Genomic DNA, 72,089 nt, shown 5'->3' with positions numbered 1-72,089 from the left:
GCACGCTAGTGGTCCCAAATGGCCCAAACATTGCCACAACAGTCTCTTCTCACCATAATAGGTGCCATGCAAGGGGGGAAAAAATAGATAATGGATGAGCTATTGAACCGCGATTGGAAGCTGATTAGCGTCCAATCAAAATATTTCTTTGATTTTTCATTTGTAACATAGAATAGTTCTATTTGAACCCTAAAAATCAAATTATATTTTTTAGAAACCCTAAATTTGAAAAAAATGAATAAAAATATGATTTTTTTAAAGGTAATTTGGTTTTTGTTTTCTCATTTTTAGAGTAATTTTGTATTTCATTCGAAACAAATATAAGATAGTTCAGTTGTTTACCTTAGTTTTTAAAGCATTTCATTGGATTCAAAGAATCATCTTCGAAAGGTAAGAGGTCAAAGGCATTTTGCCCATTCAAGGGTTTTGCATGTTGTTTTTTAATTTGGGGTTAGAAAAAAAAGATGGAGTTTGGGTCTTATTAGCTTAGGTTTTAGGTTGCCCGACCTCCATTGATAGTGGTCAGAACATGATTTAAGGCCAATTTATTGTGGTAACAAATACACAAGGGGTTCGATCGAAGGGATGAGAAAGGCTAGAAGAGGAAATTGAAGTGTTAGGTTCGTTTTGGGTATGTCTAGGCTTCCCTCGATCGTTTGGGATGACGTTCGGAGTGAGAAATGACCACCAAAGTATGGTAGCCAACGAGAAGCTTGAGGCTTCTGAGATTTTCAACCAGTGGGGATGAGAGGAGATTTGGGAAAACTTAAAAAACAGAAAGGGTTTTTAGGGTTTAGGTTAAGTTATTGAAAACAAAAAAAAGTTAGGATTTAAACCTAAACTTTTTAGGTTATTCGCGCACCAATCCTTCTAATTTATCTGCATTTTTGCATTTTGGTTCCCGTCTCTTTTTTTGATTAGTTTAATTCAAATATGTATACTAATTATGCAATTTTCCTTTTTTTGACCATTGACCTTTTAATGCTATTGCAACAAGCACTCGATTCAGTTTTACGATGACTCGTCCCGAGGTATGACCCGTATTATATATGAATAGGATAAAATCTTAATGCATAACTACTAAATTTCAAATTATCAAAAAAATTAATCATACGACCTTGCGGTGACCCGTCTTGGGGCATGACTCGTGTTATTTATGGTATAGGTAAAATATTAAAATTCAACCTCTGACTTTAATTTTATGCAATTTCAATTTCTATTATTTTACATTTTCCTTTGATTTTTTAGAATTTTAATTTCCAGGTTTTTTTAAATTTTATTCCTTTAAATTACAATTTTTTATTTTTATGTTTTTTAATTTATTCCTTACATTCTATTCTCTTTCATTTTAGTCCCTTTGTTTGATGTGTTTTAATTTCAACTATGTATTTTAAATTATTTCAATTTAGTCCATTTATGTATTTTGATTGTTTTCAATTTTTGTTGATAATTCTACTTTACTTTAATTTAGTCCTAGTTTGATTACTTAGATTTTAGATTTAGTCCTTAAATCTAGGTTCATTGTAATTTAGTCCCTAAACTTAGTTAATCTAGGAGAATAATTAGTTTGATCCTTGCTTGTATGCCCAAGATTCCATTTTAATTAATTGATTTAATAAATTGCTAAAATTAATTAAGATTAATATTAGATTCTTCATTTTAAATTAATTTCATCTTTAGTTCTTTAATTTAGAAGAAATTTTAATTAGGCCCTCACTTTTATGCTCGTGGCTCTGAATTATTTATTCGATTCAATAAGCTATTAAAATTGGTTATGTTCTAATATTAGAGCATTCATTTTAGGTTTAATCTCACCTTTAGCCCTTTAATTTAGGATAATTTTTAGTTTGGCCCTCACTTTTATGCTCGAGGTTTTGAATTAATTATTCGATTCAATAAACTATTAAAAAAGGCTAGGTTTTAATATTAGTCTTCATTTTAGGCTTAATTTCATATAAGTCCTTTAATTTAGGATAAAATTTAATTTTCCTCACACGTAGTCAAGGCCGTTGAAACATATTTTATGTAAAAATATATATTTATACAACTTTATTTAATAAATAATTATATATAAAATAATAAATAATTTATTTATTGATACATATTGATTTTGTGTTAGAGTTTTTTTAGTATTACTTTTATTGAATTAATATCTGATTAATCCGTCAAATTATTTCATTTAGAGATTATATTATTAGAATATAGAAATATAATTTGATTGATTATGACATGATTTTTAAAATGATTGATATCATAATATCATTTCATGAAAACCCAAACCTTAACCAATACTTTTTTTTCTTAATTAATTAGTTTACGTTATACAAATTTGGAAGCTTTTGTTTGGCCATCTTTAAAATGTACAGAACTTTATTTTATCAAGTTAAACCATCAAACTTCAGTTATTGGACTTTCATAAAATAAAGTTCATATGTAATCATACTTATTTTTCTTCCAATAGATAGTTAATCATAGTCAAGATCAAAGATTTGATCTAAATTCATTGTTTCTATAAAAAAATTATTCTAAAATAATTAATCAATAAGTTTGATATTGCTAATACTATTAAAATGATTAAAAGAAAAAAAAAAGAGAAAGTGGAAGGGACTAGGGATGAAAAAGTGGGAAGGATTAGGGATGGCCTTCCTAAAACTTAGTATCTAATAATATTTCAAGTCTTTATCAATTTAAACTTAAATCAAATTAAATTTTTACCTTAATTTTTTTAAATTTAAATAAACTCAAAAATTGTGTTATCAAGATCAATCACTATTAGTCATGGTCGGTCCATAAATATTTTTTAAGGTGAACACACACATATTAATAATTGAACTTTTTTGTATGAGATTGACACAAATAAAATTTCAGGGTGGGCACTTATAGTAAAATATACAACTAATATAAAAAATTTGAATTCCAAGATAAACAAGTGCCCACCCTGAATATGCTTTGCATCCGCCGCTGACTATTAGAACATAACTATATATAAGGATGAACATAAGATTTGAACCCAACAAGTTCCGACCTGAAATAACCTTATTGGGTCAAATTTTTTAAAACTTAAGTTCAAGTTGGGTCGAGTCAAATAGATTTTCTGGAGTATAAATTTTGGTTGGGTTGGGTTGGGTTTGAGTTTAGGTGAAAATTTCTGACGCGGTTCAATCCAACAAATAATGTAATTATACTTTATATATTTAATAATAACTACAATAATATATATATATATATATATATATATATATTATTTTCAATTATATCTCTATTATATTTAATAAAATTAAGATATATATATATATATATATATATGTATCGGGTCAGGTGAAATCACTTTAAATGAGTCAAATCGAATTTCGAATACAGAGTGTATTTTTGTTGGACCCGATTGGGTTTGTCGAAAACCAAACTTAACTTATGCATATCTGTGTGTGTATATATAGTCGGGTAAAATCACTTTAAACTCAAGTCAAATTGAATTTTAGATTAAAAGAAAGTGTATTTTTATTGGATTTGATTGGGTTGTCGAAAAAGCCCAACTATGCTTATCCGTGTGTGTGTGTGTATATATATATATATATATAATTTGCATGTGTGGTCGACTAACCTTATACCAGTTTTCTAAACACTAACCCTTTACGAAAATACAGACCTATAATTATAAACACAAAGATATAAATGTTTAATTTAGAGTTAAGCATTTGTCGTATCCATATGAAAGAGTTGAGAGTGATAGAGCAGCTCAAGTGTTGTATGTAGGTAAGATTCGTGGTATAGACCTTAACCACGACAACCGCATCCACATCTGTATGTATAACTAGACCCTTTACTTGTTTAATGTAATGTTGGGCTGTCCTTCAAAGTACCTTGTAGAGGAGTACCAAAACTGCACACTCCCAGTTGAATGCCTAGGTCTAGGGATTGGCATGATATCCGAATTCGAAGGGTTCCGACTTATTCTGACTTTATAGGATTGAATTTTTTTTAAAAGAAATTTAGGTTTGGATTTGGTCGAATTTTTTATAAAAAAAACATGTTCAGATTATGATGAAAAATATCCAACCCAAAAAATAATGTAAATTTACTTTATATAGTTAAGAATAATTATTATAATAATCCTCTATATATTATTTTTTTCAACTATCCCTATTTTTATTGAATAAAAATAGTATTTTTTATAAATATATTTATTTCGGGTTGGATTAGGGTTTTATCTTAAAAAATCAAGGGTTGAGATTGAGTCGGATGAAGTCATCCGTAAACTCAGATCAGATCGAGTTTCAGGTGGAAAGTATATATTTTTTAATAAAATCGGGTTGACCAAAAATATAACTCGGCCCGAACTATGTCCATTCCTACCTAGGTCAAATTGATGTACCCCTAATGTACCTTATAGAGTTTGGATACAACATTCCTCCAAATTTTAATTAATTCCCCTCTCAAAATTGCTTTGAGGTTAGAAACAATATTAATCATTCAACTTTTTAGGCCTACTTTTCAACTTAGTTTGAAAAGTGGTTTTGAAAAATTAAAAATTTCACTTAAGAACTTGATTAAAATTATTCATTTGTCCTCATTTATTCCATCATTATTTATATTTAAAAAGGTAATATCTAAAATAAATATTTTATTTAATTAGAAGATTTTTTTAACAACATTAAATACTCAATTTTTATATAAAACAATCTAAAAACACATTTCATAATCACTTAAAAATCATTTTTCCACCATACTTTCTAAAAGCATTACCATTTTTAAAACTTTTGAAAATTTTAATTAGACCTTAATTAAAAAAAAATTAAACCCTTTCATTTTTTTAGAAAATTAATTTAGACGTCCAAATTTTTAAAATATTTATGAGTTTTGAGATATTTATATATATCTCTCATACATCAACGGAAAAATATTCATTAGGGTTAAGGTTTTGCTTGATATGAAAGATAAAGAAAATTGTTAGTCAAATAACTAGGACTCGAATTTAAGTTAATTTGGGTCGCTTAGGGTAGAGCTAAATTTGGATACTAAGTTTATTAACAGACTTAGGCTAGATTTGACGCAGGCCCAAATTTAAAAATGGGTCCTGTTGCAATCATGCGTAAGTTTGGGACAGATGGAAAAGCATAGAATATGTCCCACTACTTGAATATGATCCTACTTCCTTGTGATTACCAAATTCATTAAAACAAGGGGAATATTCTACAAGTCATTAAAATCAAAATTTTTCAACCCAATGAGGCAATAAAAGATTTATTTCAAAGTTACCAATTAAAGCAAAAAACCATAGGCTATAAGCCCCTGGTTTTGTGTCTGAAATTTTGAAGGTTTAAGTCAAATGGTAGCCCACTGAAATACAGGCCTAGCTGGTCAGCCAGGTCAAGGGATGCCTTTTCCTCATCATATCTTGTAGCACTATAAATGCCCCAATTGAACCTGCAAATTTCAGCCAGTTTTGGAACTTCATTTTCTGCAAGTAAAAAAGAACAGTTTTTTTACAATGGGACGTTGGATGAAGCCTGAGGTAATGATTTCACCTTTGTTTTTGGTTTCATGATTTTATTTTGTTTGGTTGATGGGATACTTTTTTTTCTCAGGTGTACCCTCTGGTAGGTGCAATGGCCTTTGTGACAAGCATGTGTGTATTTCAGCTTACGAGGAATGTTTTCTTAAATCCTGCTGTCAGGTAACTCACTTTCCATACATGATTATCGTTATATATAGGTTTGAGAAACCATCAAATACTGATAAAAGAGAATGTTTTTTTTAAGATTTTAGTTTCGAACAATCGTATCTATAAGATGTGGGTATATTATCAATATATTAAGAAAATTTTGAATAGATAATATCATCTTATTATAAACTCAAAACTGTTTAAGAAAATTACTCGAGTTTAATATGTTGGATATATGAACTGCAAAACTACACCGTTAGTACTGACTGGAAATATAAACAGTAATAAAAAGGAATAAATTCGTAAACCGTGTCGTGATAAAAACCACTGCCTTAGAAACGAATTCGTTCCAATGTGTGTAATCGTTGTAGTAGGCAGATCGTCCCCCGAGGTTAACACGGTCGCTCCGAATTCCGTACACCCGAAACCGGAGTGGACTGCTGGTGGTATTGCTCTTCTGATTGGAAAGCACTCAGGGAGAACTCACAGAGAGAACTATAGAAAACACTTTTGTAAGTGAATTGTGAATGTTTGAGCGTGAGTTGAGAAGCTGACTATAGCCCTCTATTTATAGACTAGAAATAAGGTTAAAATTGTCCATAAAATTTCAGGATTAAATCTCTTTCCATTTGTTTCTTTATCTAAATTTCTCAAGAATTTTCTCTAAAAATGTAGTATCCGCGCGTACGTGTCGAAGACACGTATTATCACGATCACGACTACGACGGACGGACGGCGACGGTGTGCGAGAGTCTCTTGTTCTCTATCACTGAACAAGGAAGTGGGAAAGCCAAGTCTTAAATAGCATTCCCAATAGTAATTCCAATATTATGTGGGATTGAGCATTACCAACATAATATATATATATATATATATATATATATATATATATATATATATATATTATATATATTATATATATATATATATATATATATATATATATATTTTAGTTTTGAAGGATCAACAAATCGGATCGTAGCAAGGCAGTGCTAGAGAACTATGAGGAAGGAGAAAAATACGCAGAACATGGACTTCGAAAATTCCTTCGAACTCGTCCCCCAGAAATAATGCCGGCCATTAAAATCAATTATATCTTCTCCGCCTGCCTTACATGAATTTGTTTATTTATAATTAACAAAAATATCTATATATACACACACATATATATATATATTTCGTTTTGGTTTAGAATTTGGTATTGGATTCACAGAACGAAGGCCTTTTTCTTGTTATATAAAGTGCATGCCTCTTGTTTAAATTAAAATGAATGAAGCACGGTTTGCTTTTTGTTCCTTATACTCTCCCAAAAAGGTTTCAGTTTTATAATAGTTTAAAGAACTATTAATTTTATCAGATTAACTAAATTTATATATATATGCGGATAGAGTAATTAATTTTATTAAAATGAGAAATATTCAAAACAATAATAAAGTTTGGAAATTAAATTCATAAGTATAATATTTTTATAAGGTAGAATGATTCTCTAACTATAGGGCGTTGTTTTGTTGAGTACCTCGACTATTAAAGGTTATAAAATGGTCACTCAATTATTCATTTGTTCCAAACTCCTCCTTTTAATTGACGACAAGTTGAGCTCATTAACCTGTCAAAATCTCAAAATAATATCATATTTCAGTCAGCATGTTAACGTCCAGCTCGTAATACTATCAATTTTTAACAAAAAAAATGACGAGTTTAAGACATTTGAATAGTTTGGGTGACCGTTTTGTAACTTTTAATGGTCAATGGACTTAACAAAGAATTACCCTATAGTTGGAGGATCATTTTGTAACTTTTAATAATAGAGAGACTCAACAAAGCAATGCACTATATTCAAGGGACCATTTGTGTACTTTACCCTTTCTTATAATCATCGGTACAATAAACTAGTTACCCAAGATCATACAATGACCGTATAAGGAAAAGATTAGAACTCATCCAAGAAAAGTTAAATAAAAGATAAATACGAATAAATTTAACTGCATCGGCAAACGAACCACAGCAGGGGATTAAACAACTTAAAGACCACAGACAATCGCAAATAATAATCGAGCGCCGTGAGAAAATTATTTGCGAACATAAATTGCATTTCTAAGACCAATTTGATGGTCTAAAGTTCAAACTTGAAAAGCTAAAAGAAAAAATCAGTCAAACGACAAAACGTATCATAAAAGGTAGAAAAACGTGTCATAAAAATAAAATTAATAGAAACTAAAAAGAAAGAAAAGAAAAATAAATATGTAATATAATAAAGTAAATGAGAAACAAGGAATATATACTGTGGACGATTAATACTAAAACTAATGATGCGGCCTGTCAAAAGAAACGAAAAAGAAAGAATAGACGACCTCTAGGTTTAGAGAGAAAAAGAAGAAGCGGCTTAATAGGTTTTATTGTATTGATAAAAATTAAATTAGATGATGTAATATTTTTTTAGTATTGTAGGATAAATTATGAAGTAACATGTACATTTCATTCATTGTACCTCGAAAAAATTGAACGACTACATATAACACGACGCCACTTAAATGCAGCAAATGCATTGGATGAGTATTCCTCATCGTTTAACTTTATAATACTAACGGTTTTCTTCCCAGTTGTTAAAGAAAAACGATAATTATGCTTTTACCGGTATTTGTTACTATGAAATTTGCTAATATGATTCACGAGGTGATTAGATTTACTTGCCTTGATCTAACATAGTACAAGTATATGACACTGCATGTTTATGTTCCTTTTCTGATATTCAGCTTGTGAGTTTGAATCCAAATGGAAAATGATGTCGAGGAAACTGCCTCGCAAAAAAAAATAATAATAAAGAGGCTTGTTTACGATGATAAATAGGCTACGATGGTTATAAACAGTTGATTCATTCATTTCGATGAAAAATTAACCGTTGATCGATGTCAAAGTTTTATATTTTTATAAGGGGTAAATTAATAATCATGGAAGAAAGAGATCTTACCTCTTCTTTTGGTTTTTATCAAGAATTTTTTAACGACATTTAGTATTAGTGTCGGACATAGAACCATAATAGTTATTCATACATTGAAATTTGATTAATATGTTCAATTATCAATCGATTTTCTTTGACATATCGATATATTTAATATTAATATATTATTATTTTAATGAAAATATTAATTATTAAATTATATTTATTGATAATTTTAATAATATAATATTATATTTTTATTGTTATAATTCTATTATTATAGTATATATAATAGTATACCTTTATTTTAATAATATATAATAAATTATTAATAAAATTAATATTATTTATTGATTTCATAAAAATAATATTATTAAATTGTTTAATATTTAAAATATACTCCTTAAAATATAATATAATATTTTTATTTTTAATAATATTTTTATTTTAGCAATTAATTAATATAATTAATAATATATTATTCTTATTTTAATAAATAATTAATATAATTTATAATAATTTATTTTAATAAAATATTTAAAATTTTTATTTAAAATTTTATATATAATATTTTAATTTTAATATTGATATAAATAATATTAAATAAATTATTTTAATATTTGAAAAATAATATTATTTTTTATTAATAATAATATTATTTATTGTATTTTATGTTATAATAAAAAATTTAAAGGAAACTGATTTTTAAAAATGGTTTTAAAAAATATATTTTATTTAAGAATTTATTTTCCGAAATATATTTTCCGTAAAACAAGAGATTACTCTAAACTTTAAAGACTTGAATGTCTAAACATATTCTTCCAAACTCCGAAGTCCTAACTTCGAAGATATTCTCTAAGATGTTGATTTGCGAGTCACTTGGAAATTGAGGGGCAAATGAATACTTCCTAATCTAATACCAGCCGTTCTCCATAACTTGCATTATATAAATCATGCATTCTTCAATGTTGTATGATTTTATATGTAATCATTCTCCAAATTAAGGGCAACCCTACAGTTATTATTCTATGATCTGTACTATAGGACAAAAATAATATAGTCGGTCAACGATGTAATAATAATATTAATTCACCCTAAAAAAATTATTAAGATATTCATAAATAGATAAGGATAAATATTCGATAGAGTCGGATAAAAAAAATAATTTATTCAAGTTGTTGAGTTATATTTTATAATTTAAATTTTATCTTTAAATTTTCCGGTTTCGAGTCGAGGCTATTAGTTAATGCTAAAAAATGTAACCATTTCATAATGGTATTTTATTCTATTTAAAATAGAATTAAATTGTGTGTCTGAAATGACATTTTTATCCTCACTATTTAGCCTTGAAACACTCTCTTTTGATTGTTGTTTGAGTTCAGAGAAGAGCAATATCACCAAGTCCTCTTCATTTTTTGGGTGTATGAAATTTGGATAGTCGTGCTAACATCGTGGGCCATTCATCTATTGTAGCGATTATACACATCGGGACTAATTCGCTCTGGGGCACTGGATTACCACGGCACGATTATCGTTCTATTTAAATATTTTACTTAATATTTTCAATAAATGCTAACATCTCGTTTTACATCAGTCTATTTTTCATCAATTTAGAATCGAATTCAATTGCTGCTGTTGAAAGAATCCATACTTGTCAAAACTGAGGTATTGCTATTGCTATTGCTGTTGAAAAGTTCTATTTAAAGAATCCATGCTATTGAAAGAATTTTGTTTATGAATAAACATTGCTGCTGCTTTGATGATGATAGATATCGGTTGATTTAGTAAAACAAATCATTGAAACAAATACGATGCGAACGTTGAAATGCTTTAAACGCTCAACTGGATCTTAGTGGTTTCAATATTCTTTTAGGTGACAACATTGAAACTATGGGTATTTGTTTAATACATATATGAAAATATATATTCAAACGTTTAGAAAATGTTTAAGATTACCGGACGCTTCAAACATCTAAAAGAACGCTTTATTTAAAGAGTGGTAAACAGGTAATGATACATAGAAAGCGTTTGTGGAATTGTTTTGATACGTTTGTTGTTATTAATGTAATTAACCATTCATGGTTTGGGCTGAAACAATTCAATGCATTTATTATAGCTTTAAATAATGGACTTATATTACTTTGTAAATAGGTTTGAATTGAAGCGTTGAATAATTTTAAGTGGGTATTAATTGTTCAAATTAATGCTAGCATTAATGGTGTTTATTTACAAAGTAATATACATATTGAAGTATTAACCGATAGTGGTTTCACTCGTTCTCGTTTGGCTCTTGGTTTAGGAGAATGTTGAAATTGGTTAATTATTATTTTTATAATAAATTTTGAATTGTTACAGAAATGCTCATTTGTTACATGCATGGTGAAAGAAATGTTAAAACTATGGTGTATTATAACATTAAACGGTTGGTGCATAGAAACGTTTAAATGTTGATTAAGGTTTTACATTTTAAATGTGACTAAAGTTTTACATTAACGTTTTAATATGAGAGATAATGCATGTGGAAATGAGCAGCTATTTATTCTCATATGTGGGTAAGATTATACAGTTCCTGAAAACTAAGGTGAAAATAATTGCGAGTATTTTTATCGTACTAATAATTTTCTTTTAGAAATTTATCAAGACACGTGACATGTATAATATTTTGGAGAAATATGGGGCTAATGAAGCTGAAATGAGAAGATTCTCCAAACCGAATAGTTGTTAATTCGGGTTTGATTTCCACAATCTCTTGAAAATAAGGAACCAAAATCCTAAAGATATGGATCTTGTAACTATCAATAAATTATTTTAATTATTATTAGTAAATTATTTTTGTGACTAAATATGTATAATCTTCATTTGACTTTAGAAGAATCAAAAGAGATAATTCAAATGAAGTGATTGTAACATCCAAAAAACCAAGCTAGTGACTAAAATGTAAATTTTGAAAACTTTGTGCTCAATTTTGAAATAAGTTAAAAGTTCAGGGATTTAATTGGGAATATTTTGTGAGGGATTGCTTAGTAAATATTGAATGAAGTAAGGGGTAAAATTATCTTTTTAAAGGAAGGATTTTTATCTTCCCTTTATATAGGATAATGAACACGTGGAGATGAGAAGAAATGAAAGAAAACTCTGGAGACTTGGTTGGCTCTCTTCTTTTTCTATTCCCGTGAGCTTTATTTCAAAGGTGAGTTTTTGGTAAGCTGATTATTCCTTGATTTTTAAGTTTGGGTTTTAGTCTTTGGGGGATACATAAGCCTAAGGAAAGCTTAAGGTGACTTAAAACTCAAAGATAAATGAGTTATGAGAAATTAAGTAAAAAGAGAGTTTTTAAGTGAATTATTGGAAGAGAGTTAGTAATTGAAGTTTGAGGTCATTTTTTACTTGTCAAGGGTCTAATTAAGAAGTTAGAAGTAATAGAAATAAATTAAGAACATGTTAAAAATTTAGTAAGATTCTTGGTTTCAAGAATTATAACGAGATATTGAAGATGATGATGTGTTATAGTGTTAAAAGATGGTTTAAGTATGTATAGTTGAGTTTGATAGCATGAAGGGAGTTAAATAAAGGAAGTTTAAGTAAAGTATTGGTAATTTTTGGGTTAAAGATGTATATTATGGGTTAGTAGTATCAGTATTAGTTGAGTAAATACTAATACTACGAGGCAAAATATGTGATATTATGCGTATGGCATCGATGCTTCATGAACAATATCGATACCATAAGGCAAAAATAGGATAAATCTTCATGGGGTATCAATACTGAAGTGATAGTATCAGTACCATGGGTATCGATACCAATGTGGAAGTATCAGTACCATTATTGCCATGAAATTACAGAATCAAGGAAGGTATCGATACCGTGAGAGGGTATCGATAATACAAGCATAGAAGTATCGGCATTGTGCTTGTAGTACCGATACTAATTAAGTTGGAAATTAGAAATTAGTGTTTTATTTAGTTTGCATTGGTAAGAATCTTTTAGAGTAATTCAAATTCCAACATTCATGTAAGTTGTATTATTGTGTAGATATTGATAAAAAACAAGTATCTGATGATTCAACGAGTTAAGATCGAGCAAAAAGAGATAAGCATACGATTTGGACTAGTGAGGCTAAGGTGAGTGTATATTAGTTAGTATATGATGTTTAATGGAAATAAGACTTGCGACAAGTCTATTTCCTATATTAGAATGCATGAACTCATGAATATAAGCATGTGATTAATATGAGTATATGTGTTATATGTTATTGTACATGTGATATGATCTGTATGAACACATACTATATGATTGTGATATAAATCATGTAATGGGAACTATGTGAACATATGAAAAGTGAAATAAGCTAAATAATATTGACCTATGTGATTATGTGTGAAATGGTATAAGCTATGTGATTATAAAAGTATGTGAATACAAGTCTATGAGATAATCCATGTGACTATGAGCTATGTGAAAATAAGTGACGCGATTACATGATCACAAGAGATAAATCATATGATGTGAATGATATGATAAGAAGCTATAAGAATATATGTCTATGTGATATAACTATGTGAATATGTGACAAACATAATGATAATGCCCATGTTATGTGAAATGAGAGCTAGGGGTATAGTTGGCATGCCAATAGTCGAGGGTTCTATGCGGTCTTTCGGGATATATATGTAATCCTTTGGAACATATATGCGGTTCTTCGAGACACATATTTGGTCCTTTGGAATATAATATATGATCTTTAAGGAGTGGTCATTCGAGACATCTATGTGGTACTTTGGGATATTTATGTGGTCCTTCGGGACATTTCTACACAGTCATTCGAGACAAATTCTATATGCCCCTAGTGGGAATTTATACGAGCTGTGGTGACAACATCTGTGCACAACCTCAATGTACTCACATATCTTTAGTTCTCATAAGTATACATGGCCTGATAAAGAGATAACAACAAATACATTGTATGTGATGTATTTGCTTTGTGATATAAATGTATTGTTTGATTAAATGAGTTGTATGATAGTTAAGAATGTTAAGTACTAGAAAATATGACTAAAAGATATGAATGGATATAATATTGATAATGAAATGAGGTTAGTGATGATAATGACAAGATATGTATATATATATATATATACACACACACACACATTTGACTATATGTAATGTTATATTGTTTTGTGTGACATCATTGTATGAAATGTTCATGCATGGTTAAGTAGTTAGAGTTTCCATTATAAGTTTAATGCCTCACTAAGTCATCGACTTAGCATGTGAATGTTTCACACGTAGGTTCCGAGAAGATTAAGAAGCATCGAGGGTTATTACAGGTCAGCTTCTCCTTTTCGAAGATCAGATCAGAAAAGTAATGATTTGTATGTATCTGATTTTAATGAGTACAGTTGGCATGTAATTAAAGATTTAGTTAAATATGCTCTGATCGGTTTTGTAAAACTATTTGATTGTATTTAATATAAGTTATTTAGTTTTCAATACAAATTTGAATTTTCAACTATTTTGTAAAAGTAAACGGTTTGAAAAGTCAATGTGACATCTCAGACTCGTATCTGGTTCGGATACAGATTGGGGGTGTTATAGTGATTGTCATAATAGATTTTGGGGTCATTTTGGTTCAATATGATACAAAGGTTGAAGTTGCAGGCATGGTGAGAATGAACAAGTCTACTTGAGAATTAAGATTTTACTTACGAGGTCAGACTATTAAACTTGTTGCATGTTAATTCATGCTTTATTGATACATGAATTAGATTGTATGAGCCTTTAAGTTAGTTTTTACAAATTATTGGAAATATTATGTATTGAGAGATAAACCACTAGTTAGACTGAGGTAGTGAAAAACTACTAAGGCTAAAGCAATAGTGAGCCCAAAATATATATGCTTAGTAAGATACTATTGTGACTAAAAGTATCAAACACAATTCTTTAAGAAGCCTTAAGAAATAGAAAATATATAAATAATTTATTAGAAAGTAGTATGAAAGTGCATGTCTAGGATTGGTTCTATGAAGACCTGGTACTTAAAGCGTGTCTAGTGCACCACCTCTCTTTCATACAAACCTATATGGTGCACTGTTCATTATTATGCTCACTATCCCAATTTTATAAAATACTATGACAAGATAGGAACACTTTAAACTTAGTGCAGAAGTTAAAAGAGTAGAGATTAAATTGGTAGAGTAGAATACCAAATTTAATCATAATAAATAAAATATGTGATAATCTTTTTAAGGGTAACATGTTGAATATTATAAATGAAAAAGTGATAGACACTAATACTACTAAAATGATTATTTATAGTCATTGAGTATATTCTTAAATAGAAAAGGAAATTGTCTATTTTAAGGAGTTGTTGAAATCTCTTTGTGAAATACTTGACATAATTTTCTTGTTGTTAGGAAAAGTTGAAAGATCCTAAATAAACCTTTTCATAATGTTTATAATTTCCTAAACAATTTTTATGAAGAGTTAGAAAATCAAAATTCCTCTTGAATGAGAAAAATTCGCGGAGGACTAAAACGAGATTTAAGAAATTTTGTAATTATTTGAGAATACAATTATATGTAAACAAAATTTGAGTTTGTTAAAGTCTAGTCTCATGGTTAAAACTAATAACAAACTTTACTCATGTATGAATGAGAAAATGTGCAAGAGAATTTGTTTACACGTTGTCCAAGACACTTATGGATTTATTTTTATCATAAAAAAGTTAGAAATGTGGGGGTGACTTAAAATGTTGATTAAAAATAGAGTGGAACTTATTCGATCCCCTTACTAAAGGTTAAAGTCAGAAATTGATTCTTGATTAGGCGAGGGGGATGGGTTTAAAGCCCATTGATTGAGGAATTCATGGTGGATACCCAACTTAGTTACCTAATTTCAATGTGGTCAAACGAAGCCATGGAAAGACTCATAGTGTACATTTCTACCTGCTTACTCCTTTGACAAATAATGTAGATGCACATGATGAGATTAATTGCTCTGAATAAATTCATAGCCTAGGCTTTGGGTGGTCTTAGTGAGAAATACTTAATGGATTTACCATTTTTTGGCTGAATATTTATTCTTAATAAGTTCACAACCCAGTGTTGAGTGGGTTGTCCTAATTGTGAAAGACTAGGTGAACTTACCACTTGAAAGGTTGAGTTTCTTAAAACTCTTAATGAATTCAAACCCAAGAGCTTGGGTGTTCAAAGTGATAAGAACATATTGAATTCACCGATTAATGAGGTTGAATATTTATTCTTAGTGATTTCTTATCCCAGAGTTTGGGTGGTTCATTTAAAAATAAACTCGAAGAAATTCACCATACCTATTGTGGGGATGAGCTATTGGAAAAGTTCTTAATTATTTCATAGTCTTATTTTGCAAGGTTTATGTTGAGATAAACGTGATAAAATAACATATGTAAGTGAAAAGGATTAACCACATTCTATGAAAAACGTTAGGTCATTTTTCTAATACACTTATGTAACACCAAAAAAATTAATTAAAAGAGAGTCGAGGACCAAATTAATTTTTTTAAAAATTTTACAGTTCAGTTTGGAACCTGTGGGAAGTTCAGAACTTAACCCTAAAATTTACCATTATTCTTGTCAGTGAAAAATAACCCCCATTCGAGTAAGCAAAACCCCAAAATATCCCCAATTATTCCCAAATTATTTACCATAGCCATCGCCACCTCATCGACCCTTGTCATCCTTGTCGTCGTGCCATCGTTCGACCGTCTACTACCCCCGTTCGACACGTCGTCGATCGAAAAACAAGACCTAAGCCATGTTGCACTGCGAATCAACGTCAATCGATGTGAATCGGCACTTGAAGCTCCATTGAATCCCTAGCCCCACTGTTTTGTTTTTCGCGAAATCTGGGCTCCTCGCTTTCCCCTTCACCGCCTACACCACCAGACTCCCCTCCTTCATGCACCCAAAACCCAACATGTAAGTTGCCCCATCATCGTCGTTTCCTTGGCCGACCATCGTTGAGTAAGTTCGATTCTATTTTCGGTTATTTGGTATTATTGATGGCTATTTGTGGTGAAATTTTTTGGTTGCAAATGATGTGTAGATGCTCCTAGAAGAATCAGTTGTTCACCTTGAGCTCGTCGCCACCACCACACGCTGCCACGTGCCTCTGCGTGCGCGTGGGCTTCTTCCCCTGCCCTGGAAACCTTCTAGAACCGGTCTGTTTGACCCGAACCGAGTCAGCCCAACCTGACCCGTTGAATTTGACCCGACCTGTTGATCGTTGATCGGTCTGACCATTGAATTTGACTGGTCTAACCGTTGATCGTTAACTTTGACAAAAAAGTCAAAATTTCTGAAAAGTCATATTTTATGTTTTTCAACATCTTGAGTCCGAATCAAAAGTTCGTTTTGTCAAATTCAAACTTGGTAAGCCATTTTTCAGTGTTTTATCATTGGATTCAAATTGGTTTTTCGATTAAATTCAGTTTCTGACGTAAATTCATTTCCTATGTATCTGAGAAATTGTTGGACGTTGGATTCAAGTTCGAGTGTGATCAAATGAAGTTTAAATTTTCGATTGGTGGGGCACAAAAATTGAGGTAATACTTTACTACCTCTTTGCAAGTTTTATGGAACATGTTGTTAATGAATAAATCATGGATGTATATGATTATTGATAGACTCAAACCGAATACGGTTTAAGTGATAAATTGGTTAATACTCGATTAAATTACATAGAGGAAATAAGAAGACTAATAAGAAATGAGTTTAAGTATAATGATTATGTCGACACCCGTTTTAGTCCGAAGACCTGTTATTATTATTATTATTATATTATTATTATTATTATTATTATTATTATTATTATTTATATTATTTTTATGTAGGCTCAATTACAAAGGGTTATATGACCCAAATCGAAGCCCAAATAACCCAGCAAAATCTAGCCAGGAGAAAAATAATAAGGGTTTGTGGAAACCCTAATTATTCATCAGCTTTAGCCACCGCGACCAAGAGCCGCGCCGCCATAGTTCCAATTAAAATAACAAGCCAAGAAAAAGGGCATGTTGTAATGTTCACAAGGACAAAGGAAGAAAAGGCATTTTTATGACTAAAACCTTAGCAAATAGGAAAACCAACCTATCAATTTTTACACTTGTCAAAGAGTTATAACTTTGAAAATATTAAAAGATCTGTTAATTCTTTAGATATTCTATGAACTCATGTTAATGATTTGTTTTAATTGTGAAACCTAGAAAAGGGCAATATTTTAATTTTTTTAATTTTTCCAAAAATATTTTTCAAAATTTGAAAATAAAATGAAGATAAAAACATTTTTTAACAAGACAATCTCTCTAGAGTGGATCGTGTTAGTTGACACATATCTCTCAGACGTAGAGCTCATGCTTAGAATCATTGTTGCAGCAAGAAATGATGAATGTTGGGGCACTTTTGAAGCCCATATCAGAGAGAAATAATAAATGTTGGGAAATTTTTTGAAGGCCCATATTATCTGGGAATACAAGATCCTTGATTTGAGCAGACATTTATTGAGATATAAGGGCGTGAAAAATGAAAATGGTGAAACAATGAAGTTACTTCTAAAACTCTATGCAAAACATAGAGGGCTAAGTTCGTGGTTAGCAATTTAGCAAATACCTTCAATTCTAGTTGTTTCTAAGGTCCCAACCATCATCCTTGGCATGAAGGTGTCTCGGGGCTCTCCTAAGCAGTCTGATACTCCATCAATTGATTTGATGGTCAGCTCTAGGCAATGACCTATGATTTCCAGTTATAGGGAAACAACACATACACAGTCTTCAAAGTTGGGGCAAGAAGAATTTGACACAATTCAAGAATTGCAAGAGTGCACGCTGGTGCAAACAAAAGACAACTTAATCAGGAAGAGAATGAAGAACGCTCTTGTAGTCGTTCCTACCATAGATCAAGAAAACATGTATTTATACATGATACATGAGTTTATGTCATTGCATCATACATCATTTCATGCGTACATGATAAATTTTGATCTCCCTCATGAGGATGTTTGTTAAAATATGTTTTGAGAAATTTTGTCTTTCTTAAGATGGTTTCCCTAGAAATTTTAATCGTGGTCGTCTTAGAAGCTTTAACTTAACTCCATCGCGAAGAGGAGTCAATAACTGTTATTCTTGACTTCCTCATGAAGAGAAGTCAATCTTTGTTATTTCTGACTCCCTCGCGAAGAGGATTCAATCTCTGTTATTCTTGACTTCCTCGTGAAGAGAAATCAATCTTTGTTATTTCGGACTCCCTCGCGAAGTGGAGTCAATCTATGTTATTCTTGACTTCCACGTAAAGAAAAGTCAATATTTGTTATTCCGGATTCCCTCACGAAGATGAGTAAATCTATGCTATTCTTGACTTCCTCGTGAGGAGAAGTCTATATTTTTTATTCCTGACTCCCTCGCGAGGAGGAGTCAATCTATGTTATTCTTGACTTCCTCATGAAGAGAAGTCAATCTTTATTGTTCCTGATTTCCTCGCAAAGAGGAGTCAGTCTTTTTTATTCTTGACTTCCTCGTGAAGAAAAGTTAATCTTTGTTGTTCTTGACTTCCTCGTGAAGAGAAGTCAATCTTTGTTTTTCCTGACTCCCTCGCGAAGAGGAGTCAATCTTTGTTGTTATTGACTTCCTCGTGAAGAGAAGTCAATCTTTATTGTTCCTAACTCCCTCACGAAGAGGACTCAATCTTTGTTATTCTTTACTTCCTCGTGAAGAGGAGTCAATCTTTATTATTCTTGACTTCCTCATGAAGAGAAATCAATCTTTGTTATTCCTGACTCCCTTACAAAAGAGGAGTTAGTCTTTGTTATTCTTGACTTCCTCATGAATAGAAGTATTTCTTTGTTATTCTTGACTTCCTCGTGAAGAGAAGTTAATCTTTTTTATTCTTGACTTACTCATGAAGAGAAGTCAATCTTTGTTATTCCTAACTCCCTCGCGAAGAGGAGTCAGTCTTTTTTATTCTTGACTTCCTCATGAAAAGAAGTTAATCTTTGTTATTCTTTACTTCCTCGTGAAGAGAAGTCAATATGTTGTTTTCCTTGACTTTCTCTTGAAGAAGAGTTAATCTCTCAGATTTGGTCTTCTTGAAGAGCAGTGAAGCAAATCGATTCTGATTCAATCTTCCCTGAAGAGTAGTGAAGTGGATCAAAGTTTTCTCGAGTCTGATCTCCCCTAAAGAGTAGTAGAGGAAATACTTCTCCTTTCAGATTTGGTATTCCTGAAGAGTAGTGAAACAAATCAACCTCAATTCAATTTTCACTGAAGAACAGTGGAATGATTCAACGTTTCTCGATCTGACCTATCCTACAGAAGCAGTGGAGCATATCCTTTATCAAATTTAAAATAGAACCGGACAAAAACGCATTATCTTTTTATCTTTGCCCTATTCTTGTTAAAATAATAATGGGTAAAGAGGGGCAGTTGTCGACACCCGTTTTAGTCTGGAGACCCGTTATTATTATTATTATTATTATTATTATTATTATTATTATTATTTTATGCAGACCCAATTACAAAGAGTCATATGACCCAAACCTGAAGCCCAAATAACCCAGCAGAAAAATAATTAGGGCTTATAGAAACCCTAATTATTCATCAGCTACAGCCACCATCACCAAGAGTCGCACCGCCGCCATTTCTGTCACTCGTTGTCGTCGATTCTAGCCGCCGTTCAGACTACTCCATCGTCATCATCTCACATTAACAGTGACAAGCAAACCAAATCAATTCAAATCCACTGCCAAACCCATTAAAAAAAATCAGAAAATCCTGTTAAATCTGGGATAACATCAGAGGACCCATGCCCCTACAGATAGATTCGTGATTTCCTACCCATAAACAACTATAAAATCGTGCAACATATATTTCTGAGAGGGTGATTTTTCGGGGATCCATTCGAATAAAAGGATAGCGAAACAACCAGAGAGGAATTTTTCAAACAAAAGAGGTGTTCAAACAAAAAAAACTGAGGAAACAAAGGGGAAAACATTCAAACCAAGTTAAAAAAAGGAAAATATCTCACCTTGGGGTTGGTTGCTCACTCACCGAAGGCACGAATCCACTTTTAGTCATAAAAGGTAGCTCCTTTACCTTTTTAGGTGACTTTTAAGATGAGTGGTAAGGGTTAGGGAGGTGTTCTTTAGATTTTTGGTTTTGAAAATCAAGTTTAGGGTCCAAACTAGGGGTTTTCGGGTGAAAACAGAAGATGCGCCTATGTCTCTGGTGCCGATCTACGATGGTTAGAGCTATATTTTGGCGAGGAGGCATGTGTGGGGTAGGGAGAGATGAGAGAACCGAGAGCTTTTTGCTCTTTCTCCCCTTTAGGCCAAAGAGAGAATGAAAGAAATGAGAAGATAATGAAAGGTTTGGCCCTTGTTTTTACCTTATAAATCGAACACAAAATACTATCGTTTGGATGGGTTAGGGTTTATTATCTTGCGCGTGGGTAAAATACGTGGGGGTCATTACGGATTTTATAAATTCAAGTTAGACACTAAACAAGAGTTGCTAGTTTGGGTTTCAAGCTCTTTATTTTACTGGATTTATGTTTTAGTCACTGAATGTATAGTTGATATTATTCGGGGAAATTATTCGAATGAGTCTTCGAATCTGGAAAGTTGTAATTTTAATCTATGGTTATATGTTATGAAAGTTTCTAATTTTTCCCCTATGTTCAGTGCATGTTATGTTTTGGTCACCATAAGTTGTACACTTCTGATTATTTTAATTTCTGGCATGTAATATTGAATCATTTCATTCTGGTCCCAAATATAGGGGTTTATAACATTGTCAGTGCTTACAATATTTGGTTCTTGTATTATCTGCTTGGTTATTTAGTTAATTTGCAATTTTGCCTTAATATCTTATTATTTTTATATTTTAATCCCTAAAGTTATCATATTTATTATTTTAATCATTCATTTATATTTTTGTAAAATTTTTGCTAATTGAAATTTTTTCAAATATTATTTATACGAGGAATTTATGGAAACACCCCTTAACTGACAATGAGTGTGTCTCTAAGAATTGCTCGAATAAAATAATACCTTTGATGTTTAAATAAATTTTTTGTTTTTCTATTTTATATATTTGTTATATCTAAAAATTTAGGGTAATATTATTTTGTATGAGGAATCCATAAAAATACCCCTTAACTATCTAGAAAGGTATTTTCGAGGATTGTCCGTACAAAATAATATCCCTTTTAATTTTTATAAAAAAGAAGAAAATGATCATAATTTAAATATATATTCAAATTTCCCAATTTCAATATTTAGATAACGTATAAGCTCTTAGGTACCGATTTCGAGCGTTGTGGGGATGCTAATCCTTCCCCACACGTAATCGACTCCCGAACCTTTTTCAAAATGAATTTATGGTTAAACACATATCATTTTTTATCTTTTAAAATTATTTTTCTTAAAATTATTTTAAAAGGAATTTTTGCGTATTTGACCTACCTAACCCAAAGGTCAATGGAAACTCCGAAAATATATATTTGTTTTATTTTAAAACCCAACATTTTCCCAAGATTAAGTAGGATCGATCCCCGCCATAGCCCTAAAAAGCTTAAGGATCGTTCCGACAGCTTGGCAACTCTGTTGGGGAAATTAGAGAGTTAGGTCGTAATCGATTATACGTCATTTTTTTAGTTGAAAATGGTAAATTTGAATGAAATTTAAATTTCGATCCTCATGTTTTGGTTGCATTGCATCATACATTTTTTTATTTATTAGTTGTACTAACGTGTGATTTACATGTTTCAGATTTATGACCTTTTGTTTTAGTCTGTTGATTTTTTTAGATCGAGACAAAGGATTGTGAGTTTCCCCCACTCACGATATAATCGTTCGATAATTAGAGTCTTCTAACTGTGCTCTATCCCGTTAGGTAGGGGTGAACACTACGCTTACGTGAAAAAAATTATTTTTCTATGTATGGGCTTTAGCAAGTAACCTCTGCGGTACATATGCCTCATGTTTACGAACGAAACATTGAGTTTCCTCGCATAGACATGGGGAAATGCATCATCTCGAATTGAACTCAACCTGTTTAAGCCTATAATGGGCGAGGATCGAGGGTCTGGCAGATCCAATGGGGCACCAACAAAGGACAATTCGAGGACCCTTTTGTAGTACCAAATCTCTGTCTGTTTTGTACCAAAATTAGGTTTGCGGTTCTTCAAAAGTCACAAAGAGGAAACTCACTCTAACCTTTTCCTCGAATCTATTTATTTATTTTGCAAAAATCATGAGAATTAGTATAGTATGCAGTTAGGTTCATTTTTTTAAAAAACAAGCATGGAAAATAGATGGCATGATGTTAGGATTTATATGTTGAACGAAAAATGGGGGTAGAAAACATGTTGGGTAGTACTGTTATAAAAGCATGTCAGGGTAGATACCATGTTGGGTATGATATTTTCCTTTCATAAATATTTTTTTTGCTTTCTAGTTAAGTGGTACTAACAATTTTTTTTAACTTATTTTTATCTGTCTTATGTTTGCATTTAAATTTTCACATCATAACCAAACAAGGTGTTAATTCATAAGTGATTGATCAACTCAGAAGACTTTCATATCAACATAAGATTTTCATAACTAGATAGTCAATTCTGTAAAGGCGACAACTTACAAACAAATTTGATCGACGAGAGAGGAGCTCAAAGTCGATCGAAGACTCATATTAAATGAACAAAGATTGAGATAGTTCCAGATAGTCAGATGGTACTTGAGTCAAGAGATCCTTCGTGAGATATCAAGGCTGCTTTCCTCTTGGAGAGTCCCACGAAAATGGATGTCTAGAGATCCGAAAATCACAGTAAGTGAAGTAAAATGAAGAAAGTGGAATCAACATTTTGAGAAGTCCAACAACTTTAAAGACAAACACCAAATCGTGAGAAAGGCCTAGATCGAGTTAATGAAGAAAATAAAGCTCGTATGTCTAGTGTAAGGAACACTTATGCTTTGATAAAGGTTGTTCTATGGTGGTCACTTTCAGAGCTAACACCTTGTGCATTTGCATTCTTGTTTTGTATTAGCTCATTAATTAATTTATTTTTGTTATTATTTATTTTATAATAATTCTTGTCACATTTTTATCTTATTTGTACTAACTTGTTTTTATGTTGTTTTTCTTTCTGTGTGCATCGCATGATCATGACATAATCAAGGTGTTTATTTGTGAGTGGTCATCATAGTAAAAGGTTTTCATGATGGATAAAGGGTTTCATAATCAAGTAGACTATAACACAATTGGGGAATGCCATCTTGAGGAAACTCCGAGGATAATGGTGAGCTATGCACCCAAAGATTGTATGTCTGACGAAGAGCAAGAGGAGATAAAGGGAGATGAGAGAGAAAATGTCCAAGATGATGGATATAATAGCGGGTTTGGCCAAAGAAAAAGAGACTTCTGCAAAAGAAAAGAAATAGTTCAATGAAAACAATCTCGTGATGTCACATACACAAGGGGTTATTTTAGAACAATCCGAGCCTAGCCAATCTGAAAAATCATGCACGGTCACCATTCGTATCAACAAGTTGTCTGGAGACACCAAGGAAATGGTGACAACTGTAGAAGATCAAAAAGATGAAAAGAAGCCATGCAATCAGAACTTGTAGGTGCCTAAGAGTATACTTCCTACGTCATAGGGAATAAACCTAAGGACTCCAATTCAATCCAAGCCGATAGGTGGCCTTTATTTTGATACTATCCGTGTATCATATAAGGACTTTTATGATATGCTTTTAGAAGATCGAGAGGTGGCTCCGCATTATGTAAAACCTTGTCAACGTCCATATCCAAGTTAGTATGACGTCAATGCTTGTTGTGAATATCATATCGGAGCTCAAGGACATTCTATTGAGAGTTGTACCGCCCTCAAGCATAGAGTCCAACAACTTTTGGATCATGGAATATTAGAGTTCGAGACGAAAAGTTGACCTAGTTTGGTAGCTGATTGTCCTATTAAGGTGGAGCCAAAAGTGTTCAATGGTAAGGGGTATCAATGGGGACATTTACGAGGAAGAATGTTGCTAAAGTACGAGGCTCAAGCGCGTTCATTTGAAGATTGAAAATGATAAACTGAATAGCGAGATGAAAGACATGTGCGATGGTTTTCAAAGGATCAGTCAAGGCTTTAAAAATGTTGGTATAGGAAATACCCAAGAGGAGTGGACAAAAGGGGTCATTAAACTAAAACATTATGTTGAACAATGGAGAAAGAATTGAAAGACGCATATAGGCCGAGCCAAGAAATTTTCTTATGATTTATAGATGGTAGAAAAAAGGTGTAGTACCGCCGTTAATGATTTGGGAAGATGTCAAGTCGAAAATCAGTTGTTGAATATGTCTATAGCCAATGTGGAAGCCTCATATCAGCGCCAAAAGCGTGAGAATAACGCTAAGCTAGAAGCCACTAGAGCCAAGAACAAGACATTGATGAAGATCACAGATGATTACAAAGATCTTGTACGAGGACTTCTTGACCACAAAGGTTTTCTTACAAGGGATAATGAACAATATTGTTAACAGCTCCAAGAATTGACACAGAAGATGGAAAAAAAGAAGATGTCATGCAAGAAGCTGTCACCCAAGCAAGCAATTTGGCTAACAAATTAGTTGATTTAGCTTGCTTTGCAAGAGAATTGAAGCAGATGGATAACTCAACACCTGAGCGTGAGTGGAAGTTAATTTGGATTTTGAGAGAAATAGAGAAATTATGAGTTAAAGATATCCCTTATATGTAAAGTTTATTTAATGTACCGAAACCTTTATGTTCAATGAAAGTTGTTTTAAGATGGTCACTCTAGAATGACACCTTTTGCATACATGCATTCGCGTTTCACATTTTGCAATCCTATTTCTGTATTTTCGTAGGTGCATTTTTGCATCTTTACCTTTACATTGCATCTTAACATATATTAGTCATAGATCCTAGTAGTAACTAGCGGGGAATCTTGTGGCCGAAATATTAAAGATAAATTGAGTCCACCCCTTTCGTCCCTAAAGAAGATTTGTGAGCTAGATATAAAGTTTGGGGCAAGCCACTAAGAATTATATGGAACCAAAGAGCAAGTTACGAAATTTGATAATTTAGGGGCATGATTTTTATGAGCAAGTGGGGCATTAGATTATGACAACCTTGAAGATCTAGTCGAGCACCCACATGTTTGATGAATAAAGGGGCATCCTAATTAGGAAGAAATCGTTTCATCCATCGTGAGGTTTTATTCCATTTGTAGCATCTTGTTTAATTTTTTTTTCCTTTCTCAATTTTTTGCAAGGATATTTAAATAAACTTATGCTAATTTATAGATAATGAGCATTGAATCAAATTTACAGTCTTGTAGTTATTTGAATATCGATTGAATTAAAAACTCTTTAAATAATTAGAGTCATAAATGTAATATCCCAAACTATGGGTTAGTGACTAAATGGTAAAGTTTCAGAATTTGGTGATTAAAGTAGAAGAATGGATTAGTTCAATGATTTATCTGGAAATAAATCCTAAAAATTGTTAGTAATTATAAAATGAAGTAGAGGACAAAATGGTCATTTAACTAATAAATGAATTAAAAATAAATATGATAAGGATATATATGTTAGAGGGGATAAGGATGAAGAGATATTCTCTTCTTCTTCTTCTTCTTCTTCATGTACGAGAGAAAGAAAGAGCAAAGCTTGCAAAGGTAAGATTCTTTGTTAGCTGATTATTTGTTAATTTTAAGAGTGGGTTTTGATCATTAGGTAATACTTAAGCTTATGGAAAGCTTAAGTTGTCCTAAAATCAAAAGATAAAGAAGTTATGAAAGATTAAAGAAAATGAGTTTCTTAAGGAAATTCTGGAAAAGAGTTAGTAAGTGAATTTTGAGAAGGAATTTGACTTGTCATCAATCTAAGTAAGAGATATGAAGTAATAGAATTGGATTTGAAACATGTTGCAAAATTGATGTAATTATTGAATTACATATGGAAGATAGGATTTTGAGGTTTAAGATGAAATAAATGAATATAGATTGGTTTAAGTATGTGTACTAGAGTTAAGAATGAAAAAGGGGATGATATATGAAGTGTTTGAGAGGAAATGAAGTAATTTTCGTGCTGAAAAATGATTTCTGGGTTAGGGGGAATCGGTACCCATTCAAAGGGGTACCGATACCCTCTCAAACGATAGAATTCCAGAATGTCATGAGGGTATCGATACCCCCAGTAGGGAATCGATACCCCCTAAAGGAAAAATGTGAATATTGGTTTAATAAGTTTGTTTAAGTTGCTAGTATCCAATTACAAGGTGTAGGTATCTAATGATTGCCTCCAAATGTACATTTATGTAGATTCTGCGCGTAAAGCAATTCCGGAACATTTGACAAGTAAGATCGATCAAGGGAAAGATAAGAGATTGGAATTGACTAGTGAGACCAAGGTGAGTGCATACTAGTGTTATGTAGTGTTTAATGGAAATAAGACTTGCGATGAGTCTATTTCCTAGAGTAATATGCATGAAGTCATGGACATGATTATGTGTTGTTATAATTATATGTGATTATCTGTATTACATTGATTGTATGTATGCATGACTAAAGATAATGATATGCTTTGTATATGTTATGTGATTATGAATAGGTAGAAAGGAAACAAATGATGATATAAGAATCTATTATAAGATATATGATATGAAAATATGATATGAGCTATGTGAGATATGAATATAAGATCATATGAGAAGTGAAAAGAATTACATGAAAATAGACTAAGTGATTACATGTATATGTGAAAGAAGCTATATGATACGATCTATGTGATTACATGCAACATATGATATTAGATATATGTTTACACATACATGTGGTATGTGACAGAAGAGAAGGAACATGTGATTATGAGATCAATGATTACACGTACATGTGATACGTGACTGAAAAGAAAAGATATGTGTTTATAAGAGAAAGAAAATGAATAAGTAATGTGAACTGTTATAAATGATAATGCCCATGTTATGTGATATGAGAGCTAGGGGTATAGTTGGCATGCCAAAGGTCGAGGGTTTATCTATGTTCTTCGGGACATATGGACTGTTTACCTATGTTCTTCGGGACATATGGACTGTTTACCTATGTTCTTCGGGACATATGGACTGATTACCTAGGTTCTTCGGAATCTATGGACTGGTCCTTCGGGACATTGATCGAGCTGTGGTGACAGCATATGTGTGCACAACCTCAATGTACTCACATACCTTAAGTTCTCACTAGTGTACATGGGCTAATAAAGTGATTAAACAAGCATACTGAAGGTGATATGTATACGATGGGTTTATAAATGGTTATCAAAGGTAAGTGGTTTGAAATGTGTTACATGAACCATATGATGTTATGTGTGTTTCTTAATGATAATGATGGTATATGTTTATGTATGCTTTATGTTATATGAAATATTATATGTTTTATATGCCTCACTAAGTCAACGACTTAGCGTGTGATTGTTTCACACGTAGGTTTCGAGAAGAGTAAAGAGTAATGCGGGGCAAGACATGTCAGTTCTCCTTACCAAATGTCAGATCAGAAAATATATGTACTGTATATAGAGTGTAGTTGGCATGTAGTCTAAAGATATAAATTGTATGAACTCTGATATATATTTGTAAACGTTTTGAATAAGTTAAATGTTATAAAAGTTTTTAAATTACTCACTATTTTATACGAATAAATGTTTGAAAAGTCAATGTGACACTTCGGACTCGTATTTGGGTCGGATACGGGTTGGGGGTGTTACAATAAATCTTTGACAAAGTGGCAAGATTAAAAACTGATAAAACAAGGACCCTTGACCTTAACCCATAAGATACACTCGAGCACCATACCCTTCTTTTGCAGGGACCAATACAACGTTTTCCTCTCATAAGGAAAAGAACAAGAGGCTTGGTATTTAGGTATGCATATGAGCAAACAACATGGGGCATCTCTTGTATATGACATTGCAAAATTGACTAGACTACACTTCTGTTTAGGACATTCAGTGATGATCCTAATCTTCACAAATGAAATTGTGGAGTGGATGAATTTAGTATAAGTTAGTTGTTTGGGAACTGAACTTTAAATATGAGATTGTTTGACCATCAAAGACACATAGACTATAATAGGTTCTCCTTAATGAGCTACAAAAATTCTAATATGAATAATCAAAAGGTTAATAAATTATTATTATAGATTATACAATAAAGCTTAGCTATTCCACTAAAGCAATTGGTTATAGAGGAAACTCAAAAGCCCCGAATTTATGAATATATTACAATCAAACCATGACATTGCTCGTGTACTTGGTAATTTAGTGTTTGCTCCACTACGATTGTCAAGTCAAAGACTTTATGATGAGATGAACCCTTCAGCTAGCTCGATAAAGGCAATTACAATAAAGTTGAATTCAACTAGCCAAACAATGGAAAATTAAATCAAATTTATCTAATAACAAGTTTTAATAAAATGGACTAAGGGAGTTGAGGAACACCTGTTATAGTCAACCTCACATAAGAACTCAGGAATTTTATATTTAGATTGATGTCTCTGCACTATCTATGCTAAGGAAGTCTATGAAGCTTGAACAAATGGAAGATTTCAGAGAACCAAAATAAAAGTGTTCTAGAAAGTCTAGTAATTGAATATGCTAGTGGCATTATTTTGTCCGCATCCAGTTAAAATACCAAGACAAGAAAGAGGGGCATGTTGTAATGTTCACAAGGACAAAGGAAGAAAATACATCTTTGATGACTAAAACCTTAGAAAATAGGAAAGCCAACCTGAAGCCAACCTATCAATTTTGACACTTGTCAAAGAGCTATAACTTTGAAAATATTAAAAGAGTTGTTGATTCTTTTAATATTCTATGAACTCATGTTAATGATTTGATTTAACTATGAAACCTAGAAAATGACAATATTTTAAATTTTTGAATTTTTTCAAAATTATTTTTCAAATTTTGAAAATAAAATGAAGAATAAAAACATTTTTTGAACAAGACAGTCTCTCTAGAGTGAATCGTGGTAGTTGACACATATCTCTCAGACGCAGAGCTCATGCTTAGAATCAATGTTGAAGCAAGAAATAATGAATGTTGGGGCACTTTTAAAGGCCTATATAAGCGAGAAGTAATAAATGTTGGGACATTTTTTGAAGGCTCATATCATCTGGGAATACAAGATCCTTGATTTGAGCATACATTTATTGAGACATAAGGGTGTGAAGAATGAAAATGGTGAAACAATGAAGTTATTTCTAAAAATTAATGCAAAACTTAGAGGGCTAAGTTCGAGGTTAGCAATTGAGTAAATGGCTTCAAATCCAGTTGTTTCTAAGGTTTCAACCTTCATCATTGGCATGGATGTGTCTCATGGCTCTCCTAAGCAGTCTGATACTCCATCAATTGATGTGATGGTCAACTCCAGGCAATGACCTTTGATTTCCCGCTATAGGTCAACAACACATACACAGTCTCCAAAAATGGGGTAAGAAGAATTTGACAAAACTCAAGAATTGCAAGAGTGCACACTAGTGCAAATAAAAGACAACTTAATCAGGAAGAGAATGAAGATTGCTCTTGCAGAGGTTCCCACCACAGATAAATAAAACATGCATTTATACATGATACATGAGTTTATTTCATTGTATCATACATCGTTTCATACATACATGATAAATTTTGATCTCCCTCATGAGGTGTTTTCAGAAATTGTCTATCTTAAGATGGTTTCCCTAGAAACTTTAATCGTAGCCTTATTAGAAGCTTCAACTTGACTTCATCGTGAAGAGGAGTCAATCTCTGTTATTCTTGACTTCTTCGTGAAGAGAAGTCAATCTTTGTTATTCCTGACTCCCTCATGAAGAGGAGTCAATATCTGTTATTCTTGACTTCTTCGTGAAGAGAAGTCGATATTTGTTATTTCAAACTCCCTCCCGAAGAGGAGTCAATCTCTGTTATTCTTGACTTTCTTGTGAAGAGAAGTAAATCTTTGTTATTATGGACTCCCTCGCGAAGAGGATTCAATCTATGTTATTCTTGACTTTCTCGTAAAGAGAAGTCAATCTTTGTTGTTCCTGATTCCCTCACGAAGAGGAGTCAGTCTTTGTTATTCTTGACTTCCTCGTGCAGAGAAGTCAATCTTTTTTGTTCTTGACTTCCTCGTGAAGAAAAGTCAATCTTTATTATTCTTGACTTCTTCGTGAAGAGAAGTCAATCTTTGTTATTCTTGACTTACTCATGAAGAGAAGTTAATCTTTGTTTTTCTGACTTCCTTGTGAAGAGAAGTTAATATTTGTTGTTCCTGACTCCCTCGTGAAGAGGATTCAATCTTTGTTGTTCTTGACTTTCTCATTAAGAGAAGTCAATCTTTGTTGTTCCTGACTCATTCGCGAAGAGGAATCAATCTTTGTTATTCTTGACTTCCTCGTGAAGATGAGTCAATCTATGTTATTCCTAACTCCCTCGCGAAGAGGATTCAGTCTTTGTTATTAGTGATTTACTCGTGAAGAGAAGTCAATCTTTTTTATTCTTGACTTCCTCATGAAGAAAAATAATCTTTGTTATTCCTGATTCCCTTGCGAAGAGGAGTCAGTCTTTGTTATTCCTGACTTCCTCGTGAAGAGAAGCCGATCTTTGTTATTCCTGACTTCCTCGTGAAGAGAAGTCGATCTTTGTTATTCTTGGCTTCCTTATGAAGAGAAGTCAATCTTTGTTATTCTTGACTCCCTCGCGAAGAGGAGTCAGTCTTTGTTATTCTTGACTTCCTCGTGAAGAGAAGTCAATCTTTGTTATTCTTGACTTCCTCGTGAAGAAAAGTCAATCAGTTTTCTTCCTTGACTTTCTCTTGAAGAAGAGTCAATCTTTTAGATTTGGTCTTCCTAAAGAGCAGTGAAACAAATCGATTCTGATTCAATATTCGCTGAAGAGCAATAAAGTGGATCAAAGTTTTCTCGGGTCTGATCTCCCCTAAAGATTAGTGGAGTAGACAATTCTCCTTTCAGATTTGGTCTTCCTGAAGAGCAGAGAAAATCAACCTCAATTCAATTTTCCCTGAAGAGCAGTGGAATGAATCAACATTTCTGGATTTGACCTACCCTGCAGAAATAGTGGAACAGATCCCTTATCAAATTTCAAAGCTCGGAGATGGAACCGGACAAAAACGTATTGTCTTTTTATCTTTTCTTTATTCTTGTTAACATAATAACGGGCAAAAAGGGGCAGCTGTCGACACCCGTTTTAGTCCAAAAACTCGTTATTATTATTATTATTATTTAGTATTATTATTATTATTATATTTATATTATTTTATGCATGCTCAATTATAAAGGGTCATATGACCCAAACCCGAAGCCAAAATAACCCAGCAGACTTTAGCCCAGTAGAAAATAATTAGGGTTTGTGGAAACCCTAACTATTCATCAACTCCAGCCACCGTCACCAAGAACTGCGTCACCGCCGTTCTGGTCACTTACTGCTGTCGATTCTAGACGCCGTTCAGACTACTCCATCATCATCATCTCGCATTAACAATGACAAGCAAACCAAATCAGTTCAAATCCACTGCCAAACCCATTAAAAAATCAGAAAATCCCATTAAATCTGGGATAGTATCAGAGGACCCATTCCCCTACTGATAGATTCATGATTTCCTACCCAGAAACAATAATAAAATCGTGCAACATATATTTCAAAGAGGGGGATTTTTCGAGGATCCATTCGAATGAAAGAAGAGGCAAACAACCATAGGGGATTTTTTCAAACAAGGGAGGCATTCGAACAAAAAAACTGAGGAAACAACAGGGAAAACATTTGAACCAAGTCAAAGAAAAGAAGGAAAATATCTCACCTTGGGGTTGGTTGCTCACTCACTGGAGGCACGAAACTAGTTTGGGTCATAAAAGGTAGTTTATTTACCTTTTTAGGTGAGTTTTAAGATGAGTGGTAAGGGTTGGAGAGTTGTTCTTCATATTTTTGGTTTTGAAAATTAGGTTTAGGGTCTAAACTAGGGGTTTTTGGGTGAAAAAATGAGGTACGCCTATGTCTCCGGCGTTGATCTACGGTGGTCAGAGCTATTTTTTGATGACGAGGCATATGTGGGGTGGGGAGAGATGAGAGAACCAAAAGCTTTTTTCTCTCTCTCCCCTTTAGGCCAAAAAGATAATGAAAGAAATGAGAAGATAATGGCCGGTTTGACCTTTTTTAACCTTATAATCCGAACACGAAACGTTGTCGTTTGGATGGGTTAGGTTTTCACCGTCTCACGCGTGGATAAAATACGTGGGGGTCATTATGGATTTTATAAATTTCAAGTTAGTCACTAAACGAGAGTTGTTAGGTTTGGGTTTCAATCTCTTTATTTTACTGGCTTTATGTTTTAGTCACTGAATGTATAGTTGATATTATTTGGGAAAATTATTCGAATGAGTCTTCGAATCTGTAACGTTGTATTTTAATCCATGGTTATACGTTATGAAGGTTTCTAATTTTTCCCCTATGTTCGGTGCATGTTACGTTTTGGTCACCATAAGTTGTACACATCTGAGTGGTTTAATTTCTGGGATGTAATATTGAATCATTTCATTCTGATCCCAAATGTAGGGGTTTATTACACTGTCAGTGCTTGCAATATTTGGTTCTTGTATTATCTTCTTTGTTATTTAGTTAATTTGCAATAGTTCCTTAATATATTGTTAGTTTATAGTTTAATCCCTAAAGTTATCATATTTATTATTTTAATCATTTATTTATATTTTTGTAAAATTTTTGCTAGTTGAAATATTTTTCAAATATTATTTTATACGAGGAATTTATGGAAACGCCCCTTAACTGACAATGAGTGTGTCTTTAAGAATTACTCGAATAAAATAATACCTTTTTATGTTTATATAAATTTGTTTTTTTTCTATTTTATATATTTGTTGTATCTAAAAATTTAGGGTAATATTATTTTGTACGAGGAATCCATAAAAATACTCCATAACTAACTAGTAAGATATTTTCGAGGATTGTCTGTACAAAATAATATTCCTTTTAATTTTTCTAAAAAGAAGAAGAAAATGATCATAATTTAAATATATATATTCAAATTTGTCAATTTCAATATTTAGATGACGTATAATCGCTTAGGTACCGATTTCGGGCATTGTGGGGATGTTAATCCTTCCCCACACGTAATCGACTCCCGAACCCTTTTCAAAACGAATATCTAGTTAAATGCAAATCATTTTTTATCTTTCAAAATTATTTTCTTAAAATTATTTTAAAAGGTATTTTTGGGTATTCGACCTATCTAACCCAAAGGTCGATCGCGACTCCGGAAATATATATTTGTTTTATTTTAAAACCCAACTTTTTCCCAAGATTAAGTTAGATCGATCCCCGCCATAGCCCTAAAAAGCGTAAGAATCATTCCGACAGATTAGTCTGAAGAGTAACCTTAGAATCTCTAAATTCTTTTTATCATCGCTAAAAGCTTTAATAATGAAATTACCTGAGTATAAAATTATGAAATTGCCCCTATGAGGTAAAAATGGCTCGAACTGACCTGAGAGCGAAAATACCTTGATAATTCGTATATTAATTCGATAAATCATTGTTTCATCTGTTAAATTCCCAATCTGCTCATATAGTCACTGATAATCAGATCCTAACATTCAAGAAGGTACATGATCTATAATTGTTGATTTATCAGCAAGCACTTAAAGACTAAAATATTGGAAGTACTAGTCATGTTTGAATTATTCAGAAAAATTGAATTAAATAGAAAGACTGGATGAAAGGAAATGAATGGAATACCCTTGAATTATAATTTGACCAAAATGTCCTTGCACTGCAAAAAGACCAAGACTACCCTTAAAAACGAAAAATAACGCTGAACAGATATATCTGACCAAATTACCAAAAATAGTACATATGTTTGGATTGATCAAAATTACTGAAATGTTCAGAGTTGCGAAATAACTAAAATAACCTCCAATGTTCAAATGACCAAAATACTCTGAGCTCTAAAAGAACCTGAATACCTTGAAGTCTAAGATGATAGAATTAACCTCGACTATTGAAGCGGCCCATTTTTCTAACGACTTAATAGGTGGATATTGTTGCAATTCATGAATAAATTAAACACCATCGAAATATTTGTTCATCATGTGAAGATCTGGTCGATGTTGACTATAAAGAAGGTTCGTTCAACTAGTGCAATCAGTACTGAGGAAGGAATATTTGTTTGTCTTCTTAAGATCTATTCAACGATGATTCAGAAGATGATCAGTTAGGCTAGTGATGTCAGTATTAAAGTGTGAATATCCTTGAAGTGCATCGGTTTGACTGGTTGGCATGTATCACAATGCTAGGATTTATTCAGTTCAAGTTGACTCGGTATTATGATAAATCAAAATGGATCTTAAATACCATGAATCATCGTTTCATTCTTATTATATTAAATTACTAAGAACCCTCCAAGAACCAAATGTCCAAAATGCCCTAAATTTCCTGAATAATGGAATCACTTATGACATACCTGAAATCTCAAGTAACTTTGATACAAAAGATTCTGAACACCTTCGTGATAAATTAATGCCTCTGAAAAATATTGGAATACTATATGATCTTGATAAATCATTTCCCGTATGACTAATGAATTTGTTAGTTATTAAACCCCCTTTTTATAGGGATAATGATTCTGAAATCATATTAAATTACATAAGTTTCATAGTCCCCACTTGATAATAGCTAAGTACCTCCGAAAAATATCTGGATCCTCTAATGTGTTCCCATTGTACTATATGATTGTTTTATCTGTTTTGAAATGTGTTTCACCGAGATTTATGATTTACTGGCTTATGAACCATGGCTACATGGTATGTATTCTCTGATTACCTGTTTTCACTGGAAAATATAATTGTTCTTGATTCATGGATCATGGGATCTACTGGTTACTACTTGAACAGTTTCATTGGGACATTATCTGGGTAGGCTGGAGTATGAACGTTCAACTCTGATCAAGCTGATAATTCCTTACGGACCTAAGGTGGCCCTCGGGTAGGCTCCGAGGCCCCGGGAAACTTTCTTGGGTAGGCTCTCAGGCCCCAAGGAACCCCCTTGGGTAAATTATGGGACTGCATATGGTGTACTGGTAGAGGGTAGTTATATGTTTGATTTCATTGTCACGCTTACGAGATTTTACTAGATCACGAACCTGATATTACTCTTTACTGTTAAATCTAATTTCTATTGGATATTGTATGGGTAGGATTTTAAAGTATGGAGGTTCAGTTTTGATCAAGTTGGTAAATCCTTATGGACCTAAAGAGACCCTTAGGTAGGCCCCAATGCATTCCCTTAGGGTGGCTCATTTGTTGTGTGCTTAGGGTAAATCCTTATGGATGCAGTTATGGGGAATCATATAAAGGTGTTCAGTTGGAGGGTTTTACTATGGTTTTAAAAATATGTTTTAAACTATTATTGTTTTAAAAAGATATGTACATTTTCACTGGTTTTGGTTGGAACACACTAGACATCATATTCTGATATCCTAAACTTGATCCTCTGAATGTTTCCTCCGAACTAAAATCTTCATGTCTTTTACTCGAAGAAATATCAGTGGAACCACGGCTCATCCTGAAAACCTATAGACGTCTAAATCAACAAGGAAAATTTATGTTTTTCCATTTATATGCATGTCCTTCAACATAACTTGGTAGTTATGTATTATTGAGCTTCCCAAAGATCACTCTTTTACTCTCTATTTCATGTTAAAAGAATTGAACCAGCGCAACTATTGACATCAGTAAAGGAGTTCTACCGGCGTTGCTTGCAGAGTACAATGCATGTGATTAGGGGCATGTAGGTCACATTTAATAGTGATATTGAGTTTGGAACTTGTATTTTAAGTTTTAAATTGTTTTATGATTTTACATGTTTTAACAAAAAATTTAAATTTTCTTGGATTTTAATTGTAGGTCGCTCTGGTGTCCCTAATGTGACACCTCGGATCGGATAGGGTCACCCGCATCGGTCTGAGGGTGTTACAACTTATTTGATTCTTGAGGAAAAAGGACTAAACATATATACATTCTTGTATATACTCTTTGTAGACACATCGAGGACTTCAGTGGATGAAGGGTTTAATTGTGGGTTATGAGTTCACCCTAATCTTAGAAAGTTCATGATTCGTTCACTTATCTGAGAGAAGAATTACTTATCATCAATGTGTACTAGTTCAATATACGATCACTAATGTTTAAGCAATTAATCTCGCATTTGCTCTTCTCGTGTTTTAACTTAAATGCTCTCATTTTTACGAAAGAACTATTTCACACTAGTGGGGTATTGTTGGTTAATGCTAAAAACTGTAACAATTTCATAATGGTATTTAATTCTATCTAAAATATAATTAAATTGTGCATTTGAAATGACATTTTTACCCTCACTATTTAGCCTATAAATAGTGGGTAATTTTCTCTTTTGAGAAATCATCCCATGACATTTACCTTGAAACACTTTTTCTGCTTTGAGTGTTGTTTAAGTTGAGAGAAGAGCAATACCATCAAGTCCACTTCATCTTTTGGGTGTATGAAATTTGGAGAGTTGTGCTAACCTTAGGGGGCCATTCGTCCATTGTAGCGATTAAACACAATGGGACGAATTTGCTTCTAAGGCAGTGGATTACCACGACACAATTATCGTTCTATTTAAGTAATTTATTTAATATTTTCAATCAATACTAACGCCTCGTTTTGTAGTAGTCTATTTTTCCAACAGAGTCATTCGAGTTTCTATCTAAATTTAATTGTAAATATTTGTAATGTTACAGTACTCTTTGATTTTAATTTAAATGGTTTTATATATATATATATAATTTTCAAATTGAGTCAAATCAAAAAAAATAATTAAGTTGAGTTTCACTCATCCTATTTATAGATCATATTTTCATGTATAAATAGTAAATTTACATTGAAATTATTAGAAATAACTAATAAATATGAAATAGAGTTGGATGAAATAATAATGAAAATATAAAACATTAGTGGACTAATGCGAGAATGATCTTTCAAATTAGTTGGTAGCGATAAAATATCTTAAATTGGCTGCTAGGAACCGGTGGCTTTTCATTCAAAATTTTACAAAGAATTTATTTTTCAAAGAGAAATTTGTACTTAACCCGCAATAAATTTTGAAAATATTGTAAGGTTTTTTTTTTGAAAAAAAATAAAAGTGTTTGAAAATTATTTTAAAAGTTAGATCAATTATTACAATAGACATAAAATTTGTCATAAGGGAGTGACGTATATTATGAAATATACTAAAAAATAAAAATAAAATTATATTAACTATTAAAAAGTTATATAAAATACGTTTGGAAAGAGTGGCGAATTTTAATTATTTATTATATTTTATAAAATTCGTTACTCCTTCACGATGGGTTTCTCATGTACTATACAAACGATAGGTATACTATACATTTAATATTTAAACTATTATTTTAGATTTGTTTTAGTGTCTAAATTTTTAATATTTTTAAAAGCATACCTAATATTTATTTTTTATTTTATTCTAGTATTCATCATTAAAAACTTAACGCATTTAATACTTAAACTATAAGTTTTTATCCATTTTAACACCTAAACTTTCAAATAAAATTCAAAACTTACATTAAATTTTAAATAAAATACTAAAATAAAATAAAAATTAAATTTTAAATATAACTTTAAAAAAATTAAAAATTTACATACTAAAACAGGCCAAATTATATAAATCATAAAATAATTTTCAAACACGTTAAAAAAAAAAAAAGTCCCCCTTGATTATTTAGTCAAGAAGCCCTTACCCTGAAGCGGACGACATCAAAATCTGACTAACAAAATAAATAATTCAACTCTCTCTTTATATAAATTTTCTCATGATCCAAACCAGAAGCAATCGATTAATGCAACACATACAGAGGCGAGATGCTGGGAGAGGAAATCAAGAGCTTCATCAAGGTATGGTTAATCGTCCTATCATCCCTCTGTTATTGCCATTTCATTGCCAAAACCGTTCCCAAAGGTACCAAAAGACTCAGTTTTCTCCTCCCCGTCGTCTGCCTTTTTCTCCTTCTCCCTCTTAAACTAAACTCGCCGCATCTCGGCGGTCTCACCGCCTTCTTCATCGCTTGGCTCGCCAACTTCAAGCTCTTATTATTCGCCTTCGACCGAGATCCTTTAAACACCCATCTTTCTCTCCCACTTTTTGTAACCCTAGCTTGTTTACCAGTTAAGATCCAACAAAACCCATCATCAATACCAGAACTAAACAAAGGAATCTCGTCGTCTTCAAGTGTTAATTATGCTGTAAAGGGTTTGCTTCTCGGGATTATATTGCGGGCCTATGACTACGTTGAGTACATGCATCCTGGTTTTATCAAGCTGCTTTACTCTTTGCATATATATTTCTTTCTGGAGATCGTTTTGGCCATCGGAGCCGCCGTGGTTCAATCGTTTTCCGGGCTGGAGCTCGAGCCGCAGTTTAATGAACCGTTTCTTTCTACCTCGTTACAAGACTTTTGGGGCAAAAGGTGGAACTTGATGGTGAGTAGCATCCTACGCCCGACCGTATACGAACCCACTCTGAGATTTTCGTCCGCCGTGATCGGGAGAAAATGGGCTCCTTTGCCGTCGGTGTTCTTGACGTTTGTTGTGTCGGGGGTGATGCACGAGCTGATGTTTTACTATCTGGGGCGCGTGAGTCCCACCGGGGAGGTGACGTGGTTTTTTCTGATCCACGGGGTTTGTTTGACGGTGGAGATCGGGTTGAAGAAGGCGTTAAGAGGGTGGTGGCGGCCGCCGTGGGTGGTTACCGGACCGTTGACGGTTGGGTTCGTGTTGGGGACGGGGTTTTGGTTGATCATTCCACAGTTCACGCGGTCTAAGGTGGATGCTAGATCGTTTGAAGAGTACGCTGAACTGGGTGCGTTGTTGAGGAGTTGTAGTGAAAGAGTGCTTAGGGTTTTGTGGGCAAAGTAAACGGTTGGGATCTTGTCAGCTTGATCTGGATGGACGGTTCTGATTAGGGAAATGTTTTGATTTTGTTGTTTAACAATTTAAGAAAGAAAAGTACGAAAAAAAGAGAAGAAAGGGTGGTATTGGACCGACCACATTTCGTGGTTTATAATACAGTAAGTAAAACAACTCATATATTTATCAATTGCACAAGACTGAGATCTGTCTTTTTGGCATATATCTTTCCTGCATTAGACTCAGATCTGTTTTTTTTTTTTTGGCATATATTGATCCTTGATTTGCTTGAGATGGCACGTGGCAGTTCAATCTTTTAACTACCCTTGATTTTGAAATTTAATATTCGAGGGCAAAAGTTATCTTTTAAACCTATATTCACTCACATTATTCAAAAAGAAAATAAAGATAGATTATTCAAAAAGAAAATAAATATTTGATATTTGATATTTGATAAAGTAATTAAATAAATAAACATTATAATAATTAAATTTAAATTTATAAAAACATCATAATAATAATTAGAGTAAACTACATATCAGTACCCTATCTATCACGTTATGATCACCACATTATTTTTTAAAATAAATTATACTTAACGTTTAGTTTTATTTTTATTTTTTTATCACGTACCATTAAAATAATAATAATATTGACATATCACAATAAGATAATATCACATTATTATTAAAAATAAAAATATATCACATCAATAATTTTATTAATATTTTAACAATAAATTAGTAAAACTAAACCAAAATATAATACTAAATATAATAATTCAAGTATTAAATATATAACTTAACCTAAATACATAAACATCATAATGATTAATCAAATAAATCTTTTCATCTACAAAACTCAATTTACTTTTCTAAAAAAATCAACCCTACATAATCAAATTAAAACCTATATATTTTTTTTTGCCATTCCTATTCACGTCACAGGTTCAAGTCACAAAATTTGTAAGTTTCGGGCGTTAATGTAACTTAAGCTTTGTTTGTTTTACGAAAAAATTTTTCCTCATTTTTTTATGTTTAGTTCACGGAAAATAAGTTGATCAATGTAAAATATTTTTCTGATCAATAATTTCTTTTAATATTTTTTGGAAAATGACTTACAATCTATTTTTTCGTAAGTTATTTTTCGAACTTTACACTTCAGAGTATAAATACTTAAAATAATATTATTTTATTTATTTAATGTTGCTATAATATTTTAATATCATTTTAATAAAAATATTAATTATTAAAATATTTAAAATATATTAATTATTATCTTTAATATCATAATAGTATACTCACTTGTATAATAAAGTATAAATACATTTATATTATTTACTACTGTAGACACTAATTTTCATCGACATATTTTTTTTCCTTTATATGTACATACATACATATTTATATATATATATATACATATTTTAAAACTACATACATAATATATTGTTTTTAATAGTTTTTAAAACTATATAATGTATAGTTTAAAAAAAAAACGTTTTAAAAACTATATAATATATAAATGTTTTCAAAATGTTTTCAAAACTATAATATATGTACAACCTGATCCGCTGGGGACAGGTAAGTGAGTCAGGCCAGAATTAATTTTCCGTTGTCTTTTTATGCGAAAATTGTAAATTTAAATTTTAATTTATCTATTCGATTCCAATTATTTACCTTTGATTATTTTGTTTCAAATAAATAGTTGTACTGATGTTTTTTAATGATTTCAGATTTTTTCAAAATTGTCATCTCTAAGCTCTAAACCCGAGCTCCGAACCCTTTTAAGTGGGGGTGAAAGCGACGCATTCGTGTGAATTTATTCACCGCATATGCCTAGCAAGTAGCCTTCGGGATTCATATACCTTATGTCTTCGTGTGAATTTATTCACCGTATGGGCATAAGGGAATGTGTCCTCTCGAGTTTAACTTAGTCCACACAAGCTTGTAATGAGCTTAGGACTAAGGGTCTGGCAAGCCCAAGGGGGCACCGGCAAGGAGAACTCGAGTACCTTTTTAGAACCTAAACCGGGAGAGTACAGGGAATTAGAGCCCACCCCGAAACCTCATTCCAAACCCTAGGATGTTTTACTTCCTACTTTATTTTCAGCTCAAAAGCATGCGAACTAGACAAATATGCGGTTAGGATTTGTTTGAAATTAGCATGCGGGATAGAGATCATGTCCGGGTAGGAATTAAAGCATGTGGGGTAGATATCATGTGGGGTAGGATTTTTTCATTTTTGTTTTGATTTACCTCACTAACTCTTTTTATTTTTGTTTTCTTTTATTTTATTTTCATCATTCGCATCATTTAAAACGAGGTGTTGATCCACCAAAAATGTGTTTGTTAAGCATGAATAATCAACATTAATGGACAAAGGGGTTACAATACAAAGAGATAAAAAGCTCAGAAGTCCAGCCGTGGTCAGAGAATACTCAAAGGCAAAGTTGCAGGGGCAATACGAGGAAAAGGTCACTGACCCGGTCGCTCCTTTTAAAAAAACTACAAGAACAAGATGGTGAAACCCTAACTGAGCGGGATGCCATTACTGATGAATTCAAGAAGCAAGCTTTGGATAGTTTCTCTTGCTCCAATGGCATTTTTAGAAACAAGCTCGGCAGATAGTGAGAGCCGGAGATGCAGTCCTTCGAGACCTTTTGGGGGCAAGCATCTCATTATTTGCACATTTTAGCCAAAGGAGCCGAAATGGTTCGGCAGGATATTCAACTAGTGAAAAAGACGAAACAACCTGTCAGAAGCTGTACAGGATTCGTACCATCAAAAAGAGTTTTTTGTCTCTTCAGACGTAACACTTTTGTCACCAATAGGGGTTATTCAGAATAACAGGCACATTTTTTGGTTCAATGCCTCAGACATTTCATGCATCACATATTTAGACATTTTGCATTTCTTATTTTTTGTGCATTTTGTTTGCATTCACATTAACTAATATATACATGTCTCATCAAAAGGAGTAAATACTGGATACACCGCCTCAAGTACTGGACACACCCCATCCACATAACACTCGTTTGAAAAAGAAGAGGATGGAAGCCAGAATTACACAAATCGAGGAGAATATGTTAAAACTACAGAAGGAGTTAGAGGACAAGATAAACCAGAACAGTCGAAATACTCTGGAAACAATCACAAAGAACCAAGAGTCCTTGGTTGATCAGATCGTTGCCAAGTTAGTTGGCCTACAACAGACCAGTGCGCCCGGGGCAGGTTCACCGGAAGGGGTAACTATACAACCTACCCCGCAAGTGGTTATCTCACCTGAAATCCTACCAGAACTTCGAGGGGACTCATCTGCTGCAAAAGCAAAACCCTCGTCCTCTGTATTTAACCTTAAGAACAATCCGGGTTATTACCATGTACCGGATTTGGATGAAGAGGACAAAGCGAAGAAGATGGAGAAAAAAATCAAACAATTGGAAGACCAAATGAATATAGTCAAAGGAGACCGTGACTACCATGAAATCGATGCAACGGAACTTAGTCTAGTCCCGGACTTGGTTCTTCCCCCGAAATTTAAGTCCCCAGAATTCGAGAAGTTTGACGGGAATAGTTGCCCATCCGCTCACATCACCATGTTCTGCCGAAAGATGACAGGATATGGAGGAAATGACCAACTCCTGATCCACTGTTTTCAGGATAGTCTGTCGGGCTCAGCCATTCGGTGGTACAACCAGCTCAGCCGATCAAATATCAAGACCTGGAAGGACCTGGCCAAGTCATTTCTGGAACAATACAAGCATAACAATGATATAAGGCCAGATCGAGTTATGCTACAAAACATGGAAAAGAAGCATAACGAGAGTTTCAGGCAGTACGCACAAAAATGGAGGGACTTGGCTGTGCAAGTTCATCCACCGTTGGATGAAAAGGAAACCCGAAAACTTTTCGTGCAGACTCTGAAGGCTCCATACTTCGGGCACCTGGTGGCGATCACGTCAGGAAGCTTTTCAGACTTGGTTATGGCCGGAGAAATGATTGAGTCGGCCATAAAGCAAGGCAAGATTAAGGATGGGGAAGCCAGTAAGAAGCCTCCTATGAGGGAGAGGGATGGAGAGGTTAACAACATCAAACACTCCAGCAAAGGTGTTACAATCTCCAGCCCAAAATCAACTGCGGCTGTACCGTTAGGTACTTCTAAACAAGAGTCCAGGAGGGAAAGGGAACATTTCGACCCTATTCCCATGACCTACAAAGAGCTTTACCAGCAACTTCTTGACACCCATGTGGTGTCACCATATCCAGTAGAACCCATGAAGCCCCCATACCCCAAGTGGTATGACGAGAATGCGTATTGTGAATATCACGGCGGAGTCCCAGGGCATACAATTGAGAACTGTTACGCATTTAAGAGGGTCGTACAAAAGATGCGTAACCAGAACTGGATCGACTTCAACAATTTGGGGGCATCCAAGTGAGGAATATCATTTCATCATTTGAGGCATTCTGTTTGACTTTGTTTTTCTTCCATTTTTTTTTCTCAAAGTTTTTGTAAGAACGTTTTAATCAAATTTATGTTACTTTAAAAGATGTTAAGCAATGGATCATATTTGCAAATTTGTAATTCTTTGCATATCATTTGAATTAAGAAACTCTGTAAACGATTCAAAGTTATGAATCTTTGACGAAGTAACATGATTTAATAACAAGGACTTTGACCTTATCCAGAATATACCCTCAAACACCATACCCCGCTCTTGTAATTAACCAATATACCCTTTTCCTTTCATAAGGTGCGGACAACATGGGGCATCATTTGCATACGACAATTACTATGTTTGTTATTTAAGACGTTCAATGACGATGATGATCTTTACAAATGAAAGAGTCGAGTAGGTGAATCCAGTTTAGGTCAGTTGCTTGAAAATTGAACTCTAAAGATGAGATTCCTTGACTTTCAAAAACACCTAGGCTATAACAGGTTCTTCTTGACAATCTTGGGAAATTAAATCTGTAAAAACTGAGCTATTCCGCTAAGGCAATTGGTTATAGAGGAAACTTGAAAGCCCTGGCCTTATGAGTAGATTACGTTCAAACCATGACATTGCTCGGACACTTGGCAATTCGGTGTTTGCTCCACTGCTCTTGTCAGGCTGAAAACTCTGTGATGAGATGAACCCTTCAGTTAACTTGATAACTGTGATTATAATATTAAGCTGTCCCTCTAAAGCAATTGGTTAAACACCCCGGCTTTATGGATTCAGCTAGTCAGATAACGCCAAATTAAATCAAATTTATCTAAGCAAGAAATTTTTCGGTAAAATGGACTAAGGGAGTTAAGGAACACCTGTTATAGTTGACTACACACAAGCACTCAAGAATTTCATTTTTAGACCGATATTTTTTGCACTGCCTTTGTTGGAAGAGCTTACAAAGCTTGAACAAATGAAAAATTTCAGAGGACTGAGATAAAAGGTCTAGTAATTGATCATGCTAGTTGCGTCATTTTGTCCGCACCCAATTAAAGTGCCACAGCATGTGGCGATATTTAAAAAATGACATTTTTACCAAAAAACCTTAGAAAGGAGGCCAACCTAAAGCCGACTTGTCCCTTTGAACATTTGTCAAAGATTTGTAACTCTGAAAGCATTAAAAGAGCTCTTGATTCCTTTGATATTTTTTGAACTCACATTTACAATTTGATTCAATTGCGAACAATACTTTACATTTCTCTCTCCTGAAACAAGAAAAAGGAGAAAAACGTTTTCAAACAGAACAATCTCAGATATGAAATGTCTGTAAAGCCCAAGCTCGAGAAGCAAATGGGGCACGATCGATTCCATGGACCAGATTGGCAGGCAAAGCACGAGACTCCATCCAAGAAATAACACATAATTTATTCATGTTGCATGCATCTTAGACATACTTAGGGGCATCACATTCATCATTTTAGCATACAAAATTTTGCAGCTGTCAGAGTCAAGCTTCGACTTCAGGATGAAGGTTACTCGACTTGCAAGCACCTTTAAAGGACGAGGGTGTAACTCAGCAGCAAGAAGCTACACCTCAAGCGACTTTACATAACTACAGATCTCAGATGGGTTCGAGAACCAATTCAGATCAAATCTAGTTCGGTTCAAATTCACCAGGAGCAACATGTTTTCAGTTAACACTTTCAAGCCAGATTTCAATTCCACGACGGAAGATATCCGGCTGTCAGAATTTATCAGTAGGTTTTCCCAGACCAGCTTAGGGGAACCACCGGAAGAATCATGACCGTTTTTCGACCCGTAAAGGGAAGTCATTTTTAACAAACTATTTGCAGCTTAGCTCAAGGCCAGAAGGGCTATCTGCCACCAAGACCTTCGAGTTCGACTACGCTCAGCTCCAAGGCACATCATTTGCAGAATAGCTTAAGTCGAGAAGGGCTATCTGCCAAAGACCCCCGAGTTCGATTACACTCAGCTTCGAGGGCACATCATTTACAGCATAACTCAAGGCTAGAAGGGTTATCTGTGACCACCAAGACCTTCGAGTTCGACTACGCTCAGCTCCAAGGCATATCATTGGCAGAATAGCTTAAGTCGAGAAGGGCTATCTGCCAAAGACCCCCGAGTTCGATTACACTCAGCTTCGAGGGCACATCATTTACAGCATAACTCAAGGCTAGAAGGGTTATCTGTGACCACCAAGACCTTCGAGTTCGACTACGCTCAGCTCCAAGGCATATCATTAGCAGAATAGCTTAAGTCGAGAAGGGCTATCTGCCAAAGACCCCCGAGTTCGATTACACTCAGCTTCGAGGGCACATCATTTACAGCATAACTCAAGGCTAGAAGGGTTATCTGTGACCACCAAGACCTTCGAGTTCGACTACGCTCAGCTCCAAGGCACATCATTTGCAGAATAGCTTAGGTCGAGAAGGGCTATCTGCCAAAGACCCCCAAGTTCGATTACACTCAGCTTCAAGGGCATAACATTTACAGCATAACTCAAGGCTAGAAGGGTTATCTGTTAGCAAAGACCTTTGAGTTCGACTACGCTCAGCTCCAAGGCACATCATTTGCAGAATAGCTTAAGTCAAGAAGGGCTATCTGCCAAAGACTCCCGAGTTCGATTACACTCAACTTCGAAGTCATATCATTTATCATGGCAAGAAAGGTTATTTGTCAATAAAATTGTCGAGTTCGACTCTATTCAGCTCGACGATACCTCAATCACTACTGTTCGGCTGCAATTAAGGTTTTCAAATCGAGAAGAAGACATGGGTCAGCCGTGACTTAGTGACAATCAACCGTTTCTCCGGCAGTATAGCTTAAGACGAGAAAAGCTATTTGTCAACGAAGACCTTCGAGGTTCGATTTTATTCAGCTCGAGGGCTTATCAACCACAGGGTGGAGTCAAGAAACTACTTTCAAGTCGAATTTTCCAACCCAGATCTTTAAACCGAGAAAAGATCGAGGCGGACTACAACAAGAAGCCACATCCCGATTCAAATCCCGAACGGCGGCTTCAATTCTATATCATTTCGAGATGGACTCGACTTCGCGACGGAGGAGCCATCCGCAACCCAAGACGACAGGGAGTTATTTTTCAACTCCGCAGAACGAAAATTTGTGTCTTTTTATCTTTGTCCTATTTTTCGTTCCACGAAAAAGGACAAAGAGGGGCAGCTGTAGACACTAATTTTCATCGACATATTTTTTTTCCTTTATATGTACATACATACATATTTATATATATATATACATATTTTAAAACTACATACATAATATATTGTTTTTAATAGTTTTTAAAACTATATAATGTATAGTTTAAAAAAAAAAACGTTTTAAAAAATATATATAATATATAATTTTTAAAATCATTTTGAAAAATTATATATATAATTTTTGAAAACATTTTTGAAAACACATATATTATAGTTTTGAAAACATTTTGAAAACATTTATATATTATATAGTTTTTAAAACGTTTTTGAAAACTTATATAATATTTTTGAAAACATGTTGAAAACATTCGTATATTATATAGTTTAAGAAAAAAAACATTTTTGAAAATTTATATATTATATGTTTTTGAAAATATTTATGTATATATATATTATTATTATTTATTATTATTATTATTATTATTATTATTTTTTCATTTTTTAACTTGTTTTGGTTTTGTTTCAGGTCCAAAACGAGGTCCAAATAAGTCAGAACGGGCCTGAACCAGCCCAGCAAAGGTATGGTCTGAGAACCCTAGGCACGCATGTCAACAGGCGCCGCACAAGGGATTCAGGGAGTCAAGCACGTCACCCAAACGGTCAGATTTTCCGGCCGAGATTCCCGGGACTGACCCATCCCGGGGTGTCCGGCCTCAACGGCCACGAGAGCCCCGTATTTCGGAACAGACCAATGACCGGTGGGGGGTTATAAAAACCCATGGCCAAGAGTACACAGGGGGAGGACGAACCACTTCAACAGTAGAACAGAACACACAGTAAAATCGAGCCACACAACAAGAGACAGAACCAACGAAAGAGAAACCCATCTCAACAGATCAGAAAAAACAACAATCAACCATTACCAAGCTACCACAGACCCACAAACGGCCAATAGTAAACCAGAGAGTCATTATCACAAGAAAGTAAATCACGAAACAACAAAGTCAGAAGCCAAACACAGTACAAAAAAACCCAAAAGGGCGGAGACTTTCGAATCCTAAGGTAAAAATAACAAAGGCCAAAACTTTGTTGCGTGGAAGGATACCGAAAGCCACCCGGAGCGTCGTCGGAGAAGCGAGCGGTCACCGGAGAGGGTAAAAAGCCGAAAGTGTTTTTTTAGATCTACGTTTACTGGGGCTTGTTTCGGGGATTTAGAGGTCGGTTCTGGGTTCACGGGTTTGAGAGGAACGTGTGAGGAGCATTTTATCTTTTCCGGCAGCCAGAGGCGGCGGCCGGAGCGGCGGTTGACCATCGGCGGTGGCGGCCGAACCTTGGCCGGGTTAGAGAGAGTTGAGAGAACAGATGGTTCTCTCTTTGGGTAGAGAATGAAGGAAATGAAATGAAATTCAGCTGGTTTGTATATATATATAGCAGGGACCATTATGCAAATATAAGATTCTTTAATTCTTTCCGCCGTCCCCCAAGGTTTGAAGCGCAATTCGTTTCAGTCACCGTATGCAATTTGGCCACTGATTTTTCAATTGACTCAATTCGGTCCCCATTTATATGTTACATTTTTTTTGCAATTTGACCCCTGAATTCTTATTTTATTTTATTACCATCATGTTTTTTAATTATCATTATCTATTTTCACTTCGTATCGTTTCCATTTTATTACCTTTAAAATAATTTTTTTTTTCGTTTATTTAATTTTTCTTCATTTTTTTATTTTTATTGATTTGTTTTTCTATCTAATATTCTTTTGTCTTTGTCAGTAATAATCTCAATCGATCAAAGGTGAGCAATTCGAATCGAGTTCTTTAATTTCAATTTAAATTTTCTAATTTTCGCATTTAACGACAACCTAAAAATTAATTGGTACCGAAAGGGCGGTTCAGGGGTGCTAATCCTTCCTTGACCGTAACCGACTCCCGAACCCGACAAATTTCTGGAAAAGCGCAGATCAGGTAAGATGGTGTCCGACCCACCTAAATTCGTTTTAACATGGTCGGTGGCGACTCCAATCCACATTTTTCAAGTCGAAGCCCAATTCCGGGGCTCAACCGAAAGACGGTTGCGACAACTACTTTCATAAAAGAAATGTTATTTAATATTACCAATGAATAATATTATTTACGTATTTAATATTAATATGTTTATCTAATAATATTTTAATAAAAATACCGAAAATATGTTTATTAATAATTTAAAAAACATAGTATAACATTTTTATTTCAATAAAATATACTAATTTTAATATTTTTGTTTATAAATTTTTAGAAATAATATTTTAATAAAATGTTAACATAAATAATATTCAATAAATTATTATAATATTTTAAAAATAATAATATTAAATTTTTATATTAAACATCTTTTATTATATTTGATATTTATTATAAATAATTTTTAAAAAATTATCAATTAACGAATACTTCTCCCAAACACTGTAAAACGTTTGTTTCACTCCAAACATTATAAAACGTTTTTTTTTTCAATGTAACAAACATACCCTTGCTTCTATTAAGTATCAAGCACGAGTCAAAATTTTATATTTTAAATTAAATTTTAGATCAACTGAAGAGAATAATTCTCTTCTTTATATAAAATTTGAGAAGTTTCTGTGTTCACTTTCAATTTTCATAATTTGAAAATTACATTTTATAAAAACCGAAAAAATTAATAATTAATTTGTTATATAGATTAAACTGGTACTTTTTCCTAATTACTAATATAGAATGCCAAGTCTACTTTCTGGAGGGAAAACAATCAAACATAAAGTCCTGAAATGTATTTCCAATAACCTGCTTTGCTTTCAAAAGGAGTATTAATGTGAAACGGCGAAAGTCAATTATCTATCACTATCAGGTTTATGTAATGAGAGCAGAAAAAAACCAATATATGAGTGTGTGTGTATCCTGCAGTTTGTTTATCTATCACTACCATTGCCCCAAAAGTATTCGAGCAAAAATGACAACATTCTCGGAGGCCTTTTCGATTCTTGACTTACCTTACGTTCTGCCTAGTCTTAATCATCCGTTTCAGGGTTGCAAGCCAAAAGTTGCATTCATCCCACTCGTTCGTAGTGAGAAGAACCTGTTCCAGAAACACAGGTAAAATAACGTTGCATCATGAGTTCAAGGCAAAACATTATTATATTCAACGCTCTTCCCCAACCGTACCTGGATTTGTAGTGCTGTACCGAAATCATTGTTGTCCAATGCCTGGCAGAGCTGAATAAGCTTATCAGAAGCATTTTTTGAAATGTCTCCACCGTTGAGCTTGGCAAATAAGGCACCCATTTTCTTTGAATTGTCTTCTATTTCACGCCTCTTAGCTGGGTTTGCACGTAATCCTCCCAGTGCTTGAGAGGTCTCGTTGAAAAGTTTAGTTAAGGTCGTGATTACGGGTTTCAGGTGGGCTGAAAACCAAACAAGGTAAAGTCATTGCAAACATTATTATATACAAAACATCTATATTTCTTCGTCTATTAATTTGCAGAAATGCATCAATAGATATTATTTTGGAAACAAGCACACATTTGATTGATCTTTATTTGGGACATTACGATGCGATGCAGTATACCTTCAGCCTCATTCATGTGGAACTAAAAAGGATAAATAACTGGCATAAAGAACAGTAAGATTTCCATAATCATCATTTTTAAAACAATGCATTTTGTTTTGCAAATATTCTTGTAAACGGTGATGATGTAAAAACATTAATCAAATTTTCGGAAAGTAAATCCTCATTCTGGAATAATCCAAGAAGGTCGGACATATCATTGGGCCGGTTAGAAACTCCAAAATCCAATAAACAGGTAGGACATAGTAACATTATTTGAAGCCAAGAAACTAGCACTTACCAGGTACATTTGAAGTGTCAGCAGTCTGCACAGTTGGTGGGGGTGCAGCAGGTGCTGCAGCTGGTTGTATTGATGTCGACTGTGTAGGGTTGCCGGATTGCACCGGGGTCATCCCAGGCCTTTGAACAACGGATGTGTCAGTCACTGGCATAAATCCCCTAGGTGTTGGGGTGGGAGCTACGAATTGGGGCATTTGGGGGCGAGGAACTGATCCAATTTGTGATGGGACAGGTGCAGGTGAAACGGTTCCCTGGGGTGCAGGATAAGTAGGGTTGGCACCACCCTGAAAGGCATGCAAAAATCATTTAGTATACCAGAAATAGAAGAAAACCATGGCATTGAACATGAATTAGCTGTGCAGCTATACAGACAGGATATAAATGGGAACCCAAGGTAGTTGGCTGCTGGTATTTATCTGCATTTCTTAGACCAGGAGGATTTGTAGGAACAAAGGGTTTAACAGCAGGCTGAGTGGTGCCAGGGGACGGTGCGAAATTTGCCTGTAAGGAAAAAAAAATATTTAGTCAAGCATCAAACTGATATATAAATGAAAACATCATGCGTATAAGAAACTAAAAAGCTAGAAAAATTAGAAAGATTGTTCAATTTTCTCTCATCAATACTGGGTTTTATGGCTAGCAACAATAGAAGGCTGTTTGTACAGTTCAAAAATGCTAAGTTAACACAGATTAATTGCAAACCTAAAGACCCCCACTTATAGCAGTCTCATGCTAGTCATAAACTGACCAGACCGTCATCATTAAGATATTACTTGAACCAAATTGTTCTAGGCTTTAAGATAGCATGACAGATTAACAGTAAAATCAGAAGAAAAATATTATTCTATGATTTCCATCACTAAAATCTACCATCAAATAGACTGCTATGCACAGAAAGAAACCCATTCCAGCATACCTGTGAACCATGAGGAGCTTGGGTTGGAACAAAAGTATTTACAGTCGCCAGTGGTTGAGGTTGATATGAGGGAGGTGGTGCATATCCTCCATACTGAGAGAAAGAACGCTGATAATTTTCATCATAAGCACTACTTGGAATACCTGGCTGAATTTGTGATGTAGCCGACTCCTATGCAATTACAAAAAGGCAAAAAGTAGTCATTCACAACATCACAACAATTATCAAGGACCATTCAATAGACAATAATAAAATAAATTCAAAGACAAAGCACCGGATATATCTGTGGTGTAGGTTCAAAGACCGATCCACTTGCTAGATGAGAGCTATCAAAAACCATAGATTTAGTTTCCTTCTCTGTAAAATAAACAAATAAATAATAAATAAAAAGAGTACATCCTCAACAAGTACATATTGCGAAGCAGAAAACATAGCTGAGACTTAAGTAACCTAATTTCATGTTAGTCTTTGTAAATATTGTGTGAGAAGAACAGCTGTAAAATACCCAAGAAACTGACACCAGAAAATGTTATCAGAGCATCACAGGTTTAGAAATTCTAATTACATGAGCTGAGAACATTTTCTACCAAATTCAAAAAGCAATATGTAACAAATCTACAGCCCGCATAAAATGTCCTAAGAACATACCATGTTCTGTTGAAAGTGCAATACGATCTTTTAAGATCACAAGCTCAGGTGACAGTTCATCAGACTTCAAAAGTTTCAAGTACTCCATTGCTGTCGTTAGAAGCCCTTGACTAGCCAAAATTTCAGCATATTTCTCAACAAGCTTGCACAGCGATGCACTATATCTCTTCTGGCCAGTTGCCAAAGCAAGGAGAATGGTCTTTTCCATCAAATCCTAGAAAACAAACATCTATTGTCGGATTTCTGGCCAGACAGCTTACGCTTGAAATGTGTTTCTACGAATTGCCGACTTACCTGGAGAAGATCAACATAAGATTTCCCATCATGTTCAGTTGTCAGGCACCTTGCCCAAATCTCCACTGTTTTATCAATATTTCCCGCACATATATAACAGAGAGTTGCTGCCAGAGTATTACCAGAAGCCATTAGTTTGGAAGCAAGCGTATCACAAGATATAGTCCATTCCTCTCTTTGGGCAAACTGCTCAACAAATATGATAATTCCATAAATTATTTGCTGCTAGAGCACTCTAAATCTAAAATTACTTCCAAAATCAAACTTACTGTACAGAGGAGTGCCAGTGTTTCTTTCCATAGTTTCAAAGGCCTCCCATTGACAAGACTCATGAGATCATTTTTCACCATTGCAGAGACAACCTAAAGATAAAGAACATAATTAACACATAATTTCCCTCAACAAAACCAATCAGTAAATCTTGCAACCAATGAGAAATGCAAACCATGGAAATAATTACTATCTCAAATTCCTTTTCCATGAAAACTAATCATTTAGGGGTAGACAAATATAAGAGTTCAATTCACCTTCAGGTGTGGGGAATGACTCATCTTAAGAAACTGATCACGTGTGCTCTCCCACAAGGAAGCACCAGCAACATGAGCAATAACTAATGCATCAGCCATCTTCTTGGCTGCAATGCATTGTGCAACTGCTCCCTTATAGTCACCCACCACCAAAGCACGCTGAACAGCATCATCAAATGATGGATCTGAACTTTCCTCCGGCCCATATGATTCCTGAGGTGTTAGATCTGCCCTATGAACTGTGCTCTCAACATGAAAATTATTATCAGAAGTTGCAACTGGTGTATCAGCTTTGGGACTTGGAAGATTGTTGAAGAAATCCTCCCCGTTATCAGCAGCAAATAGGGTAGGTTCTTTCTCATGGCCCACTTTTTCCTCAAGGGTAATATCATTTACATTCTGAGGGAGGTCGTCTTGTACAGTATCTTTTTCTTCTGCAGGTGGGCTAAAACCTAGATGCATGAGCAACTTCGTCCTAGCGGTCCCATCATCTTCAAACATCACCTTTAAGAAGCCCCACGTATCTTGATCCTGCTGAGATCTGCACAGAATTCCCAATGTATCATGGTAGAAGTAAAATAAATTACTTGAAAAAAGACAAGAAAAAAGAATTATAATTTCTTAGTATGACATACTCAGACTCTTCGGATTTCTTTTCACATAGAGCCCTTAGCAAAGACCTTTCCCCATTTTGGATTGCAGATTCAAATTCTGATGAACGACTAGCCAGATTTTCTTCGGCTGCTATGTTGTGCACAAAAACCTGAACAAAGTATACAGGACCATAAGACCCCAAAGAGAAGGAAGAATATCATTGGCATTCAAATTCCAATTACTACTGTTGTTACGTTTTAACAAAGCTTGCTGATATATTTACCTCAGATGATGGAGAAGTACCTATCTGATGGCGAAATGAGACAACTTTTCCTCCAAAGCCAAAAGATGCCCCAACGGGACGTTTATACCATTTTGGAGCTCTCAAAGACACTGCATAGTCATTTAAATAATTAAAAAGAGAAAGCAAAATGGAAGTACATTTAACCTCATAAGCAATACCGTAAAAACTAATTAAGCAGAGGCCAAGGATTTAAAGTGCATTAACAGTCGTTTTTATCGAGATTGCGGAGGACATAACGGACTCTATCGCAGTCATTGTAGTCATGATTTTTTTTTTCCAAATTCCTACAGCCAGTGTTAAAACATAACAATAGTAATCATAATTACAAAAAATCATTGAAAATGAGTTTGAGTGGTTTGTGACCCCATATATATTTTTATTCACGTGAGAACACATTTTTTATCATGAATATATTTTAATTATTAAAATCATTTTTATTTATGAATTTTCTATTAACAAAGCAATTTTCTCATTTCTCCTATATTTAACCATTCAAGTTTAATTAATTTTCATCTAATTTCACATTTCTTCAAGTTTAAAAAAGTTCTTCCTAATCAATTTAATAAAACTCACACACACAAAGTGAAAAATAGTTCAATACATTATTAAAACTTAAATTGTTACGCTAAATTATAATTATTATAAAAATTAATAAATTAAAATAATAAAATTAATCAATTCAATAAAACTCATACAAAGTGAAAAATATTTCAATACATTATTAAAACTTAAATTGTTACGCTAAATTATAATTATTATAAAAATTAATAAATTAAAATAATAAAATTATCTAAATCCACATTTAAGTAAAAAAAATCCCACCCATGACCATACACATTCTACAACCCTTTAGCCACTAGCCAACCCACCCAACCCATGACCCAAATGGCCAGCTATGCTCGCAACATTCCAAATACCAAATTATAGTTGTAGATAGCTTCCTTTTTGTTAAAAAATCCCAAACATGTTTCCTCAAATATTTGTTTCAATTTCCTTAAAATTTTGCCTAAATTGCCTCCTACTGTTATTATTCAAGGCATCACTCGGTTCCTCCTGCAATAATTTTGCCAAGATTTTGTCCCAATTTTCTTTCCCTAAATCATTTGAATCTCACAACTAACAAGCACGAAGCTTGCTGCCCGTTATTCTTTTTTATCAATAGCTTTCTGTCATTTATGTAGAAAGAATCGAGAACTAATTTAACCTTTTCACTATCTCCTCAACTCATTTTTTGTTCGGTTGATTTACTTCCCTATGTTTTGTGCTTTGCTTCTCAAGATGGTAAGTTTTTTATTAAAAAAAATGGGTAATAACAATAATAACACTCCGTTATTACCGCTATCCTCCATTACCTGGCTATTTTGTGGCCATTAACCACCTCCATTGATGTGATTTTAATTCACACCGCTATTTCGGGATTTACGGTGTCGGACTGTTGCCATACCACTAAATAGCGGCCACTATGCAACTACAGCACCGCTATTCGAATCCCTAGCAGAGGCAGCCCACGTCTGCCTTTATCGGCAGTCATCAATCCTATTTCTTTCTCCTATACTGCCAAAAGCTAATAGCATTGTCAAATCATGACAAAAATTGAAAACTGGGTAGTTATGTAGAACCAAATAGAAGGATGCCAAATCAACTCCAGCAGTTGAATGGTTCTGTTAGAAAAATTACCTGCACCAAAATCAACCTCCCCAACACCGTATCGGTTGCAACCCTGCAGAATAAAAGTGAGAAGTTAAACACATGTACTAACCTAAACACACCCAACTGCTTAGAATTTTTTTTTAACAAAAACATAATTGATTGGAAAGATAACTTGGACAAGGTCACACCTCAATGTTATACATGCCAATTTTCCCATCAAAAGAAGATGTTGATATCACTCCAGGTATCTTTGGGTACCAGTGCACATCAAAGTTCCAGTTGGTACCAGCAGGCAATTCACAGACAATCTATGCCCCAAAATAAAAATAAAATATCACAATTCAGAATGTAACCTTTTGATCAAAGGTTAAGGAACATACAGATCCAGAAGAAGTGAGGAAGTATATTAGTAATTAAGTCATTCCCCAACCTCTCCAGTAATCATGTCCCAACAAATAGTTCGATTATCTTTGGCACATGTGACCAAATAAGAGCTGTCAGAGGTACACCATGCCATTGCAATTACACCTGTAACAACACATGCAATCAAATATTATCATGAACCTAAAATAATACAACTATCATTTAACTTGCAACAATAAAAGCCCTAGAAAATAATGCATCAAACTTCTAAATGAATGGGGAGATAAATAGCTGTCAGAAAAATTAACAGCAAATGACCTATACCATTAACGCTCAAATGTCCCAACATTATCTGGGCTCACCATTACCATTTTGACTAAGGGGTACCAAATCAATCTCAAAGATCTATTTTTACTCTTATTTAAGGAAGCTAATTATTTACATCTTATATTCTAATATTATATGGTGTAGTATCAGGTTAAGCTGAAAGAGCATATTATTCTCCAATCAAGTACAGAAACAAACACACCAATGTAAAGAAGGCAAAAATCTACAAGTTCTAACAATGTTTCTTCAACTTCTAAAGAATATGGTACCTTTTGTGTGCCCTACAAATTCCTTCACTGGTGACATTATATTCCGCATATCCCAAAGCTGCTAGCAAAAGATAACAGAAATTAACAAATTCCAAGCAAATAGAAATCCACATTCGAAGCAACATCAAAAAGATTATTACCCTTAAAGTGGGTGAATCATCTTCGTCTGAAGCAACAACAAGTTGAGTGGCAATATCAGGATGCCACTGCAAAACAGAACATCGCCTTCTAACTGAATCTGCAAAACTGTCGATTAAAAAAAGGATAAGGTCAAAGATCTGGTGGGTCAGGATGGAAATAAAATGCGGAAACAAGAAAACTTTCAGTAGGTAGATAACATGAACTTTACCTTATCACTGGTTTTTGCTTCTTCAAGTCCCAAACAACTGGAAAATTATAATTATATGCATTATCTGCCCAGCTAAACTTAAATGACAAACAATAAATCAAGAGTCCATAAATTTCCTCACCAGTTGTTCCATTATAAGAAGTTGAGGCCAGTATATGTTGAACCTTACTATTCCAAGACAGAAATGAGATTTCACCTTGATTAGCAGAACCACTACCCTGCATGATGACCATAAAAAACTATGTCAGATACTTCCTTAGACCATATATATCCTTTTGTTTTCACATCGCGGGGGAGGGGGGATTTCTAACCTAACCAATTGCATACATTGAACATGAACAGAAATAGGAACAGGTACAGTGAAGACATGGCAATTACGCAGAATGAAAAAGGCAATTTACTTGAACAGTAATGGTATGAACTATGAAATTTGCTAATCCTAATTCAATACACAGCTCAGAATCAACAGACAATAGTCATGCAGTACTTTGTCATGGCGGGCACTGAAGAGATAGATGAGAGAGTTTAACAATTCAACAAGTTCCAAATGATTGTCCCAGACCTTAAGAGGAGGAAAATGAGACGGTTGTGCAGGTGCTGACAAATCCCAGATACAGATTTCACCATCATTGGCCCCAGATGCTAGCAAGTTTGAAGTAATGGCATTGAACTCAAGACCACGAACCTAAAATATGAGGATGATAAATGAAGAAATTTACCATGAAACCTTCAAATGCTAGATGAAAAATATCATATATGTCAAAATAGTAAAAGTTTTATTCTCCAGAAAAAAAAGAAGGAAACTCACAGGTCCTTTGTGTCTTGAAAGATGTCCAACAAGAGCATGTTCACTTGACATAGAGCTGAGGAAATTGCCGTGTTTAAACCAAATTATAATCTTCTTGTTTCAAATTGGTCCGAAAAGACCAATAAATACTAAAGGAAATACAAAGCAATAAATACTAATAATTGGAAAAAAAATGTGAAAGTAACCTATTCCCATTATCTAGAAAAATACATGACTATAAATGACTAGATAAAAGAATTAGATCTTCTCTAAGAAAGGTCCCAGCTAAGAATAGTGTTCACCATTAATATTTCCGAAAAAGAAGTTCTTTTTCTTTTGATTCTTAGTCTCCAATAAAATACAGCATGATAAAAATTAACCAAAAGAAGATATTTTGCTAATTAACCAAATTATTTTAGAAATGATCTAACCATAAACTAACAGAAAACACTCAGTGTTCATCAGCTGCTATACAAATCATGCGTGCAACTTGCAAAAGGCAATCCAACTTATTCCAGATGCACAACAAAGCAAATTCATTAACAATTTACAGAAGGAATTCAGACTTAGTTATAATAAGTAATCTAGAACTCACAAATCATGGGAACATTATTACAATACGAGATCATACAAAAGCTAGTTTTCGGAGAAAACAAGCCGAAAAGTTTGAATAACCACTTGTTTAAATCATAAAAAGCATCAAATTAACACAAGACGTGAAAAGTTGAAAGAAATCTGTATAGAAATGCTTAAATGAGCATTATATAAGAGCAGTACAATCCCAAGTAGATGGGAAGCAGTCACAATTTTCCCATCCAAACAAACACCACACAATTAAAACATGCAACAGAGCCAAATTAACTTCATCTAAAGCCCCATTCTTTAACTAAATGCCCAATTTAATCGAAAATTAGAGTGAACTAGATTAAATCAACAGTTATGTACATTATGTGGATAGATTATAGAAAGAAAAAAAATACCGGATCAGGCTTAAGGGGTTCCAAAGATTGATATTGCCATCAACGAGGCCACCAGCAATTAGCCCGAGCGAAAATTCATCGGAGCCAGATCCGTTCTTGCCCCAAGCGATGCGGTTAAATCGTTCTGAAGTGGGGCACTCGCCTACCAAAGGAAGGTCGCGATCGTCACTCTGGAAATCAAGCTTGAAGATCTCGAGATTCGCCGATGAGCTAAAGGAAAGATCCACTGCCCCAGCCATCGTCCCGGCCGCCATGTAAGGAGCGTCCGGCGCTAGTGCCACTTGTGCCGATCTATTCACCCCTTTTATACACGCCATTTTTATTAAGAGCAAACTTCACGGCAATCTTTAGCCTCCTCAAAAAAATGCCTACAGTGAATAATAAACTAATACCGATAACAATTATCTGCTCATACGTTGATTTGGATTCAAATGGTGAGAATTCGAAGGATTACATCTAATTCTGGGATTCAAAAAGAGGGAGAAACACTGTGGAGTGAGTTTCTTTTTGGCGAATTTCTGGATTTTAACTGATTGTGTTTGATTGAGGAAAGTGGTAAACTGGTAATTTTATGAAATGATCTGCTACGGTTTCTAGCTTCAGCGGTTCTCCGTACAAAAAAAAACTTCAGCGGTACTTCTTAATTTATGTTTTCTGTTTGGTAATTGGTTTAAATGCATTATTACCCCTAAACTATACATATTTATCAAGCTACTCCTAAATTATTTTTCAATACATTTTATCTCCTGATATTTAAATAATTATCGCGTTTACTTCAAATGTTAACAATGTTGAAAAATAAATTACATACATAATCATTTAATTATTTTAATGATTATATTTAATATTCTAATTATTATTATTTTTAAAATAGTTGAAAAATATGTTTTCACCCACTAAAATTGTATAAATTCATTTGTTTTTGAAATTTTAGAAATCCATAACATAAAATTCTACATTCTTTATTAGACTTGTATCCATTTGTAACATCCTAAACCCGAATGGGCCTAAACTGTCATATTGGGCTGCCGAGACGACCCCTGATTTTCAAAACATGTTTATTTTCATTTCAAATATACTGAATGGTATCATAAAAGACATAAATAACAATTATAAAACATTTTATAAACCAGAGCTCCGTGACACATAATCTAAAATCAAAATAATACAAACTCAAAGTTGATAAACCACATATATAAGTAAGGTCCTATGAATACATATGCCCACTAAAGCTACAGTACAATACTCTGAAGGAGATACTGGAAGTCCCTACTGTGACAGTGCTCCACGAACCTACGAATAGAAAATATCCAAATGCTGAGCTTACAAAACCTAGTAGTATAATCGCTAATCTAGAGCATCATTATGAGTTTCATAAACACAAGCATGCTAAAGACATGATACTAAGCAGTAGGTATATGCATGATCTAAATAAAGTGTTACCTATTTAGGGTTCAATTGTTCTATCATTGAAGTAGGGGTGTCACGCTTTCCTTAATCTTTTACTAAGAGCCTCGCTATGAGTACACCTCTAAAGGGTCTCTAACCTTAATAATTGTAACTGCTACGCATTTTCTAAATATGACACTAAAACTCACGTGTATTATCTGAATGAAACACTGCTAGTATCTTGTCTCACATAGCCATCAGACACTAGTTAACTGAAGGAACCTGGTGTCAAATAGCATCGATGAAATTTCCACTAAACTGCTGAATGATCTCCTAGTCCTCACATAGGCATTAGGTAGATCATGGAGGGGGAACCCGATTTCACATAGAATAAGTACAATTCCTGCTAAACTTAAGCATTAGCTTGGTCTCACATAACTGTCAAGCCAATCTTTAAGGATATCTCTTGTACTAGACTGATGCAACTATACATGCATATTTAAGGGCCTAAAGGCAACACGACACTGACATCGATAACAAAATTCTCGCGAGTGTTTGGGCATCGTACCTAGAATATTATGCGAGGGTTTATTTGTCTATTACTGTTGTTAATTTACTAAGTTTCTCTATTCTGGTCATTAATTACTTAAGAGTGTTTTAGACATTTATGTCTCTAAAGAAGTATTTACGCGTTTCGTGATTTTACGATGATTATTGTGCTTGTTGTTTATTGTTTGGAACACTAGCTAGCCCGATACCTGACTCGGGTTCAATATTGGGTAACGACACTCTAATCGCTCTCGCTATGCTTTCCCTCAATTCACCCACGAATTAGAGGGACAATTGTATGTTCACTATTCACTGGCATTATTGTAGTACACAACTTCTCTATTTCTTAATCCTATTATTTCTACATACCACTTGTTGGTATATCCTCTATAAAGGTCTTTCATTCTTAGGTATTCGTTACGTGTTTAACTGAAGATAATTGGACGCATTACGCTCACTATGGTTACTTTAGTTGTAACCCACTCCTACGAGTGTTTTTAGTCCTCTTTGGCCATTTATGTCTCCCACAGACTAATTTCTACCATTACAGATCATCCTTAGCTTTTATAGGCCTTAAATAGGTCAAATATAACCATCCAAAGTGAGTAATATTGATACCTTACTTGTAGTATCGATACCTAGGGTCAAAGATCAATACCTCTATGAGTATTAGTACGAAAAATGGCTTATGTTGCTGAAAATGAGGTTCAATATTGATATTTTATACCCCGAGTATTGATAATGTATGAGCAGTATCTATACTCTCTCCAGCAGTATTGGTACTCCTAGTTGGAAATCCCTGATTTTCTTCCCAAATCAACCAGTATCAATATTGTTCATATAGTATCAATATTCAAACCCAGAAATGTCTTATTTAAGCTCGAGAAACACTAAAAAATCATCCCTAATGTCTTAGTTTGTTTCTTAATCATGTTATAAAGTTTTAGAAAGTTACTCAGGGTCTTAAGGTGTCATAAAAACACATTCTTTACATCTAAAATGTCATTTAACCATGAAATCAAGTTTAAACCTTAAAATGCTTAACAACACAAATCTTAGCAATTTTTTATATTTATGAACGCCTTAACACTCTAAATGATTAGAAATACACTACCTTGATGTTAGAACCTGAAATGAAGTTTCTTGCTTAGCCACACACCTTTCATTTATGATTTAGTTGATTTCCTACAACTTTTCTCTAGCCAACAAAGATACAAGGATTTCCTTAACAAAAGAATGTTATATGGAGTAATAGGGATGAATTTGAAACTTATTGAAGTTGAGAAAGGAGTTCTTACCACCCACTTGAAGTTATGGAGACTAGGAGAAGAATAGAAGAAGATAAAGGAAGAAAAATGAAAAGAATGAGAAAATGAAAAGAGATAAAAGGGTTATCATCTTTCAAAACAGAATAATTACTCTTTTGTTCTTTCCTCATCCTTCAACTATTCAAAAATATCCTTTTTATGACTATTTAGGCCCAATTCTAACCCAATTAAGCCCACCTACTTAAATTATGAAATCTACGGGGTATACAAGCCTCTAGGTAAACCCAAAACTATTAGCCTTAAATTTTGGATATTATAACTCTCCCCTCCTTAAAAGAAATTTTATCTTCAAAATTCACTTGGATTGAATAACAATTTATCCTTAAGTTAGATACTTAGAAACCTCAAAGCACCTAACCTCTAATCAAGTTTGATTCTCAAGGAAGAATTCCTATTAAGAATCGAAAGGCCCAAGGTTAGAGAATCTCATTCTTGTTGTCTAACACTAAAAGCTCAAAATATTTCACAAGGATAAAGCTATCGTTGATCCAAACTATCGTCGTTAACCCCTATCACCGGTTAACTCTACTAAGTCGAGTTGACAAACTATACAATCTTAAAATCTCTTTACTTACTGGGCTGGAGTAGCTCAACAAACTACATGTCAAGATCCTATAAACACTTGCCATACATTATCTCGATGTCGACTATTGAAGATATGATGACAAGTCTTGACTATCTAACATCGATCTCTACACTTCTTCTACGCAACTCTAATTCAATACTCGTCCACAATACCTAATTGTTTTCCCTTTACCTTGCGGTTTGCAAGTGCTCTATTCATCAGATCATGCATCTAAGGAACTCACAACTTAAAATCGGTTATTTGCCTAGATAAACTAGCAACTTCTGGCTCTCTTGGAGAGCATAACTCACAAAATGGAGGTATCTCTCAACCTTATTTTGAATTAAGGGTCCTGAGACTCTACGTCTTGTACTCACTATCACTTACCACCACAAAGTTAATGTATTTACTTTCCTCTAATCTCTGGCACTAAAATCTATGATACTACACAACATTGCATATTGATATGTATTATAAATAGCTCGCGCTCATATAACAACACGAAGAACTCACTAACAAGGCTTTTCACTTAGCTGATTCACTTATTGCTTATGCAAGAAGGCATCCTGATGATGTCGGAAGGTTCATTGACCTCGATATTTACAACTCACTAACATACCTATAGTTTCCTCAGTTTATAGGGTGAAATTTCAAAACTACTGCATCGGAATGTACTCCCAAGTAACTTACTCCACGCGAGTACTTGGGGTATATGCGCCCAATTAGTAACTAAAGTGCTTTGGCACTAGTTGAGATATAACTTGATATTTCTGACAAAAAGGTGATCACTATACTGGTAAGAGTAACCTGGGTATTCTTAACACTCTCAATGAGAACCTTATCTCGAATGTTAAACTTGAGATTACTAAATCTCTATGGGTCAGTCACATGAACCATTTACTGGCAATGTAAAAACATCCTTAAAGTCTCATATCCAAATTGATAACCCACACAGATATTCCATTAGGGAACACACAAGGGTGGAAGATATTTTAGCTCAACGTTTTCTTAGAGTTCATCTTCGACTTAACAAGGAACAACCATATATTATCATATCTTTATACCCACAATTTTGAGGTAAAGAAACACTTGTTCTAACAACTTCCTTAAGGTCGACAACCGAGTCTGACCCAAACCCTCAAAAAATTTCTAAGGTGACTTTTCCTATCCCATTAAAGCCCACCAACTAGGCACTTATATCTTGACGATAGGGTCTTCGACATACATATTTTCCTACTTAGTTCACTTAACACCAGAAAAGAATGCACGCACTTACACCTTCTAGAACAACATGAAAAACTGAGATAACTGAGAACATACTTGGCATCTCATATGCGACATCAACATCCTTACTCTGCCTCTCTACGATCTGAAAAATGGTCAATCCGCTCCTCTACTCTCCTGCCCGAACATATAACAAACACCTCTTTAGGTAGTCTTTTCGCCATGCTGAGCTATTAGGATCGCTCTCCCGAGTAGAGCTAAAACATCATCATCCAAACTAGGGCAATCTCTTACCATATACGCTACAGATCCACATCTATATCATTTCCTAATAATTTTAAAGCACCTTTTTCAGTGATTTTGTCCATAATGCTCGCACTCTAGATACCTCAAAACTCTATCAGAGCCTCTAAAGCTCATCAGAGACGGTGAAGCTGGTAGTCTCCTATGAGACCCTACGTCTGAATTTTGACTCGACTAGAGTGGCAAAGTTGAAGTCACTCTTCTATGCTTACACAGACCTCTAGTCCTCCCTTCCACCGATTGTGGTAGGTCTACTAGAACACAAGCCTTCATACTTGGACTGTCTAATTCACTTAATAAACTATTCCTCATAGTCTGTACCCTCTCCACGGCCTTAGCATCGTGTTAACTCTGAAAATACCATAGGTGAGTATGTCGCCAACTGCGTATGGTTATCAATATGTAGACCTTCAAGGAACCTCTTGCACCTCAAGGACTTGGTCGTAACTAACTCTAGAGTATAATGACTCAATCATAGAAAATCTATCTTGTACTCATACAGTGAGGTATCTCCATGAACTAGTAGAAAGAATTACATCCTCAACCCATCTATATGTGCTTCGCTAATATACTTGCCTCTAAATTTACTCAGGATTTGATTCCACATAGGTACATATGGCTGTAGAGCCATCTATACATTCTCCCACTAATCGGTAGCATCACCCTTGAGAAAAGTGGTGATACACTCTAACATACCCTCTAGGGTAAATTGAAGCTGCCTTAACGTCCTCATAGTATCTCACAGCCATTGATTGACTGAAATCAGATCATCATTGTCGAAACCATAGAAGTTAATTATATTTTACCTCCTTAGTTTCTCTACCAGGGTCTTTATCAGCACAAACATAATCTGGGTGATTGACTAAGAAGTATGTACTCTATGAATTTTTTTCATTATCTCCCTGAGTGTGAAAGCCAAACCACTAAAGAAGGTCACCTCTACGACTCATGTGTCTAACGGGATCCCATGATCCCTCTACCCTAAACAGAAACTCCTCACTGATTATGTCAGGATGAGAGACTCGGCTCTCTCTCCTATCCTCGAGACCACGCTCGAAACTATCGGTCATTATAAAACTCTAGAACACAGATTAAGAAAGGGTCACCATCATGACTCCAGACTTATACAAGTACTTTAAGTACCTAGGGGCATGTATTTCACACACATCTTACTAAAATTAACCACTAAGTTTTAGGACCGACTTAACCTAAAACTTTGAAACCACTAAATGTAAGAACATGAACCTGAATGAGCCTAAAGTGTCACATTGGGCCACCGAGGTAACCCCTAATTTTTAAAACATATTTATTTCCATTTCAAACATACTAAATGGTATCATAAAAGACGTAAATAATAATTATAAACATTTAATAAATAAGAGCTCTGTCACACATAATTTAAAATCAAAATAGTGCAAATATAGAGTTGATAAACCAAATACAGGAGTAAGGTCTTATAAATACATATGCCTACTAAAGCTACAATGCAGTAGTCTGAAGGAGATGCTGGAAGTCATACTACGATGATGTTAAACGAAAGGCTTTAGCTACTGACCTAAAAACATAAAACTTTTGAACAGTGAGCTTATAATGCCTAATAGTATAATCGCTTGTTTAGAGCATCATTATGAGTTTTATAAACACAAGCATGTTATAGACGTGGTAGTAAGCAATAGGTTCATACATGATCTTAATCAAGTGCTACCTACTTTTGATTCAACTGTTCTATCACTGAAGTATGAGTCTCACACTTCCTTTAATCCTCTGTTGAGGTCCTCTCAATGAGTGCACATCTAAAGGGTCGCTAACCCAAATGACTATAATTGCTATGCATTATCTAAATACGACATTAACACTCTTGTGCATTATCTAAATTCAACACTGACTCTGTTGTGCATTATTTGAATGTAATAATGCTAGTATGTGGTCTCACATACTCATTAGACACTAATTAACTATGGGAACCCGATATCACATAACATCGGTAAAATTCCCACTAAGCTGATGAATGATCTCTTGGTCCTCACATAACTATCAGATAGATCATGGAGGGGCAACTTGGTGTCGTATAACATTGGAAAAATTCTTGCTTAACTGAAAGATTGGCTTGGTCTCACATAGTCGTCAGGCCAAACTTAAAGGATATTTGTTGTACTATACTAATGCAAATATACATACATATTTAAGTGCCCAAAGGCCACTCACCACTGACATCGATAACCCACTACTCGTCAGTGTTCAGGCCTCACACCTTAGTTAGCCACTAAAGTGCCTCGCACACTGACAATGCCCTACTAGGGCAACTAAGGTAGTATGACTCCACTTACCATAACTAGACACGCTAAAGTGAGGTTAACCCTTCACCAGTTGTTATCTCACTCGTTCTCTTACCTTTGAATGAGTTCTTGAAACAAGAACTACCAAACGACATTCTGATAGATCGATGTACCAAACTATTCAAGAATTTTCGAGATGAAGATATCATATGGCACACACCTTGGTTTGATCACTATAAATTTATGTATAAATGTGGCAAGGATCCTTGGGTAAACTTGTTATGACTCTAGGGGGAATCAGATATGCACCACTCTTGGTAATCAGACAATTTGGAGGAAGACAATGTTCATACGACTCACAGACTAAGAGAGTCTAAATTACTATTTCAGTTAGACAATTACAAATAGAAGGTACTTGAGAAAGTTAACTTATGAAAAATAACTTTCAGATCTAAACTGGGTTTTCGGGGATAATATGTATCATCTGAATATGAAGTTTGGAGAAGTGGAAGGAAAAATGAAACAATCCCAGCACCTACAGATGAACCAGAGCTCTCTCTAGAAGAACAATTAAAATAGACTCTTCACCTTTAGAAACTCAGAGGTTAGAGTTTGAAGCAGAGAGAAGAAAATGGGCCACAATGAAGGAAAAACTCGAGAATGAGTATTATTTGATGATTGTTGACGTGGCCTTTAATAGAAATGAGCTAAAAGAGATGCGCGAGGAGAAAGAAAAAGTTGAGCTCAAGTATGCTGAATTGAAGGCTGATTACCAATGCTTAAGCAAAGAGATTGGCAGGACGAGCAAAACACCTCGACCAAGGACTAACGAGTTGAAAATTGAAAGAATTTAGGTTTTGAGTCTAGGAATAGAGGTTCAACATCAAACTTGAGAATTGGAAGTTGAGAGACAAAAGGTAGGAGAACTGGAAGTTGATAAGAGGTATAAGATTAGGATCTTAAAGTTGAAAGAAATAAGTGTGACGATTTAAGAGCTAAAAGGAGAAACTTAAATTGAGATCTGAAGATAGTCAAGCATAAAGTTGAGAAGTTGGTAGCTGAAAGAGATAGCATGTTGCAAGACTTCGAGTATAGGAGACAATAGATTGAAGAACTTGAAATTGAAGCAAAACGTAAGAATAAGGAGTTATGGGCAAAACGTGAAGGTTGGAGTCGTATGCTTGAAGGAAAGGCCGATGAGATTTATGCCCTGACTCAAAGATGTATCACAATGGACATGCAAGTGGTAGAACTCACTCATAGCATGCAAGAGATTCACACAATGTATGAGGGAGAATTAGCTCAAGGATGATCTTTGAATAACAAACTTAGAACTAGAGTTTCTGAACTTAAAGAAACCCTTATGTAAAGTTAACGCTGGTCAACATATTCCAGAATTGTCTGTGAAGAAAATAGAACCCTCGGCCGTGAATCAGAGAATTAGAAAAAGCTTTGCAGCAGAGGAGGTTAAAGGTCTTCAACTTGGAATGAGAGATCAAAAACATGAATTTTGGGTAGAAAAACACTACTTAGCCTTATACAGGTATGGTCGCAGATCAAGCATGCATCATGGAAGAAGCCACTGCACAAATGAGTGATATAGCATGATACATGAAAGTATTGGTGGAAGAAGCTGAATCTATCCAATCTTATGCAGATCATGTCTCAGATTTTGGAAAAATACTTATTTGGTTGACCAATGAGATTTTAGAATTGAATAAGAGGGCTAGACATTGTCTGTAATTGAACTACTTGTGATGTTTGGATTTTTTTAATGAGAAAATTTCTATGATCGAATGTTATTTGGAACAGTACCTTTTCTTACATTTTGCATTCCTAACACATTGTATTTTATTTATTTGTTTCTGCACCATAGCGTGCATGCATATTAAAAATGAATTACTAATAAATGAAAGGTTGTGTAATAGAATATATTGGCCCATACCATTACCCATCCTCACAATACTTGTTCCCAAACAAGAAAGATGGAAGCAAGAACGAAAGAAATCAAGGTCAACTTCACCAGACTACAACATGATTTGGAAAATAAATTGAGTACATCAAAACCACCCTGGATTCCATTACCTAAAACTAAAGTGCCTTGGCTGAGCAACTTATGGAAAAGTTGACAGGGGTAAAATTTGCTAACACCTCGAGATTGGGGGTCATTTAGGAACTAATGGCACCCTTGCCAAAGTTACTAATTACACCTGGATATGAAGTGGATTCATCTACCTCCAAAGTAAAAGCTAGGGTAACCAACCTTAGTGGTAACCCCAAAAGTTATCTTATTCCAAAACTAAATGAGAAAGATAAATCTAGGAAGATGGAAAACAAAATAAAGAAATTGGAAGAACAAATGAAAGTGATGAAGGGGGAGGACAACCTTTATGGGATTGATGCTATGGAATTAAGCTTGGTGCCAGATTTGACATTACCTCCCAAATTCAAGGCTCTAGACTTCGAGAAGTTCGATACAAATAATTTCCCTTCAGCCCACATAACAATGTTTTATCGAAAAATGAATGAACATGTGGCAAATGACCAATTGCTGATATACTACTTTTAAGAAAGCCTGACCGAGTCCACTATCTGTTAGTACAAACAGTTAAATAGAGCCTATATCAAGTCCCGTAAAGATTTAGCTAAAGCTTTTCTAGAATAATACAAGAACGTGAATGATATGAGGCATGGTCGCGTCATGCTACAACGAATGGAGAAAAAGTCTAATAAGAGTTTCAGGCAGTATGTGCAATGCTGGAAAGATATCGCTGTATAGGTTCATCTACCTTTAGACAACAAAGAAACAAGAAAACTCTTTGTCCATACTCTTAAGGCACCTTACTTCGAGTATCTAGTCGTCATCATCTCAGATAGTTTTATCGATGTGGTCATGGCAGGGAAGATGGTGAAGTTGGTCATTAAACAGGGAAAAATAGAATGATATGACTCCCATAGAAGGCCACCCGCAAAGAATAATAAAGATGAGGTTAACAATATAAGTACTTGAAATTCTGGAAAAGGAGTAACATTCTCAACTACAGTTGTGTTGTCAAACCTCGCTAGACAGGAGTAGAGGGAACCAAAGAAAGAGAGGGAAATAAAACAGTTTGACCCTATTCCTATAATGTATAAAGAACTATTTAAGAATCTATATGATTTATATGTGGTTTCACCATATCCTATGGACCTGATAAAACCACCATACCCAAAATGGTATGATGAAAACGCCAAATGTGAGTACCACGCCAGTTCTTCTAGACATACCATTAAAAATTGCCTTGCTTTTAAGAGAATTATACAAAGGTTATGAAATAAGAATTGGATCCATTTCAATAATTCTGAAGGACCCAATGTGGCACAAAACCCTTCATCTAACCATAGAAAGCTAGGGGCTACTTTCATTTTGTAAGAAAAATGAAGAAGGATCAAGGTTTCAATCTCGGAAGTGAAGTCACCCTTAGTTTGGGTTTAAGAACAGATGGTAAAGTGCAGTATATTCGTCGGTCATGTAAAGACAAAAGAACATGAAAATGGAAAATAATGTTATTATTACAGCGTCAATGGACACATTATCCATGAGTGTACCGAATTTATGAGTTTAGTCCAAAGGATGATAGACAAGAAAGAAATATAGTTTTTCGATGAAGTCAATGAGATAGAGGTATACATGATAGAAGGTTCGTCCAATAAAGGATATTACGTAGAACACCCTTTGATAATCACACCTAAGGAGAGGGTCATGGAAAATATGATGCCAAAGGTGATAATCACTAACCCAAAGTCCTTCACTTACAAGGATAATCGACAAGTGCCTTGGAAATACGAATGGTAGGTAAAAGCTGAAAAAAGAATATGTTAATGAGGTAGGACATCTTACAAGAAGTGAAAGGTGTTATTCAAAGCAAAACTCACCTCTAAGAACAGTTGAGCCATTTGGAGAAGAAGAATTGGTTTGTAAAATTCCAGTGAGGGATAGTGAAGCAATAGAGTTTCTAAAGCATTGTGAATATAGCATTGTGGACCAGTGACACAAGCTACCCGTTCGCATTTTCATGTTATCATTATTGTTAAGCTTAGAAGCGCACCGCGAGGCACTATTAAAAGTCTTGAACCATACGTTCGTGCCTAAAGATATACATGTCAATAAGCTAGATCATCTATTTAATAATTTTCTGACAACTTAATATCATTTTCTAATGATGAAATTCCATCTGGCAACAAGGGTAAAGCTAAAACATTGCATATTACTATTCATTGCAAAGGACATGCCCTACCCAGTGTCCTAGTGGATAATGGCTCAGCATTAAATGTGTTTCCTTTAGTCACCCTTAAGAGGTTCCTCATTGATAACATATAAAAGTATGCCAAAGCTTAGTACGCACTTTCAATGGCAATACAATGGAAGCTTTAGGAAATATTAATGTCCCGCTAATTATCGGGCATGCTACCTATGATGTGGAATTTCTCATCATGGATGTCATGCCCTTGTACAATTATCTTTTGGGAAGACCTTGGATACACTAAGTTGGAGCGGTGCCATCTATGCTCCATCAGAAAATCAAGTTTGTCATGAACGGAACCTTATTTAGAGAAATAGATAAAAACAATGGTGTCGACTAATGCACCATATATTCAAGTAAGTGAAGAGGATTTCGAATGCTCATTTCGGTCTCTGAAGTTTTGTCAATGCCACCTTTGTGGCCGAAGGAGGAAAGATTTCCAAACCTCACCTATCAAAGTGCACTGAGATGGGAATCAAACTGACCCTGGGCCGACGGGTTGTAGTAAGATGAGGTTTCGACAAATGCTTTCAGGTTAGGGTTGAACCAATTTTCCCAACTGTCAAGATGGATCACTTTGGACTAAGATACCACCCAAACCATCATCAGAGAAGGAAGGAGATTTTGAAAAATCAAGAGAGACAAAGTGGAAGACTGATGAGACAAGAGGTTCAGTGGGAACTGATGGCTTTCCCTCTACTTAAGCAGGTGTTTACATCATGAGGGTATGAATTTAAGGAAACCTCAGAAATGGTCGTACCAAATCTAAAGGGTATCCTAAATAATTTGTGTATTAATGTGATAGGAGAATGAGAAAATGGAGAAGTTGATAGGTCTGGGATTTGTTTACTTCCATCATGATCCGTGCTCAACAATTAGACTGCCAAAGAATTACCTATATTCTTTCAAATATTTTAGAGTAATGCTCAGACCTTCCCTATTTGCTCGTACCCGGGGTAATATTTGATTCTTTGTAAGGGTGAATAAGATATTTATATCAATCTCAATAAAGAATGCATTCTATGGTTTCACACATGGCAACATT

The 72,089-nt window shown here is 34.1% G+C and overlaps 3 protein-coding genes across 3 annotated transcripts; 2 read left to right on the top strand and 1 right to left on the bottom strand.

Annotated features, from left to right (window-relative positions):
* Positions 1-5,455: 5,455 nt before the first annotated feature.
* LOC120129670 lies at positions 5,456-6,780 on the top strand. Its single transcript, XM_039147123.1, has 3 exons — positions 5,456-5,512; positions 5,586-5,674; positions 6,624-6,780. Exons 1-3 carry the CDS (start codon positions 5,489-5,491, stop codon positions 6,778-6,780), a joined length of 270 nt encoding a protein of 89 aa, XP_039003054.1. The 5' UTR covers positions 5,456-5,488.
* Positions 6,781-38,503: 31,723 nt separating this feature from the next.
* Positions 38,504-39,793, top strand: LOC120129729 (acyl-CoA--sterol O-acyltransferase 1-like). The gene has a single exon (XM_039147162.1). It carries the CDS (start codon positions 38,598-38,600, stop codon positions 39,648-39,650), a length of 1,053 nt encoding a protein of 350 aa, XP_039003093.1. The 5' UTR covers positions 38,504-38,597; the 3' UTR covers positions 39,651-39,793.
* Positions 39,794-50,027: 10,234 nt separating this feature from the next.
* LOC120129823 (protein transport protein SEC31 homolog B-like) lies at positions 50,028-59,668 on the bottom strand. Its single transcript, XM_039147229.1, has 22 exons — positions 59,128-59,668; positions 58,169-58,223; positions 57,923-58,045; positions 57,482-57,578; positions 57,361-57,397; positions 57,152-57,257; positions 57,012-57,069; positions 56,483-56,580; positions 56,241-56,360; positions 56,080-56,122; positions 54,382-54,491; positions 54,140-54,267; positions 53,505-54,045; positions 53,247-53,339; positions 52,978-53,163; positions 52,684-52,897; positions 52,310-52,392; positions 52,036-52,206; positions 51,492-51,620; positions 51,121-51,403; positions 50,438-50,676; positions 50,028-50,351 (listed from the first exon to the last, which is right to left on the bottom strand). The coding sequence occupies exons 1-22, from the start codon at positions 59,442-59,444 to the stop codon at positions 50,262-50,264; spliced, it is 3,321 nt and encodes a 1,106-aa protein (XP_039003160.1). The 5' UTR covers positions 59,445-59,668; the 3' UTR covers positions 50,028-50,261.
* Positions 59,669-72,089: the final 12,421 nt, after the last annotated feature.

Source organism: Hibiscus syriacus, unplaced genomic scaffold, assembly GCF_006381635.1.
Source record: "Hibiscus syriacus cultivar Baekdansim isolate YM2019G1 unplaced genomic scaffold, ASM638163v2 tig00110503_pilon, whole genome shotgun sequence".
Lineage (NCBI taxonomy): Eukaryota > Viridiplantae > Streptophyta > Magnoliopsida > Malvales > Malvaceae > Hibiscus > Hibiscus syriacus.
The sequence above is the reverse complement of the archived record's forward strand: the minus strand, read 5'-3'. Positions and strand labels throughout refer to the sequence as shown.

Coding starts and splice junctions, on each gene's coding strand:
- LOC120129729 (XM_039147162.1), top strand. CDS start 38,598: ATGCTGGGAGAGGAAATCAAGAGCTTCATCAAGGTATGGTTAATCGTC.
- LOC120129670 (XM_039147123.1), top strand. CDS start 5,489: ATGGGACGTTGGATGAAGCCTGAG. Junction 5,513..5,585: donor GACGTTGGATGAAGCCTGAG/GTAATGATTTCA, acceptor TTTTTTTCTCAG/GTGTACCCTCTGGTAGGTGC. Junction 5,675..6,623: donor TTCTTAAATCCTGCTGTCAG/GTAACTCACTTT, acceptor TTAGTTTTGAAG/GATCAACAAATCGGATCGTA.
- LOC120129823 (XM_039147229.1), bottom strand. CDS start 59,444: ATGGCGTGTATAAAAGGGGTGAATAGATCGGCACAAGTGGCACTAGCG. Junction 58,046..58,168: donor TTTCAAGACACAAAGGACCT/GTGAGTTTCCTT, acceptor CTCATATTTTAG/GTTCGTGGTCTTGAGTTCAA. Junction 56,361..56,482: donor GGGACATGATTACTGGAGAG/GTTGGGGAATGA, acceptor TTTGGGGCATAG/ATTGTCTGTGAATTGCCTGC.